Here is a 62,115-nt window from a genome sequence, read left to right as displayed (position 1 = left end):
TCACCCTTACAACCATTTTTGCTATAAACTTGAGATCTTTCTGAGATACTATCTCACAGACTTCTTATGAATGAGGAACTCTGAAATTGTCACATTTCAATTTGTACGTCCTTAAAACTCTGCTGGTTATTCAAATGGGCACATTGTTTTTTAAATTCCTTTCTGTCTCGAGTTGTAGTTATATTGATACAGAGGCATAATTGTTGAATGATATATATTGGTTTGATTGAAATATGTTCGTAGAGGTGGTGATAGGCTTTCTGTGTCTGTCTGAGAGCAAGGACCGGTTAACGTCTTTTTCTAAGAGCAGTTTGTTGTGAAAGGTATCAGGCAAAGGAGTATGTATTGTGATGTGGTTCTCTGACTGCTTCTGTCCACTTGCCAAAAGTTCCAAGGCCCTATGATAGCTCAAAAACTGTAAGATTGAAGTGGTGGGTGGCAGAGGTTTAAAATGGTCAGTTTAATTAAAGACAGAAAAGTGAAACGAATGACTGCAGAAATACTGTATGTGGCCATGAACTGAGATGAAAGGATGATTTTGGAACTTTGTCTTGCAGATTACCCTCAATGCCGCAATGGATAGGGCACTATTCTCACAGACCAGGGTGTGTAAGTTTAAGTCTATCTGAGGTGCACACCCTGAACTAATACATTTTTGCTGAAACCTAATCATATTGTTTACTCTTCCTCGTAGCAGCTTGCCAGGGTGATAGTATATTGCAACAGAACCATTCCACTTCTTCACTGAAAAGAGTCATGCTAGTTACCCAAATGTGCAGCGTGTCATTTTATACAGCTTTCTTTATTGAAATTAAACTTGGACTCACTTGAAATATTCTCTTTCAAAATGAATGTTTGAGCTGCTGTGAATTTTATTTCTAGAGGTGGTGACAGGCTTTCAGGTACGTGCTTAGGTCAAGGCCCTGTTCATGTCACTTGTATAAGCTAATTCAGGGAGCAAATTAGCAAGTCAAGAAATGGGAAGTCTGAAATACTGTCAAAGCAGTTTCATTCTCTTTTCAAATAATCCAAAAATACCATTGCAGCATAAAACAGAGTATTCAATAAAAGAAGAAAGGAGGATTGACAGCAAAAAAGCACATCATAAGATATGAAACTTTGGAAATTATCTAGATATTGTTTGAAAAAACTCCTTTGATGGAAAGAAGATGAAGAACGGTATGGGATCCTGTCCTGCGCACCTGTAATTGATATGTTCCACATCCATTCATACCACCTAACCCTAAACACCCAAACATATTGCAGTCAGTGACCATGTGGCCTAATGGATAAGGCGTCTGACTTCAGATCAGAAGATTGAGGGTTTGATTCCCTTCGTGGTTGAATCTTTTTCTCACAGCACCCAACTTATCTTTACATACAAACTGGAAACACACTCTTACAATACTCCTTTCACTCTCACTCATTAAGAAAGGCCAATGCAAACTGCACAATCAGTCACGTTATGCCTTCAGCATTGCTACTTTTCTGTCTTTCTGCCATACCAAAGTACCTCTTCATAAATGCCACGGATATGCAATACGTATACAACAATATGACATGGCACAATCATTCCGAACAGAACTGTGGGTAGATTCAGTGCAGGGAGTGTGTGTGTGCAGAAAGCAGAAACTATGCATGGGTAGAAGCTCTATGATTTTCTCCAGGAATAATGCAAATTGTCCCTCAGAAAAAGTATAGTACTAGAGAAGAATCATAAAGGATTGACACAATTGCTGCCTTTGCTGTTGCCCCAGTTGTGTAATCTGTCAAGGACTGGTCTCTTGCAGATTGATGCACCTAGTTGCAATTGTGTGGTAAAAATCACCCTTACAACAATTTTTGCTATAAACTTGAGATCTTTCTGAGATACTAGCTCACAGACTTCTTATGAATGAGGAACTCTGAAATTGTCACATTCCAATTTGTACGTCCTTAAAACTATGCTGGTTATTCAAATGGGCAGATTGTTTTTTAAATTCCTTTCTGTCTCTAGTTGTAGTTATATTGATACAGAGGCATAATTGTTGAATGATATATATTGGTTTGATTGAAATATGTTCGTAGAGGTGGTGATAGGCTTTCTGTGTCTGTCTGAGAGCAAGTACCGGTTAACGTCTTTTTCCAAGAGCAGTTTGTTGTGAAAGGTATCAGGCAAAAGAGTATGTATTGTGATGTGGTTCTCTGACTGCTTCTGTCCACTTGCCAAAAGTTCCAAGGCCCTATGATAGCACAAAAACTGTAAGATTGAAGTGGTGGGTGCCGGAGGTTTAAAATGGTCAGTTTAATTAAAGACAGAAAAGTGAAATGAATGACTGCAGAAATACTGTATGTGGCCATGAACTGAGATGAAAGGATGATTTTGGAACTCTGTCTTGCAGATTACCCTCAATGCCGCAATGGATAGGGCACTACTCTCACAGACAAGGGTGTGTAAGTTTAAGTCTATCTGAGGTGCACACCCTGAACTAATACATTTTTGCTGAAACCTAATCATATTGTTTACTCTTCCTCGTAGCAGCTTGCCAGGGTGATAGTATATTGCAACAGAACCATTCCACTTCTTCACTGAAAAGAGTCATGCTGGTTACCCAAATGTGCAGCGTGTCATTTTATACAGCTTTCTTTATTGAAATTAAACTTGGACTCACTTGAAATATTCTCTTTCAAAATGAAAGTTTTGAGCTGCTGTGAATTTTGCTGTGAGGTGGTGACAGGCTTTCAGGTACGTGCTTAGGTCAAGGCCCTGTTCATGTCACTTGTATAAGCTAATTCAGGGAGCAAATTAGCAAGTCAAGAAATGGGAAGTCTGAACTGCTGTCAAAGCAGTTTCATTCTCTTTTCAAATAATCCAAAAATACCATTGCAGCATAAAACAGAGTATTCAATAAAAGAAGAAAGGAGGATTAACGGCAAAAAAGCACAGCATAAGATATGAAACTTTGGAAATTATCTAGATATTGTTTGAAAAAACTCCTTTGATGGAAAGAAGATGAAGAACGGTATGGGATCCTGTCCTGCGCACCTGTAATTGATATGTTCCACATCCATTCATACCACCTAACCCTAAACACCCATACTTGTTGCAGTCAGTGACCATGTGGCCTAATGGATAAGGCGTCTGACTTCGGATTAGAAGATTGAGCGTTCGAGTCCCTTCGTGGTTGAGTCTTTTTCTCACAGCACCCAACTTATCTTTACATACAAACTGGAGGCACACTCTTACAATACTCCTTTCACTCTCACTCATTAAGAAAGCCGAATGCAAACTGCATAATCAGTCACGTTATGCCTTCCGCATTGCTACTTTTCTGTCTTTCTGCCATACCAAAGTACCTCTTCATAAATGCCACGGATACGCAATACGTATACAACAATATGACATGGCACAATCATTCTGAACAGAACTGTGGGTAGATTCAGTGCAGGGAGTGTGTGCGTGCAGAAAGCAGAAACTATGCATGCGTAGAAACTCTATGATTTTCTCCAGGAATAATGCAAATTGTCCCTCAGAAAAAATATAGTACTGGAGAAGAATCATAAAGGATTGACACAATTGCTGCCTTTGCTGTTGCCCCAATTGTGTAATCTGTCAAGGACTGGTCTCTTGCAGATTGAGGCACCTAGTTGCAATTGTGTGGTATAAATCACCCTTACAACCATTTTTGCTATAAACTTGAGATCTTTCTGAGATACTATCTCACAGACTTCTTATGAATAAGGAACTCTGAAATTGTCACATTCCAATTTGTACATCCTTAAAACTCTGCTGGTTATTCAAATGGGCAGATTGTTTTTTAAATTCCTTTCTGTCTCGAGTTGTAGTTATATTGATACAGAGGCATAATTGTTGAATGATATATATTGGTTTGATTGAAATATGTTCGTAGAGGTGGTGATAGGCTTTCTGTGTCTGTCTGAGAGCAAGGACCGGTTAAAGTCTTTTTCCAAGAGCAATTTGTTGTGAAAGGTATCAGGCAAAGGAGTATGTATTGTGATGTGGTTCTCTGACTGCTTCTGTCCACTTGCCAAAAGTTCCAAGGCCCTATGAAAGCACAAAAACGGTAAGATTGAAGTGGTGGGTGCCGGAGGTTTAAAATGGTCAGTTTAATTAAAGACAGAAAAGTGAAACGAATGACTGCAGAAATACTGTATGTGGCCATGAACTGAGATGAAAGGATGATTTTGGAACTCTGTCTTGCAGATTACAATCAATGCCGCAATGGATAGGGCACTACTCTCACAGACCAGGGTGTGTAAGTTTAAGTCTATCTGAGGTGCACACCCTGAACTAATATATTTTTGCTGAAACCTAATCATATTGTTTACTCTTCCTCGTAGCAGCTTGCCAGGGTGATAGTATATTGCACAGAACCATTCCACTTCTTCACTGAAAAGAGTCATGCTTGTTACCCAAATGTGCAGCGTGTCATTTTATACAGCTTTCTTTATTGAAATTAAACTTGGACTCACTTGAAATATTCTCTTTCAAAATGAATGTTTGAGCTGCTGTGAATTTTATTTCTAGAGGTGGTGACCGGCTTTCAGGTACGTGCTTAGGTCAAGGCCCTGTTCATGTCACTTGTATAAGCTAATTCAGGGAGCAAATTAGCAAGTCAAGAAATGGGAAGTCTGAACTACTGTCAAAGCAGTTTCATCCTCTTTTCAAATAATCCAAAAATACCATTGCAGCATAAAACAGAGTATTCAATAAAAGAAGAAAGGAGGATTAACGGCAAAAAAGCACAGCATAAGATATAAAACTTTGGAAATTATCTAGATATTGTTTGAAAAAACTCCTTTGATGGAAAGAAGATGAAGAACGGTATGGGATCCTGTCCTGCGCACCTGTAAATTGATATGTTCCACATCCATTCATACCACCTAACCCTAAACACCCAAACATGTTGATGTCAGTGACCATGTGGCCTAATGGATAAGGAGTCTGACTTTGGATCAGAAGATTGAGGGTTCGAGTCCCTTCATGGTTGAGTCTGTTTCTCACAGCACCCAACTTATCTTTACATACAAACTGGAAACACACTCTTACAATACTCCTTTCACTCTCACTCATTAAGAAAGCCCAATGCAAACTGCACAATCAGTCACGTTATGCCTTCCGCATTGCTACTTTTCTGTCTTTCTGCCATACCAAAGTACCTCTTCATAAATGCCACGGATATGCAATACGTATACAACAATATGACATGGCACAATCATTCTGAACAGAACTGTGGGTAGATTCAGTGCAGGGAGTGTGTGCGTGCAGAAAGCAGAAACTATGCATGGGTAGAAGCTCTATGATTTTCTCCAGGAATAATGCAAATTGTCCCTCTGAAAAAGTATAGTACTAGAGAAGAATCATAAAGGATTGACACAATTGCTGCCTTTGCTGTTGCCCCAGTTGTGTAATCTGTCAAGGACTGGTCTCTTGCAGATTGAGGCACCTAGTTGCAATTGTGTGGTAAAAATCACCCTTACAACCATTTTTGCTATAAACTTGAGATCTTTCTGAGATACTATCTCACAGACTTCTTATGAATGAGGAACTCTGAAATTGTCACATTTCAATTTGTACGTCCTTAAAACTCTGCTGGTTATTCAAATGGGCAGATTGTTTTTTAAATTCCTTTCTGTCTCGAGTTGTAGTTATATTGATACAGAGGCATAATTGTTGAATGATATATATTGGTTTGATTGAAATATGTTCGTAGAGGTGGTGATAGGCTTCCTGTGTCTGTCTGAGAGCAAGGACCGGTTAACGTCTTTTTCCAAGAGCAGTTTGTTGTGAAAGGTATCAGGCAAAGGAGTATGTATTGTGATGTGGTTCTCTGACTGCTTCTGTCCACTTGCCAAAAGTTCCAAGGCCCTATGATAGCACAAAAACTGTAAGATTGAAGTGGTGGGTGCCAGAGGTTTAAAATGGTCAGTTTAATTAAAGACAGAAAAGTGAAACGAATGACTGCAGAAATACTGTATGTGGCCATGAACTGAGATGAAAGGATGATTTTGGAACTCTGTCTTGCAGATTACCCTCAATGCCGCAATGGATAGGGCACTACTCTCACAGACCAGGGTGTGTAAGTTTAAGTCTATCTGAGGTGCACACCCTGAACTAATACATTTTTGCTGAAACCTAATCATATTGTTTACTCTTCCTCGTAGCAGCTTGCCAGTGTGATAGTATATTGCAACAGAACCATTCCACTTCTTCACTGAAAAGAGTCATGCTGGTTACCCAAATGTGCAGCGTGTCATTTTATACAGCTTTCTTTATTGAAATTAAACTTGGACTCATTTGAAATATTCTCTTTCAAAATGAATGTTTTGAGCTGCTGTGAATTTTATATCTAGAGGTGGTGACAGGCTTTCAGGTACGTGCTTAGGTCAAGGCCCTGTTCATGTCACTTGTATAAGCTAATTCAGGGAGCAAATTAGCAAGTCAAGAAATGGGAAGTCTGAACTACTGTCAAAGAAGTTTCATTCTCTTTTCAAATAATCCAAAAATACCATTGCAGCATAAAACAGAGTATTCAATCAAAGAAGAAAGGAGGATTAACAGCAAAAAAGCACAGCATAAGATATGAAACTTTGGAAATTATCTAGATATTGTTTGAAAAAACTCCTTTGATGGAAAGAAGATGAAGAATGGTATGGGATCCTGTCCTGCACACCTGTAATTGGTATGTTCCACATCCATTCATACCACCTAACCCTAAACACCCAAACATATTGCAGTCAGTGACCATGTGGCCTAATGGATAAGGCCTCTGACTTCGGATCAGAAGATTGAGGGTTCGAGTCCCTTCATGGTTGAGTCTTTTTCTCACAGCACCCAACTTATCTTTACATAAAAACTGGAAACACACTCTTACAATACTCCTTTCACTCTCACTCATTAAGAAAGCCCAATGCAAACTGCACAATCAGTCACGTTATGCCTTCAGCATTGCTACTTTTCAGTCTTTCTGCCATACCAAAGTACCTCTTCATAAATGCCTTGGATATGCAATACGTATAAAACAATATGACATGGCACAATCATTCTGAACAGAACTGTGGGTAGATTCAGTGCATGGAGTGTGTGCGTGCAGAAAGCAGAAACTATGCATGGGTAGAAGCTCTATGATTTTCTCCAGGAATAATGCAAATTGTCCCTCAGAAAAAGTATAGTACTAGAGAAGAATCATAAAGGATTGACACAATTGCTGCCTTTGCTGTTGCCCCAGTTGTGTAATCTGTCAAGGACTGGTCTCTTGCAGATTGATGCACCTAGTTGCAATTGTGTGGTAAAAATCACCCTTACAACCATTTTTGCTATAAACTTGAGATCTTTCTGAGATACTAGCTCACAGACTTCTTATGAATGAGGAACTCTGAAATTGTCACATTCCAATTTGTACGTCCTTAAAACTATGCTGGTTATTCAAATGGGCAGATTGTTTTTTAAATTCCTTTCTGTCTCTAGTTGTAGTTATATTGATACAGAGGCATAATTGTTGAATGATATATATTGGTTTGATTGAAATATGTTCGTAGAGGTGGTGATAGGCTTTCTGTGTCTGTCTGAGAGCAAGGACCGGTTAACGTCTTTTTCCAAGAGCAGTTTGTTGTGAAAGGTATCAGGCAAAAGAGTATGTATTGTGATGTGGTTCTCTGACTGCTTCTGTCCACTTGCCAAAAGTTCCAAGGCCCTATGATAGCACAAAAACTGTAAGATTGAAGTGGTGGGTGCCGGAGGTTTAAAATGGTCAGTTTAATTAAAGACAGAAAAGTGAAATGAATGACTGCAGAAATACTGTATGTGGCCATGAACTGAGATGAAAGGATGATTTTGGAACTCTGTCTTGCAGATTAGCCTCAATGCTGCAATGGATAGGGCACTACTCTCACAGACAAGGGTGTGTAAGTTTAAGTCTATCTGAGGTGCACACCCTGAACTAATACATTTTTGCTGAAACCTAATCATATTGTTTACTCTTCCTCGTAGCAGCTTGCCAGGGTGATAGTATATTGCAACAGAACCATTCCACTTCTTCACTGAAAAGAGTCATGCTGGTTACCCAAATGTGCAGCGTGTCATTTTATACAGCTTTCTTTATTGAAATTAAACTTGGACTCACTTGAAATATTCTCTTTCAAAATGAATGTTTGAGCTGCTGTGAATTTTATTTCTAGAGGTGGTGACAGGCTTTCAGGTACGTGCTTAGGTCAAGGCCCTGTTCATGTCACTTGTATAAGCTAATTCAGGGAGCAAATTAGCAAGTCAAGAAATGGGAAGTCTGAACTACTGTCAAAGCAGTTTCATTCTCTTTTCAAATAATCCAAAAATACCATTGCAGCATAAAACAGAGTATTCAGTAAAAGAAGAAAGGAGGATTAACGGCAAAAAAGCACAGCATAAGATATGAAACTTTGGAAATTATCTAGATATTGTTTGAAAAAACTCCTTTGATGGAAAGAAGATGAAGAACGGTATGGGATCCTGTCGTGCGCACCTGTAATTGATATGTTCCACATCCATTCATACCACCTAACCCTAAACACCCAAACATGTTGCAGTCAGTGACCATGTGGCCTAATGGATAAGGTGTCTGACTTCAGATCAGAAGATTGAGGGTTCGAGTCCCTTCATGGTTGAGTCTTTTTCTCACAGCACCCAACTTATCTTTACATACAAACTGGAAACACACTCTTACAATACTCTTTTCACTCTCACTCATTAAGAAAGCCCAATGCAAACTGCACAGTCAGTCACATTATGCCTTCAGCATTGCTACTTTTCTGTCTTTCTGCCATACCAAAGTACCTCTTCATAAATGCCACGGATATGCAATACGTATACAACAATATGACATGGCACAATCATTCTGAACAGAACTGTGGGTAGATTCAGTGCAGGGAGCGTGTGCGTGCAGAAAGCAGAAACTATGCATGGGTTGAAGCTCTATGATTTTCTCCAGGAATAATGCAAATTGTCCCTCTGAAAAAGTATAGTACTAGAGAAGAATCATAAAGGATTGACACAATTGCTGCCTTTGCTGTTGCCCCAGTTGTGTAATCTGTCAAGGACTGGTCTCTTGCAGATTGAGGCACCTAGTTGCAATTGTGTGGTAAAAATCACCCTTACAACCATTTTTGCTATAAACTTGAGATCTTTCTGAGGTACTATCTCACAGACTTCTTATGAATGAGGAACTCTGAAATTGTCACATTCCAATTTGTACGTCCTTAAAACTCTGCTGGTTATTCAAATGGGCAGATTGTTTTTTAAATTCCTTTCTGTCTCGAGTTGTAGTTATATTGATACATAGGCATAATTGTTGTATGATATATATTGGTTTGATTGAAATATGTTCGCAGAGGTGGTGATAGGCTTTCTGTGTCTGTCTGAGAGCAAGGACCGGTTAACGTATTTTTCCAAGAGCAGTTTGTTGTGAAAGGTATCAGGCAAAGGAGTATGTATTGTGATGTGGTTCTCTGACTGCTTCTGTCCACTTGCCAAAAGTTCCAAGGCCCTATGATAGCACAAAAACGGTAAGATTGAAGTGGTGGGTGCCGGAGGTTTAAAATGGTCAGTTTAATTAAAGACAGAAAAGTGAAACGAATGACTGCAGAAATACTGTATGTGACCATGAACTGAGATGAAAGGATGATTTTGGAACTCTGTCTTGCAGATTACCCTCAATGCCGCAATGGATAGGGCACTACTCTCACAGACCAGGGTGTGTAAGTTTAAGTCTATCTGAGGTGCACACCCTGAACTAATACATTTTTGCTGAAACCTAATCATATTGTTTACTCTTCCTCGTAGCAGCTTGCCAGGGTGATAGTATATTGCAACAGAACCATTCCACTTATTCACTGAAAAGAGTCATGCTGGTTACCCAAATGTGCAGCGTGTCATTTTACACAGCTTTCTTTATTGAAATTAAACTTGGACTCACTTGAAATATTCTCTTTCAAAATGAATGTTTTGAGCTGCTGTGAATTTTATATCTAGAGGTGGTGACAGGCTTTCAGGTACGTGCTTAGGTCAAGGCCCTGTTCATGTCACTTGTATAAGCTAATTCAGGGAGCAAATTAGCAAGTCAAGAAATGGGAAGTCTGAACTACTGTGAAAGCAGTTTCATTCTCTTTTCAAATAATCCAAAAATACCATTGCAGCATAAAACAGAGTATTCAATAAAAGAAGAAAGGAGGATTAACGGCAAAAAAGCACATCATAAGATATGAAACTTTGGAAATTATCTAGATATTGTTTGAAAAAACTCCTTTGATGGAAAGAAGATGAAGAACGGTATGGGATCCTGTCCTGCGCACCTGTAATTGATATGTTCCACATCCATTCATACCACCTAACCCTAAACACCCAAACATATTGCAGTCAGTGACCATGTGGCCTAATGGATCAGGCGTCTGACTTCGGATCAGAAGATTGAGGGTTCGAGTCCCTTCGTGGTTGAGTCTTTTTCTCACAGCACCCAACTTATCTTTACATACAAACTGGAGGCACACTCTTACAATACTCCTTTCACTCTCACTCATTAAGAAAGCCCAATACAAACTGCACAATCAGTCACGTTATGCCTTCAGCATTGCTACTTTTCGGTGTTTCTGCCATACCAAAGTACCTCTTTATAAATGCCACGGATATGCAATACGTATGCAACAATATGACACGGCACAATCATTCTTAACAGAACTGTGGGTAGATGCAGTGCAGGGAGTGTGTGCGTGTAGAAAGCAGAAACTATTCATGCGTAGAAACTCTATGATTTTCTCCAGGAATAATGCAAATTGTCCCTCAGAAAAAATATAGTACTGGAGAAGAATCATAAAGGATTGACACAATTGCTGCCTTTGCTGTTGCCCCAATTGTGTAATCTGTCAAGGACTGGTCTCTTGCAGATTGAGGCACCTAGTTGCAATTGTGTGGTATAAATCACCCTTACAACCATTTTTGCTATAAACTTGAGATCTTTCTGAGATACTATCTCACAGACTTCTTATGAATAAGGAACTCTGAAATTGTCACATTCCAATTTGTACGTCCTTAAAACTCTGCTGGTTATTCAAATGGGCAGATTGTTTTTTAAATTCCTTTCTGTCTCGAGTTGTAGTTATATTGATACAGAGGCATAATTGTTGAATGATATATATTGGTTTGATTGAAATATGTTCGTAGAGGTGGTGATAGGCTTTCTGTGTCTGTCTGAGAGCAAGGACCGGTTAACGTCTTTTTCCAAGAGCAATTTGTTGTGAAAGGTATCAGGCAAAGGAGTATGTATTGTGATGTGGTTCTCTGACTGCTTCTGTCCATTTGCCAAAAGTTCCAAGGCCCTATGAAAGCACAAAAACTGTAAGATTGAAGTGGTGGGTGCCGGAGGTTTAAAATGGTCAGTTTAATTAAAGACAGAAAAGTGAAACGAATGACTGCAGAAATACTGTATGTGGCCATGAACTGAGATGAAAGGATGATTTGGAACTCTGTCTTGCAGATTACACTCAATGCCGCAATGGATAGGGCACTACTCTCACAGACCAGGGTGTGTAAGTTTAAGTCTCTCTGAGGTGCACACCCTGAACTAATACATTTTTGTTGAAACCTAATCATATTGTTTACTCTTCCTCGTAGCAGCTTGCCACGGTGATAGTATATTGCACAGAACCATTCCACTTCTTCACTGAAAAGAGTCATGCTTGTTACCCAAATGTGCAGCGTGTCATTTTATACAGCTTTCTTTATTGAAATTAAACTTGGACTCACTTGAAATATTCTCTTTCAAAATGAATGTTTGAGCTGCTGTGAATTTTATTTCTAGAGGTGGTGACCGGCTTTCAGGTACGTGCTTAGGTCAAGGCCCTGTTCATGTCACTTGTATAAGCTAATTCAGGGAGCAAATTAGCAAGTCAAGAAATGGGAAGTCTGAACTACTGTCAAAGCAGTTTCATTCTCTTTTCAAATAATCCAAAAATACCATTGCAGCATAAAACAGAGTATTCAATAAAAGAAGAAAGGAGGATTAACGGCAAAAAAGCACAGCATAAGATATGAAACTTTGGAAATTATCTAGATATTGTTTGAAAAAACTCCTTTGATGGAAAGAAGATGAAGAACGGTATGGGATCCTGTCCTGCGCACCTGTAATTGATATGTTCCACATCCATTCATACCACCTAACCCTAAACACCCAAACATGTTGATGTCAGTGACCATGTGGCCTAATGGATAAGGCGTCTGACTTCGGATCAGAAGATTGAGGGTTCGAGTCCCTTCATGGTTGAGTCTTTTTCTCACAGCACCCACCTTATCTTTACATACAAACTGGAAACACACTCTTACAATACTCCTTTCACTCTCACTCATTAAGAAAGCCCAATGCAAACTGCACAATCAGTCACGTTATGCCTTCCGCATTGCTACTTTTCTGTCTTTCTGCCATACCAAAGTACCTCTTCATAAATACCACGGATATGCAATACGTATACAACAATATGACATGGCACAATCATTCTGAACAGAACTGTGGGTAGATTCAGTGCAGGGAGTGTGTGCGTGCAGAAAGCAGAAACTATGCATGGGTAGAAGCTCTATGATTTTCTCCAGGAATAATGCAAATTGACCCTCTGAAAAAGTATAGTACTAGAGAAGAATCATAAAGGATTGACACAATTGCTGCCTTTGCTGTTGCCCCAGTTGTGTAATCTGTCAAGGACTGGTCTCTTGCAGATTGAGGCACCTAGTTGCAATTGTGTGGTAAAAATCACCCTTACAACCATTTTTGCTATAAACTTGAGATCTTTCTGAGATACTATCTCACAGACTTCTTATGAATGAGGAACTCTGAAATTGTCACATTCCAATTTGTACGTCCTTAAAACTCTGCTGGTTATTCAAATGGGCAGATTGTTTTTTAAATTCCTTTTTGTCTCGAGTTGTAGTTATATTGATACAGAGGCATAATTGTTGAATGATATATATTGGTTTGATTGAAATATGTTCGTAGAGGTGGTGATAGGCTTTCTGTGTCTGTCTGAGAGCAAGGACCGGTTAACGTCTTTTTCCAAGAGCAGTTTGTTGTGAAAGGTATCAGGCAAAGGAGTATGTATTGTGATGTGGTTCTCTGACTGCTTCTGTCCACTTGCCAAAAGTTCCAAGGCCCTATGATAGCACAAAAACTGTAAGATTGAAGTGGTGGGTGCCAGAGGTTTAAAATGGTCAGTTTAATTAAAGACAGAAAAGTGAAACGAATGACTGCAGAAATACTGTATGTGGCCATGAACTGAGATGAAAGGATGATTTTGGAACTCTGCCTTGCAGATTACCCTCAATGCCGCAATGGATAGGGCACTACTCTCACAGACCAGGGTGTGTAAGTTTAAGTCTATCTGAGGTGCACACCCTGAACTAATACATTTTTGCTGAAACCTAATCATATTGTTTACTCTTCCTCGTAGCAGCTTGCCAGGGTGATAGTATATTGCAACAGAACCATTCCACTTCTTCACTGAAAAGAGTCATGCTGGTTACCCAAATGTGCAGCGTGTCATTTTATACAGCTTTCTTTATTGAAATTAAACTTGGACTCACTTGAAATATTCTCTTTCAAAATGAATGTTTTGAGCTGCTGTGAATTTTATATCTAGAGGTGGTGACGGCTTTCAGGTACGTGCTTAGGTCAAGGCCCTGTTCATGTCACTTGTACAGTATAAGCTAATTCAGGGAGAAAATTAGCAAGTCAAGAAATGGGAAGTCTGAACTACTGTCAAAGCAGTTTCATTCTCTTTTCAAATAATCCAAAAATACCATTGCAGCATAATGAAAATGTCACTTACCCAGTGTACATCTGTTCGTGGCATCAGTCGCAGTAGATTTGCATGTTCTGCAATAGCTCGCCATCTGGTGTTGGGCCGGAGTGTTACAAGTTGTTTTTCTTCGAAGAAGTCTTTCGAGTCACGGGACCGAGTGACTCCTCCTTTTGTCTCCATTGCGCATGGGCGTCGACTCCATCTTCGATTGTTTTTCCCCGCAGAGGGTGAGGAAGGAGTTGAATTGTAGTAATAGTGCCCATGCAATGGAGTGACTAAGTATACACCTATTTAAGGTTGAGATGATACATATATAAATAATTGAAGGTAACTTCCAAACTGCTACAGGCTCCCGGGGAGGCGGGTGGGCACATGCGAATCTACTGCGACTGATGCCACGAACAGATGTACACTGGGTAAGTGACATTTTCAGTTCGATGGCATCTGTCGCTGTAGATACGCATGTTCTGCATAGACTAGTAAGCAGTTATTTCCCCAAAAGCGGTGGATCAGCCTGTAGGAGTGGAAGTAGTCTGAAATAACGTCCTTAATACAGCTTGACCTACTGTGGCTTGTTGTGCGGATAACACGTCTACACAGTAGTGCTTGGTGAATGTGTGAGGCGTAGACCATGTGGCTGCCTTACATATTTCTTGCATTGGGATGTTTCCTAGAAAGGCCATGGTAGCACCTTTCTTTCTGGTTGAGTGTGCCCTTGGTGTAATGGGCAGCTGTCGTTTAGCTTTAAGGTAGCAGATTTGGATGCATTTAACTATCCATCTGGCTATACCTTGTTTTGAAATTGGGTTTCCTGCATGAGGTTTTTGAAATGCAATAAAGAGTTGTTTAGTCTTTCTAATGTTCTTTGTTCTGTCAATGTAATACATCAATGCTCTTTTGACATCTAATGTATGTAGTGCCCTTTCAGCTACGGTATCTGGCTGTGGAAAGAACACTGGAAGTTCCACTGTTTGATTTAGATGGAACGGTGAAATAACCTTTGGCAAAAATTTAGGATTGGTCCTTAGGACGACTTTATTTTTGTGTAGTTGTATGAAAGGTTCCTGTATAGTAAACGCCTGAATCTCGCTTACTCTTCTCAGGGAAGTAATGGCGATGAGAAATGCCACCTTCCAGGTTAGGAACTGTATGTCGCAGGAGTGCATGGGTTCAAAAGGTGGACCCATAAGTCTAGTTAGGACAACATTTAGGTTCCATGAAGGAACAGGTGGTGTTCTTGGTGGTATAATTCTCCTAAGGCCCTCCATGAATGCTTTAATGACTGGTATTTTATATAGGGAAGTTGAATAGGTAGTCTGCAGGTATGCAGATATTGCTGCAAGGTGAATCTTAATGGAAGAGAAAGCTAGGTTAGATTTTTGTAAGTGAAGCAAGTAACCCACTACGTGTTCTGGAGTTGTGTGTAATGGTTGTATTTGATTAATATGGCAGTAGCAAACAAACCTCTTCCATTTACTTGCATAGCAGTGCCTGGTGGATGGCCTTCTTGCTTGTTTTATGACTTCCATACATTCTTGGGTAAGTTGTAAGTGCCCGAATTCTAGGATTTCAGGAGCCAGATTGCTAGATTCAGCGATGCTGGATCTGGGTGTCTGATCTTTTGGTTGTGCTGTGTCAACAGATCTGGCCTGTTGGGCAATTTGATGCAGGGTACCACTGATAGGTCTAGCAGCGTTGTGTACCAGGGTTGCCTTGCCCAAGTTGGTGCTATCAATATGAGTTTGAGTTTGCTTTGACTGAGTTTGTTTACCAGGTAAGGAAGGAGAGGGAGAGGAGGAAAAGCGTAAGCAAATATCCCTGACCAGTTCATCCATAGGGCATTGCCTTGGGATTGTTTGTGTGGGTACCTGGATGCGAAGTTTTGGCATTTTGCGTTCTCCCTTGTCGCAAACAAGTCTATCTGAGGTGTTCCCCAGAGTTTGAAATAAGTGTTCAGAATTTGGGGGTGAATTTCCCATTCGTGGACCTGTTGGTGATCTCGAGAGAGATTGTCTGCGAGTTGATTTTGTATCCCTGGTATAAACTGTGCAATTAGGCGAATTCGGTTGTGAATTGCCCAATGCCAAATTTTTTGTGCTAGCAGGCTTAACTGCGTGGAGTGCGTCCCTCCCTGCTTGTTTAGATAATACATTGTTGTCATGTTGTCTGTTTTGACGAGAATGTATTTGTGAACTATTATTGGTTGGAAAGCTTTTAGTGCTTGAAAAACTGCTAGAAGTTCTAGGTGATTGATATGCAGTTTTGTTTGATGTACATTCCATTGTCCTTGTATGCTGTGTTGATCGAGGTGTGCTCCCCACCCTGTCATGGAAGCATCTGTTGTTATTACGTATTGTGGCACTGGGTCTTGGAAAGGCCGCCCCTTGTTTAAATTTATGTTGTTCCACCACAGAAGCGAGAGGTAAGTTTGGCGGTCTATTAACACCAGATCTAGAAGGTGACCCTGTGCTTGAGACCACTGTGATGCTAGGCACTGTTGTAAGGGCCTCATGTGCAGTCTTGCGTTTGGGACAATGGCTATGCATGATGACATCATGCCTAGGAGTTGTAATACCATCTTTGCTTGTATTTTTTGTGTTGGATACATGCGTTGTATGATGGTGTTGAAATTTTGAATTCTTTGTAGACTTGGGGCCATATTTATACTCCGTTTGCGCCGAAATTGCGTCGTTTTTTTTGACGCAATTTCGACGCAAAACTAACGCCAACTAACGCCATATTTATACTATGGCGTTAGAGGCGAATAGCGCCAAAGTTCCCGGAATGTGCGTCATTTTTTAGCGTGAACCCCTTCCTTGCGTTAATGATATGCAAGGGAGGCGTTCCCGTCTAAAAAATGACTCCCAGGCCTTTACGTGGTATTTATACTCCCGGGCAAAAGAGACGCCCGGGAGTTGGCGTGGCTAAAAACGGCGCATTTGCGCCGCTTTTTAACGCCTGGGTCAGGCATGGCGTTAAGGGACAAGTGGGCTCAAAATGAGCCCAGAGTGCCCTCCCCTGCCCCCAGGGACCCCCCCTGCCACCCTTGCCCACCCCAGGAGGACACCCAAGGCTGGAGGGACCCACCCCAGGGACATTCAGGTAAGTTCAGGTAAGTATTTTTTTTTTTTTTTTTAATAATATTTTGTGGCATAGGGGGGCCTGATTTGTGCCCCCCTACATGCCACTATGCCCAATGACCATGCCCAGGGGACAGAAGTCCCCTGGGCATGGCCATTGGGCAAGGGGGCATGACTCCTATCTTTACAATGATAGGAGTCATGTTGATGGGGGATGGGCGTCGTTAAAAAATGGCGCAAGTCGGGTTAAGACGATTTTTTCGACGTAACCTGACTTGCCCCATTTTAAGACGCCCATGCGCCATTTTCCCCCTACGCCGGCGCTGTCTGGTCTACGTGGTTTTTTCCCACGCAAACCAGGCAGCGCCGGTCTGATTGCGCCGTCTAACGCCATTCCATAAATACGGCGCCCGCATGGCGCTTCAGAATGGCGTTAGACGGCGCAAAACTTTTTGACGCTAAACTGCGTTAGCGCAGTTTAGCGTCAAAAAGTATAAATATGGGCCTTGGAGTGGCTACTCCCTTTGATGTGTCTATTATGGCTCCCAGGTATTGTTGTACCTTGCGTGGCAGAATTTTGGATTTTGTGAAATTGACGGTGAACCCGAGTTTGAAGAGGGTTTGTATGATCTGATTTGTGTGATTTGAGCACTGTATGAACGAATGGGCCTTGATTAGCCAGTCGTCCAAATATGGGAACACATGTATTTGCTGCCTTTTTAAGTGTGCAGCGACTACCGCTAGACCTTTGGTAAAGACTCTTGGTGCGGTTGTTAATCCGAAAGGCAGTACCTTGAATTGGTAATGTATTCCTTTGAATACAAACCTTAGGTATTTCCTGTGCGATGGGTGTATTGGTATATGGAAATAAGCATCCTTGAGGTCTAAAGTTGCCATGTAGTCGTGTAGTTTTAGCAATGGCAATACTTCTTGTAGTGTGACCATGTGGAAGTGGTCTGATTTGATGAAAGTGTTTACTACTCTGAGGTCTAGGATTGGTCTCAGCGTTTTGTCCTTCTTTGGTATCAGAAAGTACAGTGAGTAAACTCCTGTGTTTATTTGTGTGTTTGGCACTAATTCGATTGCATTCTTTTGCAATAGTGCCTGCACTTCTATCTCCAGGAGATTGGAATGGTGTGTTGTTAAATTTTGTGCTTTTGGTGGTATGTTTGGAGGGAATTGTAGAAATTCTATGCAATAACCATGTTGGATAATTGCTAGAACCCAAGTGTCTGTAGTGATTTCCTCCCATGCTTTGTAATAATGACCTATTCTTCCCCCCACTGGTGTTGTGTGGAGGGGGTGAGTGACATGTGAGTCATTGTTTAGTAGTAGGGGTTTTGGGGCTTTGAAATCTCCCTCTATTTCTAGGGAATTGCCCTCCTCTATATTGTCCCCGAAAACCTCCTCTATACTGTCCCTGGTAAGTGGACGGTGTTGCTTGTGAGGTGCTGGCTTGTGTGCTTTGACCCCGAAACCCCCCTCGAAAGGGCGTTTTACGGAATGTGCTGTAATTCCCTCTGCTCTGCGGGGAGTAGAGTGCGCCCATGGCTTTGGCAGTGTCCGTATCTTTTTTGAGTTTCTCAATCGCTGTGTCCACTTCTGGACCGAACAGTTCTTTTTCATTAAAAGGCATATTGAGAACTGCTTGTTGAATCTCTGGTTTAAATCCAGACGTTCGGAGCCATGCATGCCGTCTGATAGTTACAGATGTATTAATTGTCCGTGCAGCTGTATCTGCAGCGTCCATGGAGGAACGTATCTGGTTGTTGGAGATGGTCTGTCCCTCCTGAACCACTTGTTTCGCCCTATTTTGGAAGTCCTTGGGCAGATGTTCAATGAGATGTTGCATCTCGTCCCAGTGGGCTCTGTCATAGCGCGCAAGTAGTGCCTGGGAGTTCGCGATGCGCCACTGGTTTGCAGCTTGTGCTGCGACTCTTTTACCAGCTGCATCGAACTTGCGGCTTTCTTTATCTGGGGGTGGTGCATCTCCAGATGTGTGAGAGTTGGCCCTTTTCCTAGCTGCTCCTACAACAACAGAGTCTGGTGGCAGCTGTGTAGTGATGAAAGCCGGGTCCGTAGGAGGCGGCTTATACTTCTTTTCCACCCTTGGTGTGATTGCCCTACTTTTGACCGGCTCCTTAAATATGTCTTTTGCGTGCCGGAGCATACCAGGGAGCATAGGCAGGCTTTGGTAGGAGCTGTGGGTGGAGGAGAGTGTGTTGAACAAGAAATCATCCTCGACTTGTTCTGAGTGGAGGCTTACGTTATGAAATTGTGCTGCTCTAGCCACCACCTGAGAGTACGCGGTGCTGTCTTCTGGTGGAGATGGCTTTGTAGGGTAGGCCTCCGGGCTGTTATCTGACACTGGGGCGTCGTATAGGTCCCATGCGTCCTGATCTTGGTCACCCTGGCTCATGGTGGTGTGAGCTGGGGAGTGAGATGGAGTTTGTGCTGGTGAAACGTTAATCACGGGCGGAGGAGAGGGTGGTGGTGTAATTCTTTTAACCACTTTTGGTTGTGGTGCTTGTTCCGTCTGGAACTCCAACCTCCTCTTTCTCCTAATGGGGGGAAGGGTGCTTATTTTTCCTGTCCCCTGCTGAATGAAGATACGCTTTTGCGTATGGTCCACATCAGTTGCTTGTAGCTCTTCCTCAAACCTATGCTTTTGCATTTGGGAGGTCAGCGAGTGCTCTTCTGTATAAGAGCCTGAAGCTGGGTCGCTTGCAGTTTGTTTCGGCGTCGAAACTTTGTCTGCGTGTTTTTTCGGCTCCGAGGTGACTTTTTTCCTTTTCGGGGCCGAAACCTCTCGGCGTCGATCTGTTTAGGTGCCGCTGTCTCGGCGTCGAGCCGTGTCCACACCGGCATCTCGGTGTCGAGGCTTGTCTCCAGCACTTTCTCGGTCCCGAGAAGGCTGCGTGCCGGTGTCTCGACCGGAGTCGGACGATCTCGGCACTGTTTTGGCCTTTTTCGGTGCCGACGGTCGGTCACCGAATTTATGGGTGGAGCCATGGCCTGGTGGCAGTGGCGTCCCTTGGGCCTTGTAAATGTTTCTTTGTGTGGTTTTCGACGTCTTACTCACGGTTTGTGTGTCGTCGAATCCTTCGGAGTCTGAGTCTTGGATCGAGAAGGTACCTTCTTCTCCCTGTTCCTCGAACTCCCGTTGGGCTGTCGGTGCGGACGCCATTTGAAGTCTTCTGGCTCGACGGTCTCGGAGTGTTTTTCGGGACCGGAACGCACGACAGGCCTCGCAGGTGTCTTCGCTGTGCTCAGGTGACAGGCACAGGTTGCAGACCAAGTGTTGGTCTGTGTAGGGGTATTTATTGTGGCATTTGGGGCAGAAACGGAACGGGGTCCGTTCCATCGGCGTTCTTCAGCACGCGGTCGGGCCGACCAGGCCCCGACGGAGGATCGAAAAACTACCCCGAAGGGCACCGGAGCTCTTCGATCTTCGATGCGGTGTGGAATCTAAGTACGCCGATCCCGAACGCAACAATACCGACGAAAATCTTCCGAAATTAGCTAATTTTCCGTTCCGAAACTCGGAGCGACAGGAACACGTCCGAACCCGATGGCGGAAAAAAAACAATCGAAGATGGAGTCGACGCCCATGCGCAATGGAGACAAAAGGAGGAGTCACTCGGTCCCGTGACTCGAAAGACTTCTTCGAAGAAAAACAACTTGTAACACTCCGGCCCAACACCAGATGGCGAGCTATTGCAGAACATGCGTATCTACAGCGACAGATGCCATCGAACAACAGAGTATTCAATCAAAGAAGAAAGGAGGATTAACGGCAAAAAAGCACAGCATAAGATATGAAACTTTGGAAATTATCTAGATATTGTTTGAAAAAACTCCTTTGATGGAAAGAAGATGAAGAACGGTATGGGATCCTGTCCTGCACACCTGTAATTGATATGGTCCACATCCATTCATACCACCTAACCCTAAACACCCAAACATATTGCAGTCAGTGACCATGTGGCCTAATGGATAAGGCCTCTGACTTCGGATCAGAAGATTGAGGGTTCGAGTCCCTTCATGGATAAGTCTTTTTCTCACAGCACCCAACTTATCTTTACATAAAAACTGGAAACACACTCTTACAATACTCCTTTCACTCTCACTCATTAAGTAATGCCCAATGCTAACTGCACAATCAGTCACGTTATGCCTTCAGCATTGCTACTTTTCAGTCTTTCTGCCATACCAAAGTACCTCTTCATAAATGCCTTGGATATGCAATACGTATACAACAATATGACATGGCACAATCATTCTGAACAGAACTGTGGGTAGATTCAGTGCAGGGAGTGTGTGCGTGCAGAAAGCAGAAACTATGCATGGGTAGAAGCTCTATGATTTTCTCCAGGAATAATGCAAATTGTCCCTCAGAAAAAGTATAGTACTAGAGAAGAATCATAAAGGATTGACACAATTGCTGCCTTTGCTGTTGCCCCAGTTGTGTAATCTGTCAAGGACTGGTCTCTTGCAGATTGATGCACCTAGTTGCAATTGTGTGGTAAAAATCACCCTTACAACCATTTTTGCTATAAACTTGAGATCTTTCTGAGATACTAGCTCACAGACTTCTTATGAATGAGGAACTCTGAAATTGTCACATTCCAATTTGTACGTCCTTAAAACTATGCTGGTTATTCAAATGGGCAGATTGTTTTTTAAATTCCTTTCTGTCTCGAGTTGTAGTTATATTGATACAGAGGCATAATTGTTGAATGATATATAGTGGTTTGATTGAAATATGTTCGTAGAGGTGGTGATAGGCTTTCTGTGTCTGTCTGAGAGCAAGGACCGGTTAACGTCTTTTTCCAAGAGCAGTTTGTTGTGAAAGGTATCAGGCAAAAGAGTATGTATTGTGATGTGGTTCTCTGACTGCTTCTGTCCACTTGCCAAAAGTTCCAAGGCCGTATGATAGCACAAAAACTGTAAGATTGAATTGGTGGGTGCCGGAGGTTTAAAATGGTCAGTTTAATTAAAGACAGAAAAGTGAAATGAAAGACTGCAGAAATACTGTATGTGGCCATGAACTGAGATGAAAGGATGATTTTGGAACTCTGTCTTGCAGATTACCCTCAATGCCGCAACGGATAGGGCACTACTCTCACAGACAAGGGTGTGTAAGTTTAAGTCTATCTGAGGTGCACACCCTGAACTAATACATTTTTGCTGAAACCTAATCATATTGTTTACTCTTCCTCGTAGCAGCTTGCCAGGGTGATAGTATATTGCAACAGAACCATTCCACTTCTTCACTGAAAAGAGTCATGCTGGTTACCCAAATGTGCAGCGTGTCATTTTATACAGCTTTCTTTATTGAAATTAAACTTGGACTCACTTGAAATATTCTCTTTCAAAATGAATGTTTGAGCTGCTGTGAATTTTATTTCTAGAGGTGGTGACAGGCTTTCAGGTACGTGCTTAGGTCAAGGCCCTGTTCATGTCACTTGTATAAGCTAATTCAGGGAGCAAATTAGCAAGTCAAGAAATGGGAAGTCTGAACTGCTGTCAAAGCAGTTTCATTCTCTTTTCAAATAATCCAAAAATACCATTGCAGCATAAAACAGAGTATTCAATAAAAGAAGAAAGGAGGATTAACGGCAAAAAAGCACAGCATAAGATATGAAACTTTGGAAATTATCTAGATATTGTTTGAAAAAACTCCTTTGATGGAAAGAAGATGAAGAACGGTATGGGATCCTGTCCTGCGCACCTGTAATTGATATGTTCCACATCCATTCATACCACCTAACCCTAAACACCCATACTTGTTGCAGTCAGTGACCATGTGGCCTAATGGATAAGGCGTCTGACTTCGGATCTGAAGATTGAGGTTTCGAGTCCCTTCATGGTTGAGTCTTTTTCCCACAGCACCCAACTTATCTTTACATACAAACTGGAGGCACACTCTTACAATACTCCTTTCACTCTCACTCATTAAGAAAGCCGAATGCAAACTGCATAATCAGTCACGTTATGCCTTCCGCATTGCTACTTTTCTGTCTTTCTGCCATACCAAAGTACCTCTTCATAAATGCCACGGATACGCAATACGTATACAACAATATGACATGGCACAATCATTCTGAACAGAACTGTGGGTAGATTCAGTGCAGGGAGTGTGTGCGTGCAGAAAGCAGAAACTATGCATGCGTAGAAACTCTATGATTTTCTCCAGGAATAATGCAAATTGTCCCTCAGAAAAAATATAGTACTGGAGAAGAATCATAAAGGATTGACACAATTGCTGCCTTTGCTGTTGCCCCAATTGTGTAATCTGTCAAGGACTGGTCTCTTGCAGATTGAGGCACCTAGTTGCAATTGTGTGGTATAAATCACCCTTACAACCATTTTTGCTATAAACTTGAGATCTTTCTGAGATACTATCTCACAGACTTCTTATGAATAAGGAACTCTGAAATTGTCACATTCCAATTTGTACATCCTTAAAACTCTGCTGGTTATTCAAATGGGCAGATTGTTTTTTAAATTCCTTTCTGTCTCGAGTTGTAGTTATATTGATACAGAGGCATAATTGTTGAATGATATATATTGGTTTGATTGAAATATGTTCGTAGAGGTGGTGATAGGCTTTCTGTGTCTGTCTGAGAGCAAGGACCGGTTAAAGTCTTTTTCCAAGAGCAATTTGTTGTGAAAGGTATCAGGCAAAGGAGTATGTATTGTGATGTGGTTCTCTGACTGCTTCTGTCCACTTGCCAAAAGTTCCAAGGCCCTATGAAAGCACAAAAACGGTAAGATTGAAGTGGTGGGTGCCGGAGGTTTAAAATGGTCAGTTTAATTAAAGACAGAAAAGTGAAACGAATGACTGCAGAAATACTGTATGTGGCCATGAACTGAGATGAAAGGATGATTTTGGAACTCTGTCTTGCAGATTACAATCAATGCCGCAATGGATAGGGCACTACTCTCACAGACCAGGGTGTGTAAGTTTAAGTCTATCTGAGGTGCACACCCTGAACTAATATATTTTTGCTGAAACTTAATCATATTGTTTACTCTTCCTCGTAGCAGCTTGCCAGGGTGATAGTATATTGCACAGAACCATTCCACTTCTTCACTGAAAAGAGTCATGCTTGTTACCCAAATGTGCAGCGTGTCATTTTATACAGCTTTCTTTATTGAAATTAAACTTGGACTCACTTGAAATATTCTCTTTCAAAATGAATGTTTGAGCTGCTGTGAATTTTATTTCTAGAGGTGGTGACCGGCTTTTAGGTACGTGCTTAGGTCAAAGCCCTGTTCATGTCACTTGTATAAGCTAATTCAGGGAGCAAATTAGCAAGTCAAGAAATGGGAAGTCTGAACTACTGTCAAAGCAGTTTCATTCTCTTTTCAAATAATCCAAAAATACCATTGCAGCATAAAACAGAGTATTCAATAAAAGAAGAAAGGAGGATTAACGGCAAAAAAGCACAGCATAAGATATAAAACTTTGGAAATTATCTAGATATTGTTTGAAAAAACTCCTTTGATGGAAAGAAGATGAAGAACGGTATGGGATCCTGTCCTGCACACCTGTAATTGATATGTTCCACATCCATTCATACCACCTAACCCTAAACACCCAAACATGTTGCAGTCAGTGACCATGTGGCCTAATGGATAAGGCCTCTGACTTTGGATCAGAAGATTGAGGGTTCGAGTCCCTTCATGGTTGAGTCTTTTTCTCACAGCACCCAACTTATCTTTACATAAAAACTGGAAACACACTCTTACAATACTCCTTTCACTCTCACTCATTAAGAAAGCCCAATGCAAACTGCACAATCAGTCACGTTATGCCTTCAGCATTGCTACTTTTCAGTCTTTCTGCCATACCAAAGTACCTCTTCATAAATGCCTTGGATATGCAATACGTATACAACAATATGACATGGCACAATCATTCTGAACAGAACTGTGGGTAGATTCAGTGCATGGAGTGTGTGCGTGCAGAAAGCAGAAACTATGCATGGGTAGAAGCTCTATGATTTTCTCCAGGAATAATGCAAATTGTCCCTCAGAAAAAGTATAGTACTAGAGAAGAATCATAAAGGATTGACACAATTGCTGCCTTTGCTGTTGCCCCAGTTGTGTAATCTGTCAAGGACTGGTCTCTTGCAGATTGATGCACCTAGTTGCAATTGTGTGGTAAAAATCACCCTTACAACCATTTTTGCTATAAACTTGAGATCTTTCTGAGATACTAGCTCACAGACTTCTTATGAATGAGGAACTCTGAAATTGTCACATTCCAATTTGTACGTCCTTAAAACTATGCTGGTTATTCAAATGGGCAGATTGTTTTTTAAATTCCTTTCTGTCTCTAGTTGTAGTTATATTGATACAGAGGCATAATTGTTGAATGATATATATTGGTTTGATTGAAATATGTTCGTAGAGGTGGTGATAGGCTTTCTGTGTCTGTCTGAGAGCAAGGACCGGTTAACGTCTTTTTCCAAGAGCAGTTTGTTGTGAAAGGTATCAGGCAAAAGAGTATGTATTGTGATGTGGTTCTCTGACTGCTTCTGTCCACTTGCCAAAAGTTCTAAGGCCCTATGATAGCACAAAAACTGTAAGATTGAAGTGGTGGGTGCCGGAGGTTTAAAATGGTCAGTTTAATTAAAGACAGAAAAGTGAAATGAATGACTGCAGAAATACTGTATGTGGCCATGAACTGAGATGAAAGGATGATTTTGGAACTCTGTCTTGCAGATTACCCTCAATGCTGCAATGGATAGGGCACTACTCTCACAGACAAGGGTGTGTAAGTTTAAGTCTATCTGAGGTGCACACCCTGAACTAATACATTTTTGCTGAAACCTAATCATATTGTTTACTCTTCCTCGTAGCAGCTTGCCAGGGTGATAGTATATTGCAACAGAACCATTCCACTTCTTCACTGAAAAGAGTCATGCTGGTTACCCAAATGTGCAGCGTGTCATTTTATACAGCTTTCTTTATTGAAATTAAACTTGGACTCACTTGAAATATTCTCTTTCAAAATGAATGTTTGAGCTGCTGTGAATTTTATTTCTAGAGGTGGTGACAGGCTTTCAGGTACGTGCTTAGGTCAAGGCCCTGTTCATGTCACTTGTATAAGCTAATTCAGGGAGCAAATTAGCAAGTCAAGAAATGGGAAGTCTGAACTACTGTCAAAGCAGTTTCATTCTCTTTTCAAATAATCCAAAAATACCATTGCAGCATAAAACAGAGTATTCAATAAAAGAAGAAAGGAGGATTAACGGCAAAAAAGCACAGCATAAGATATGAAACTTTGGAAATTATCTAGATATTGTTTGAAAAAACTCCTTTGATGGAAAGAAGATGAAGAACGGTATGGGATCCTGTCCTGCGCACCTGTAATTGATATGTTCCACATCCATTCATACCACCTAACCCTAAACACCCAAACATGTTGATGTCAGTGACCATGTGGCCTAATGGATAAGGTGTCTGACTTCGGATCAGAAGATTGAGGGTTCGAGTCCCTTCATGGTTGAGTCTTTTTCTCACAGCACCCACCTTATCTTTACATACAAACTGGAAACACACTCTTACAATACTCCTTTCACTCTCACTCATTAAGAAAGCCCAATGCAAACTGCACAATCAGTCACGTTATGCCTTCCGCATTGCTACTTTTCTGTCTTTCTGCCATACCAAAGTACCTCTTCATAAATGCCACGGATATGCAATACGTATACAACAATATGACATGGCACAATCATTCTGAACAGAACTGTGGGTAGATTCAGTGCAGGGAGTGTGTGCGTGCAGAAAGCAGAAACTATGCATGGGTAGAAGCTCTATGATTTTCTCCAGGAATAATGCAAATTGTCCCTCTGAAAAAGTATAGTACTAGAGAAGAATCATAAAGGATTGACACAATTGGTGCCTTTGCTGTTGCCCCAGTTGTGTAATCTGTCAAGGACTGGTCTCTTGCAGATTGAGGCACCTAGTTGCAATTGTGTGGTAAAAATCACCCTTACAACCATTTTTGCTATAAACTTGAGATCTTTCTGAGATACTATCTCACAGACTTCTTATGAATGAGGAACTCTGAAATTGTCACATTCCAATTTGTACGTCCTTAAAACTCTGCTGGTTATTCAAATGGGCAGATTGTTTTTTAAATTCCTTTTTGTCTCGAGTTGTAGTTATATTGATACAGAGGCATAATTGTTGAATGATATATATTGGTTTGATTGAAATATGTTCGTAGAGGTGGTGATAGGCTTTCTGTGTCTGTCTGAGAGCAAGGACCGGTTAACGTCTTTTTCCAAGAGCAGTTTGTTGTGAAAGGTATCAGGCAAAGGAGTATGTATTGTGATGTGGTTCTCTGACTGCTTCTGTCCACTTGCCAAAAGTTCCAAGGCCCTATGATAGCACAAAAACTGTAAGATTGAAGTGGTGGGTGCCAGAGGTTTAAAATGGTCAGTTTAATTAAAGACAGAAAAGTGAAACGAATGACTGCAGAAATACTGTATGTGGCCATGAACTGAGATGAAAGGATGATTTTGGAACTCTGCCTTGCAGATTACCCTCAATGCCGCAATGGATAGGGCACTACTCTCACAGACCAGGGTGTGTAAGTTTAAGTCTATCTGAGGTGCACACCCTGAACTAATACATTTTTGCTGAAACCTAATCATATTGTTTACTCTTCCTCGTAGCAGCTTGCCAGGGTGATAGTATATTGCAACAGAACCATTCCACTTCTTCACTGAAAAGAGTCATGCTGGTTACCCAAATGTGCAGCGTGTCATTTTATACAGCTTTCTTTATTGAAATTAAACTTGGACTCACTTGAAATATTCTCTTTCAAAATGAATGTTTTGAGCTGCTGTGAATTTTATATCTAGAGGTGGTGACGGCTTTCAGGTACGTGCTTAGGTCAAGGCCCTGTTCATGTCACTTGTACAGTATAAGCTAATTCAGGGAGAAAATTAGCAAGTCAAGAAATGGGAAGTCTGAACTACTGTCAAAGCAGTTTCATTCTCTTTTCAAATAATCCAAAAATACCATTGCAGCATAAAACAGAGTATTCAATCAAAGAAGAAAGGAGGATTAACGGCAAAAAAGCACAGCATAAGATATGAAACTTTGGAAATTATCTAGATATTGTTTGAAAAAACTCCTTTGATGGAAAGAAGATGAAGAACGGTATGGGATCCTGTCCTGCACACCTGTAATTGATATGTTCCACATCCATTCATACCACCTAACCCTAAACACCCAAACATATTGCAGTCAGTGACCATGTGGCCTAATGGATAAGGCCTCTGACTTCGGATCAGAAGATTGAGGGTTCGAGTCCCTTCATGGATAAGTCTTTTTCTCACAGCACCCAACTTATCTTTACATAAAAACTGGAAACACACTCTTACAATACTCCTTTCACTCTCACTCATTAAGAAAGCCCAATGCAAACTGCACAATCAGTCACGTTATGCCTTCAGCATTGCTACTTTTCAGTCTTTCTGCCATACCAAAGTACCTCTTCATAAATGCCTTGGATATGCAATACGTATACAACAATATGACATGGCACAATCATTCTGAACAGAACTGTGGGTAGATTCAGTGCATGGAGTGTGTGCGTGCAGAAAGCAGAAACTATGCATGGGTAGAAGCTCTATGATTTTCTCCAGGAATAATGCAAATTGTCCCTCAGAAAAAGTATAGTACTAGAGAAGAATCATAAAGGATTGACACAATTGCTGCCTTTGCTGTTGCCCCAGTTGTGTAATCTGTCAAGGACTGGTCTCTTGCAGATTGATGCACCTAGTTGCAATTGTGTGGTAAAAATCACCCTTACAACCATTTTTGCTATAAACTTGAGATCTTTCTGAGATACTAGCTCACAGACTTCTTATGAATGAGGAACTCTGAAATTGTCACATTCCAATTTGTACGTCCTTAAAACTATGCTGGTTATTCAAATGGGCAGATTGTTTTTTAAATTCCTTTCTGTCTCTAGTTGTAGTTATATTGATACAGAGGCATAATTGTTGAATGATATATATTGGTTTGATTGAAATATGTTCGTAGAGGTGGTGATAGGCTTTCTGTGTCTGTCTGAGAGCAAGGACCGGTTAACGTCTTTTTCCAAGAGCAGTTTGTTGTGAAAGGTATCAGGCAAAAGAGTATGTATTGTGATGTGGTTCTCTGACTGCTTCTGTCCACTTGCCAAAAGTTCCAAGGCCCTATGATAGCACAAAAACTGTAAGATTGAAGTGGTGGGTGCCGGAGGTTTAAAATGGTCAGTTTAATTAAAGACAGAAAAGTGAAATGAATGACTGCAGAAATACTGTATGTGGCCATGAACTGAGATGAAAGGATGATTTTGGAACTCTGTCTTGCAGATTACCCTCAATGCTGCAATGGATAGGGCACTACTCTCACAGACAAGGGTGTGTAAGTTTAAGTCTATCTGAGGTGCACACCCTGAACTAATACATTTTTGCTGAAACCTAATCATATTGTTTACTCTTCCTCGTAGCAGCTTGCCAGGGTGATAGTATATTGCAACAGAACCATTCCACTTCTTCACTGAAAAGAGTCATGCTGGTTACCCAAATGTGCAGCGTGTCATTTTATACAGCTTTCTTTATTGAAATTAAACTTGGACTCACTTGAAATATTCTCTTTCAAAATGAATGTTTGAGCTGCTGTGAATTTTATTTCTAGAGGTGGTGACAGGCTTTCAGGTACGTGCTTAGGTCAAGGCCCTGTTCATGTCACTTGTATAAGCTAATTCAGGGAGCAAATTAGCAAGTCAAGAAATGGGAAGTCTGAACTACTGTCAAAGCAGTTTCATTCTCTTTTCAAATAATCCAAAAATACCATTGCAGCATAAAACAGAGTATTCAATAAAAGAAGAAAGGAGGATTAACGGCAAAAAAGCACAGCATAAGATATGAAACTTTGGAAATTATCTAGATATTGTTTGAAAAAACTCCTTTGATGGAAAGAAGATGAAGAACGGTATGGGATCCTGTCCTGCGCACCTGTAATTGATATGTTCCACATCCATTCATACCACCTAACCCTAAACACCCAAACATGTTGATGTCAGTGACCATGTGGCCTAATGGATAAGGCGTCTGAGTTTGGATCAGAAGATTGAGGGTTCGAGTCCCTTCATGGTTGAGTCTGTTTCTCACAGCACCCAACTTATCTTTACATACAAACTGGAAACACACTCTTACAATACTCCTTTCACTCTCACTCATTAAGAAAGCCCAATGCAAACTGCACAATCAGTCACGTTATGCCTTCTGCATTGCTACTTTTCTGTCTTTCTGCCATACCAAAGTACCTCTTCATAAATGCCACGGATATGCAATACGTATACAACAATATGACAAGGCACAATCATTCTGAACAGAACTGTGGGTAGATTCAGTGCAGGGAGTGTGTGTGTGCAGAAAGCAGAAACTATGCATGGGTAGAAGCTCTATGATTTTCTCCAGGAATAATGCAAATTGTCCCTCTGAAAAAGTATAGTACTAGAGAAGAATCATAAAGGATTGACACAATTGCTGCCTTTGCTGTTGCCCCAGTTGTGTAATCTGTCAAGGACTGGTCTCTTGCAGATTGAGGCACCTAGTTGCAATTGTGTGGTAAAAATCACCCTTACAACCATTTTTGCTATAAACTTGAGATCTTTCTGAGATACTATCTCACAGACTTCTTATGAATGAGGAACTCTGAAATTGTCACATTTCAATTTGTACGTCCTTAAAACTCTGCTGGTTATTCAAATGGGCAGATTGTTTTTTAAATTCCTTTCTGTCTCGAGTTGTAGTTATATTGATACAGAGGCATAATTGTTGAATGATATATATTGGTTTGATTGAAATATGTTCGTAGAGGTGGTGATAGGCTTTCTGTGTCTGTCTGAGAGCAAGGACCGGTTAACGTCTTTTTCCAAGAGCAGTTTGTTGTGAAAGGTATCAGGCAAAGGAGTATGTATTGTGATGTGGTTCTCTGACTGCTTCTGTCCACTTGCCAAAAGTTCCAAGGCCCTATGATAGCACAAAAACTGTAAGATTGAAGTGGTGGGTGCCAGAGGTTTAAAATGGTCAGTTTAATTAAAGACAGAAAAGTGAAACGAATGACTGCAGAAATACTGTATGTGGCCATGAACTGAGATGAAAGGATGATTTTGGAACTCTGTCTTGCAGATTACCCTCAATGCCGCAATGGATAGGGCACTACTCTCACAGACCAGGGTGTGTAAGTTTAAGTCTATCTGAGGTGCACACCCTGAACTAATACATTTTTGCTGAAACCTAATCATATTGTTTACTCTTCCTCGTAGCAGCTTGCCAGGGTGATAGTATATTGCAACAGAACCATTCCACTTCTTCACTGAAAAGAGTCATGCTGGTTACCCAAATGTGCAGCGTGTCATTTTATACAGCTTTCTTTATTGAAATTAAACTTGGACTCACTTGAAATATTCTCTTTCAAAATGAATGTTTTGAGCTGCTGTGAATTTTATATCTAGAGGTGGTGACAGGCTTTCAGGTACGTGCTTAGGTCAAGGCCCTGTTCATGTCACTTGTATAAGCTAATTCAGGGAGCAAATTAGCAAGTCAAGAAATGGGAAGTCTGAACTACTGTCAAAGAAGTTTCATTCTCTTTTCAAATAATCCAAAAATACCATTGCAGCATAAAACAGAGTATTCAATCAAAGAAGAAAGGAGGATTAACAGCAAAAAAGCACAGCATAAGATATGAAACTTTGGAAATTATCTAGATATTGTTTGAAAAAACTCCTTTGATGGAAAGAAGATGAAGAACGGTATGGGATCCTGTCCTGCACACCTGTAATTGATATGTTCCACATCCATTCATACCACCTAACCCTAAACACCCAAACATGTTGCAGTCAGTGACCATGTGGCCTAATGGATAAGGCCTCTGACTTTGGATCAGAAGATTGAGGGTTCGAGTCCCTTCATGGTTGAGTCTTTTTCTCACAGCACCCAACTTATCTTTACATAAAAACTGGAAACACACTCTTACAATACTCCTTTCACTCTCACTCATTAAGAAAGCCCAATGCAAACTGCACAATCAGTCACGTTATGCCTTCAGCATTGCTTCTTTTCAGTCTTTCTGCCATACCAAAGTACCTCTTCATAAATGCCTTGGATATGCAATACGTATACAACAATATGACATGGCACAATCATTCTGAACAGAACTGTGGGTAGATTCAGTGCATGGAGTGTGTGCGTGCAGAAAGCAGAAACTATGCATGGGTAGAAGCTCTATGATTTTCTCCAGGAATAATGCAAATTGTCCCTCAGAAAAAGTATAGTACTAGAGAAGAATCATAAAGGATTGACACAATTGCTGCCTTTGCTGTTGCCCCAGTTGTGTAATCTGTCAAGGACTGGTCTCTTGCAGATTGATGCACCTAGTTGCAATTGTGTGGTAAAAATCACCCTTACAACCATTTTTGCTATAAACTTGAGATCTTTCTGAGATACTAGCTCACAGACTTCTTATGAATGAGGAACTCTGAAATTGTCACATTCCAATTTGTACGTCCTTAAAACTATGCTGGTTATTCAAATGGGCAGATTGTTTTTTAAATTCCTTTCTGTCTCTAGTTGTAGTTATATTGATACAGAGGCATAATTGTTGAATGATATATATTGGTTTGATTGAAATATGTTCGTAGAGGTGGTGATAGGCTTTCTGTGTCTGTCTGAGAGCAAGGACCGGTTAACGTCTTTTTCCAAGAGCAGTTTGTTGTGAAAGGTATCAGGCAAAAGAGTATGTATTGTGATGTGGTTCTCTGACTGCTTCTGTCCACTTGCCAAAAGTTCCAAGGCCCTATGATAGCACAAAAACTGTAAGATTGAAGTGGTGGGTGCCGGAGGTTTAAAATGGTCAGTTTAATTAAAGACAGAAAAGTGAAATGAATGACTGCAGAAATACTGTATGTGGCCATGAACTGAGATGAAAGGATGATTTTGGAACTCTGTCTTGCAGATTACCCTCAATGCTGCAATGGATAAGGCACTACTCTCACAGACAAGGGTGTGTAAGTTTAAGTCTATCTGAGGTGCACACCCTGAACTAATACATTTTTGCTGAAACCTAATCATATTGTTTACTCTTCCTCGTAGCAGCTTGCCAGGGTGATAGTATATTGCAACAGAACCATTCCACTTCTTCACTGAAAAGAGTCATGCTGGTTACCCAAATGTGCAGCGTGTCATTTTATACAGCTTTCTTTATTGAAATTAAACTTGGACTCACTTGAAATATTCTCTTTCAAAATGAATGTTTGAGCTGCTGTGAATTTTATTTCTAGAGGTGGTGACAGGCTTTCAGGTACGTGCTTAGGTCAAGGCCCTGTTCATGTCACTTGTATAAGCTAATTCAGGGAGCAAATTAGCAAGTCAAGAAATGGGAAGTCTGAACTACTGTCAAAGCAGTTTCATTCTCTTTTCAAATAATCCAAAAATACCATTGCAGCATAAAACAGAGTATTCAATAAAAGAAGAAAGGAGGATTAACGGCAAAAAAGCACAGCATAAGATATGAAACTTTGGAAATTATCTAGATATTGTTTGAAAAAACTCCTTTGATGGAAAGAAGATGAAGAACGGTATGGGATCCTGTCCTGCGCACCTGTAATTGATATGTTCCACATCCATTCATACCACCTAACCCTAAACACCCAAACATGTTGATGTCAGTGACCATGTGGCCTAATGGATAAGGCGTCTGACTTCGGATCAGAAGATTGAGGGTTCGAGTCCCTTCATGGTTGAGTCTTTTTCTCACAGCACCCACCTTATCTTTACATACAAACTGGAAACACACTCTTACAATACTCCTTTCACTCTCACTCATTAAGAAAGCCCAATGCAAACTGCACAATCAGTCACGTTATGCCTTCCGCATTGCTACTTTTCTGTCTTTCTGCCATACCAAAGTACCTCTTCATAAATGCCACGGATATGCAATACGTATACAACAATATGACATGGCACAATCATTCTGAACAGAACTGTGGGTAGATTCAGTGCAGGGAGTGTGTGCGTGCAGAAAGCAGAAACTATGCATTGGTAGAAGCTCTATGATTTTCTCCAGGAATAATGCAAATTGTCCCTCTGAAAAAGTATAGTACTAGAGAAGAATCATAAAGGATTGACACAATTGCTGCCTTTGCTGTTGCCCCAGTTGTGTAATCTGTCAAGGACTGGTCTCTTGCAGATTGAGGCACCTAGTTGCAATTGTGTGGTAAAAATCACCCTTACAACCATTTTTGCTATAAACTTGAGATCTTTCTGAGATACTATCTCACAGACTTCTTATGAATGAGGAACTCTGAAATTGTCACATTCCAATTTGTACGTCCTTAAAACTCTGCTGGTTATTCAAATGGGCAGATTGTTTTTTAAATTCCTTTTTGTCTCGAGTTGTAGTTATATTGATACAGAGGCATAATTGTTGAATGATATATATTGGTTTGATTGAAATATGTTCGTAGAGGTGGTGATAGGCTTTCTGTGTCTGTCTGAGAGCAAGGACCGGTTAACGTCTTTTTCCAAGAGCAGTTTGTTGTGAAAGGTATCAGGCAAAGGAGTATGTATTGTGATGTGGTTCTCTGACTGCTTCTGTCCACTTGCCAAAAGTTCCAAGGCCCTATGATAGCACAAAAACTGTAAGATTGAAGTGGTGGGTGCCAGAGGTTTAAAATGGTCAGTTTAATTAAAGACAGAAAAGTGAAACGAATAACTGCAGAAATACTGTATGTGGCCATGAACTGAGATGAAAGGATGATTTTGGAACTCTGCCTTGCAGATTACCCTCAATGCCGCAATGGATAGGGCACTACTCTCACAGACCAGGGTGTGTAAGTTTAAGTCTATCTGAGGTGCACACCCTGAACTAATACATTTTTGCTGAAACCTAATCATATTGTTTACTCTTCCTCGTAGCAGCTTGCCAGGGTGATAGTATATTGCAACAGAACCATTCCACTTCTTCACTGAAAAGAGTCATGCTGGTTACCCAAATGTGCAGCGTGTCATTTTATACAGCTTTCTTTATTGAAATTAAACTTGGACTCACTTGAAATATTCTCTTTCAAAATGAATGTTTTGAGCTGCTGTGAATTTTATATCTAGAGGTGGTGACGGCTTTCAGGTACGTGCTTAGGTCAAGGCCCTGTTCATGTCACTTGTATAAGCTAATTCAGGGAGCAAATTAGCAAGTCAAGAAATGGGAAGTCTGAACTACTGTCAAAGCAGTTTCATTCTCTTTTCAAATAATCCAAAAATACCATTGCAGCATAAAACAGAGTATTCAATAAAAGAAGAAAGGAGGATTAACGGCAAAAAAGCACAGCATAAGATATAAAACTTTGGAAATTATCTAGATATTGTTTGAAAAAACTCCTTTGATGGAAAGAAGATGAAGAACGGTATGGGATCCTGTTCTGCGCACCTGTAAATTGATATGTTCCACATCCATTCATACCACCTAACCCTAAACACCCAAACATGTTGATGTCAGTGACCATGTGGCCTAATGGATAAGGCTTCTGAGTTTGGATCAGAAGATTGAGGGTTCGAGTCCCTTCATGGTTGAGTCTGTTTCTCACAGCACCCACCTTATCTTTACATACAAACTGGAAACACACTCTTACAATACTCCTTTCACTCTCACTCATTAAGAAAGCCCAATGCAAACTGCACAATCAGTCACGTTATGCCTTCCGCATTGCTACTTTTCTGTCTTTCTGCCATACCAAAGTACCTCTTCATAAATGCCACGGATATGCAATACGTATACAACAATATGACATGGCACAATCATTCTGAACAGAACTGTGGGTAGATTCAGTGCAGGGAGTGTGTGCGTGCAGAAAGCAGAAACTATGCATGGGTAGAAGCTCTATGATTTTCTCCAGGAATAATGCAAATTGGCCCTCTGAAAAAGTATAGTACTAGAGAAGAATCATAAAGGATTGACACAATTGCTGCCTTTGCTGTTGCCCCAGTTGTGTAATCTGTCAAGGACTGGTCTCTTGCAGATTGAGGCACCTAGTTGCAATTGTGTGGTAAAAATCACCCTTACAACCATTTTTGCTATAAACTTGAGATCTTTCTGAGATACTATCTCACAGACTTCTTATGAATGAGGAACTCTGAAATTGTCACATTTCAATTTGTACGTCCTTAAAACTCTGCTGGTTATTCAAATGGGCAGATTGTTTTTTAAATTCCTTTCTGTCTCGAGTTGTAGTTATATTGATACAGAGGCATAATTGTTTAATGATATATATTGGTTTGATTGAAATATGTTCGTAGAGGTGGTGATAGGCTTTCTATGTCTGTCTGAGAGCAAGGACCGGTTAACGTCTTTTTCCAAGAGCAGTTTGTTGTGAAAGGTATCAGGTAAAGCAGTATGTATTGTGATGTGGTTCTCTGACTGCTTCTGTCCACTTGCCAAAAGTTCCAAGGCCCTATGATAGCACAAAAACTGTAAGATTGAAGTGGTGGGTGCCAGAGGTTTAAAATGGTCAGTTTAATTAAAGACAGAAAAGTGAAACGAATGACTGCAGAAATACTGTATGTGGCCATGAACTGAGATGAAAGGATGATTTTGGAACTCTGTCTTGCAGATTACCCTCAATGCCGCAATGGATAGGGCACTACTCTCACAGACCAGGGTGTGTAAGTTTAAGTCTATCTGAGGTGCACACCCTGAACTAATACATTTTTGCTGAAACCTAATCATATTGTTTACTCTTCCTCGTAGCAGCTTGCCAGGGTGATAGTATATTGCAACAGAACCATTCCACTTCTTCACTGAAAAGAGTCATGCTGGTTACCCAAATGTGCAACGTGTCATTTTATACAGCTTTCTTTATTGAAATTAAACTTGGACTCACTTGAAATATTCTCTTTCAAAATGAATGTTTTGAGCTGCTGTGAATTTTATATCTAGAGGTGGTGACAGGCTTTCAGGTACGTGCTTAGGTCAAGGCCCTGTTCATGTCACTTGTATAAGCTAATTCAGGGAGCAAATTAGCAAGTCAAGAAATGGAAAGTCTGAACTACTGTCAAAGAAGTTTCATTCTCTTTTCAAATAATCCAAAAATACCATTGCAGCATAAAACAGAGTATTCAATCAAAGAAGAAAGGAGGATTAACAGCAAAAAAGCACAGCATAAGATATGAAACTTTGGAAATTATCTAGATATTGTTTGAAAAAACTCCTTTGATGGAAAGAAGATGAAGAACGGTATGGGATCCTGTCCTGCACACCTGTAATTGATATGTTCCACATCCATTCATACCACCTAACCCTAAACACCCAAACATATTGCAGTCAGTGACCATGTGGCCTAATGGATAAGGCCTCTGACTTCGGATCAGAAGATTGAGGGTTCGAGTCCCTTCATGGTTGAGTCTTTTTCTCACAGCACCCAACTTATCTTTACATAAAAACTGGAAACACACTCTTACAATACTCCTTTCACTCTCACTCATTAAGAAAGCCCAATGCAAACTGCACAATCAGTCACGTTATGCCTTCAGCATTGCTACTTTTCAGTCTTTCTGCCATACCAAAGTACCTCTTCATAAATGCCACGGATATGCAATACGTATACAACAATATGACATGGCACAATCATTCTGAACAGAACTGTGGGTAGATTCAGTGCAGGGAGTGTGTGCGTGCAGAAAGCAGAAACTATGCATGGGTAGAAGCTCTATGATTTTCTCCAGGAATAATGCAAATTGTCCCTCTGAAAAAGTATAGTACTAGAGAAGAATCATAAAGGATTGACACAATTGCTGCCTTTGCTGTTGCCCCAGTTGTGTAATCTGTCAAGGACTGGTCTCTTGCAGATTGAGGCACCTAGTTGCAATTGTGTGGTAAAAATCACCCTTACAACCATTTTTGCTATAAACTTGAGATCTTTCTGAGATACTATCTCACAGACTTCTTATGAATGAGGAACTCTGAAATTGTCACATTTCAATTTGTACGTCCTTAAAACTCTGCTGGTTATTCAAATGGGCAGATTGTTTTTTAAATTCCTTTCTGTCTCGAGTTGTAGTTATATTGATACAGAGGCATAATTGTTGAATGATATATATTGGTTTGATTGAAATATGTTCGTAGAGGTGGTGATAGGCTTTCTGTGTCTGTCTGAGAGCAAGGACCGGTTAACGTCTTTTTCCAAGAGCAGTTTGTTGTGAAAGGTATCAGGCAAAGGAGTATGTATTGTGATGTGGTTCTGTGACTGCTTCTATCCACTTGCCAAAAGTTCCAAGGCCCTATGATAGCACAAAAACTGTAAGATTGAAGTGGTGGGTGCCGGAGGTTTAAAATGGTCAGTTTAATTAAAGACAGAAAAGTGAAATGAATGACTGCAGAAATACTGTATGTGGCCATGAACTGAGATGAAAGGATGATTTTGGAACTCTGTCTTGCAGATTACCCTCAATGCTGCAATGGATAGGGCACTACTCTCACAGACAAGGGTGAGTAAGTTTAAGTCTATCTGAGGTGCACACCCTGAACTAATACATTTTTGCTGAAACCTAATCATATTGTTTACTCTTCCTCGTAGCAGCTTGCCAGGGTGATAGTATATTGCAACAGAACCATTCCACTTCTTCACTGAAAAGAGTCATGCTGGTTACCCAAATGTGCAGCGTGTCATTTTATACAGCTTTCTTTATTGAAATTAAACTTGGACTCACTTGAAATATTCTCTTTCAAAATGAATGTTTGAGCTGCTGTGAATTTTATTTCTAGAGGTGGTGACAGGCTTTCAGGTACGTGCTTAGGTCAAGGCCCTGTTCATGTCACTTGTATAAGCTAATTCAGGGAGCAAATTAGCAAGTCAAGAAATGGGAAGTCTGAACTGCTGTCAAAGCAGTTTCATTCTCTTTTCAAATAATCCAAAAATACCATTGCAGCATAAAACAGAGTATTCAATAAAAGAAGAAAGGAGGATTAACGGCAAAAAAGCACAGCATAAGATATGAAACTTTGGAAATTATCTAGATATTGTTTGAAAAAACTCCTTTGATGGAAAGAAGATGAAGAACGGTATGGGATCCTGTCCTGCGCACCTCTAATTGATATGTTCCACATCCATTCATACCACCTAACCCTAAACACCCAAATATGTTGCAGTCAGTGACCATGTGGCCTAATGGATAAGGCGTCTGACTTCGGATCAGAAGATAGAGGGTTCGAGTCCCTTCATGGTTGAGTCTTTTTCTCACAGCACCCAACTTATCTTTACATACAAACTGGAAACACACTCTTACAATACTCCTTTCACTCTAACTCATTAAGAAAGCCCAATGCAAACTGCATAATCAGTCACGTTATGCCTTCCGCATTGCTACTTTTCTGTCTTTCTGCCATACCAAAGTACCTCTTCATAAATGCCACGGATATGCAATACGTATACAACAATATGACATGGCACAATCATTCTGAACAGAACTGTGGGTAGATTCAGTGCAGGGAGTGTGTGCGTGCAGAAAGCAGAAACTATGCATGGGTAGAAGCTCTATGATTTTCTCCAGGAATAATGCAAATTGTCCCTCAGAAAAAGTATAGTACTAGAGAAGAATCATAAAGGATTGACACAATTGCTGCCTTTGCTGTTGCCCCAGTTGTGTAATCTGTCAAGGACTGGTCTCTTGCAGATTGATGCACCTAGTTGCAATTGTGTGCTAAAAATCACCCTTACAACCATTTTTGCTATAAACTTGAGATCTTTCTGAGATACTAGCTCACAGACTTCTTATGAATGAGGAACTCTGAAATTATCACATTCCAATTTGTACGTCCTTAAAACTATGCTGGTTATTCAAATGGGCAGATTGTTTTTTAAATTCCTTTCTGTCTCGAGTTGTAGTTATATTGATACAGAGGCATAATTGTTGAATGATATATAGTGGTTTGATTGAAATATGTTCGTAGAGGTGGTGATAGGCTTTCTGTGTCTGTCTGAGAGCAAGGACCGGTTAACGTCTTTTTCCAAGAGCAGTTTGTTGTGAAAGGTATCAGGCAAAAGAGTATGTATTGTGATGTGGTTCTCTGACTGCTTCTGTCCACTTGCCAAAAGTTCCAAGGCCCTATGATAGCACAAAAACTGTAAGATTGAAGTGGTGGGTGCCGGAGGTTTAAAATGGTCAGTTTAATTAAAGACAGAAAAGTGAAATGAAAGACTGCAGAAATACTGTATGTGGCCATGAACTGAGATGAAAGGATGATTTTGGAACTCTGTCTTGCAGATTACCCTCAATGCCGCAATGGATAGGGCACTACTCTCACAGACAAGGATGTGTAAGTTTAAGTCTATCTGAGGTGCACACCCTGAACTAATACATTTTTGCTGAAACCTAATCATATTGTTTACTCTTCCTCGTAGCAGCTTGCCAGGGTGATAGTATATTGCAACAGAACCATTCCACTTCTTCACTGAAAAGAGTCATGCTGGTTACCCAAATGTGCAGCGTGTCATTTTATACAGCTTTCTTTATTGAAATTAAACTTGGACTCACTTGAAATATTCTCTTTCAAAATGAATGTTTGAGCTGCTGTGAATTTTATTTCTAGAGGTGGTGACCGGCTTTCAGGTACGTGCTTAGGTCAAGGCCCTGTTCATGTCACTTGTATAAGCTAATTCAGGGAGCAAATTAGCAAGTCAAGAAATGGGAAGTCTGAACTACTGTCAAAGCAGTTTCATTCTCTTTTCAAATAATCCAAAAATACCATTGCAGCATAAAACAGAGTATTCAATAAAAGAAGAAAGGAGGATTAACGGCAAAAAAGCACAGCATAAGATATAAAACTTTGGAAATTATCTAGATATTGTTTGAAAAAACTCCTTTGATGGAAAGAAGATGAAGAACGGTATGGGATCCTGTCCTGCGCACCTGTAAATTGATATGTTCCACATCCATTCATACCACCTAACCCTAAACACCCAAACATGTTGATGTCAGTGACCATGTGGCCTAATTGATAAGGCGTCTGAGTTTGGATCAGAAGATTGAGGGTTCGAGTCCCTTCATGGTTGAGTCTGTTTCTCACAGCACCCAACTTATCTTTACATACAAACTGGAAACACACTCTTACAATACTCCTTTCACTCTCACTCATTAAGAAAGCCCAATGCAAACTGCACAATCAGTCACGTTATGCCTTCCGCATTGCTACTTTTCTGTCTTTCTGCCATACCAAAGTACCTCTTCATAAATGCCACGGATATGCAATACGTATACAACAATATGACATGGCACAATCATTCTGAACAGAACTGTGGGTAGATTCAGTGCAGGGAGTGTGTGCGTGCAGAAAGCAGAAACTATGCATGGGTAGAAGCTCTATGATTTTCTCCAGGAATAATGCAAATTGTCCCTCTGAAAAAGTATAGTACTAGAGAAGAATCATAAAGGATTGACACAATTGCTGCCTTTGCTGTTGCCCCAGTTGTGTAATCTGTCAAGGACTGGTCTCTTGCAGATTGAGGCACCTAGTTGCAATTGTGTGGTAAAAATCACCCTTACAACCATTTTTGCTATAAACTTGAGATCTTTCTGAGATACTATCTCACAGACTTCTTATGAATGAGGAACTCTGAAATTGTCACATTTCAATTTCTACGTCCTTAAAACTCTGCTGGTTATTCAAATGGGCAGATTGTTTTTTAAATTCCTTTCTGTCTCGAGTTGTAGTTATATTGATACAGAGGCATAATTGTTTAATGATATATATTGGTTTGATTGAAATATGTTCGTAGAGGTGGTGATAGGCTTTCTGTGTCTGTCTGAGAGCAAGGACCGGTTAACGTCTTTTTCCAAGAGCAGTTTGTTGTGAAAGGTATCAGGCAAAGGAGTATGTATTGTGATGTGGTTCTCTGACTGCTTCTGTCCACTTGCCAAAAGTTCCAAGGCCCTATGATAGCACAAAAACTGTAAGATTGAAGTGGTGGGTGCCAGAGGTTTAAAATGGTCAGTTTAATTAAAGACAGAAAAGTGAAACGAATGACTGCAGAAATACTGTATGTGGCCATGAACTGAGATGAAAGGATGATTTTGGAACTCTGTCTTGCAGATTACCCTCAATGCCGCAATGGATAGGGCACTACTCTCACAGACCAGGGTGTGTAAGTTTAAGTCTATCTGAGGTGCACACCCTGAACTAATACATTTTTGCTGAAACCTAATCATATTGTTTACTCTTCCTCGTAGCAGCTTGCCAGGGTGATAGTATATTGCAACAGAACCATTCCACTTCTTCACTGAAAAGAGTCATGCTGGTTACCCAAATGTGCAGCGTGTCATTTTATACAGCTTTCTTTATTGAAATTAAACTTGGACTCACTTGAAATATTCTCTTTCAAAATGAATGTTTTGAGCTGCTGTGAATTTTATATCTAGAGGTGGTGACAGGCTTTCAGGTACGTGCTTAGGTCAAGGCCCTGTTCATGTCACTTGTATAAGCTAATTCAGGGAGCAAATTAGCAAGTCAAGAAATGGGAAGTCTGAACTACTGTCAAAGAAGTTTCATTCTCTTTTCAAATAATCCAAAAATACCATTGCAGCATAAAACAGAGTATTCAATCAAAGAAGAAAGGAGGATTAACAGCAAAAAAGCACAGCATAAGATATGAAACTTTGGAAATTATCTAGATATTGTTTGAAAAAACTCCTTTGATGGAAAGAAGATGAAGAATGGTATGGGATCCTGTCCTGCACACCTGTAATTGATATGTTCCACATCCATTCATACCACCTAACCCTAAACACCCAAACATATTGCAGTCAGTGACCATGTGGCCTAATGGATAAGGCCTCTGACTTCGGATCAGAAGATTGAGGGTTCGAGTCCCTTCATGGTTGAGTCTTTTTCTCACAGCACCCAACTTATCTTTACATAAAAACTGGAAACACACTCTTACAATACTCCTTTCACTCTCACTCATTAAGAAAGCCCAATGCAAACTGCACAATCAGTCACGTTATGCCTTCAGCATTGCTACTTTTCAGTCTTTCTGCCATACCAAAGTACCTCTTCATAAATACCTTGGATATGCAATACGTATACAACAATATGACATGGCACAATCATTCTGAACAGAACTGTGGGTAGATTCAGTGCATGAAGTGTGTGCGTGCAGAAAGCAGAAACTATGCATGGGTAGAAGCTCTATGATTTTCTCCAGGAATAATGCAAATTGTCCCTCAGAAAAAGTATAGTACTAGAGAAGAATCATAAAGGATTGACACAATTGCTGCCTTTGCTGTTGCCCCAGTTGTGTAATCTGTCAAGGACTGGTCTCTTGCAGATTGATGCACCTAGTTGCAATTGTGTGGTAAAAATCACCCTTACAACCATTTTTGCTATAAACTTGAGATCTTTCTGAGATACTATCTCACAGACTTCTTATGAATAAGGAACTCTGAAATTGTCACATTCCAATTTGTACATCCTTAAAACTCTGCTGGTTATTCAAATGGGCAGATTGTTTTTTAAATTCCTTTCTGTCTCGAGTTGTAGTTATATTGATACAGAGGCATAATTGTTGAATGATATATATTGGTTTGATTGAAATATGTTCGTAGAGGTGGTGATAGGATTTCTGTGTCTGTCTGAGAGCAAGGACCGGTTAACGTCTTTTTCCAAGAGCAATTTGTTGTGAAAGGTATCAGGCAAAGGAGTATGTATTGTGATGTGGTTCTCTGACTGCTTCTGTCCACTTGCCAAAAGTTCCAAGGCCCTATGAAAGCACAAAAACGGTAAGATTGAAGTGGTGGGTGCCGGAGGTTTAAAATGGTCAGTTTAATTAAAGACAGAAAAGTGAAACGAATGACTGCAGAAATACTGTATGTGGCCATGAACTGAGATGAAAGGATGATTTTGGAACTCTGTCTTGCAGATTACCCTCAATGCTGCAATGGATAGGGCACTACTCTCACAGACAAGGGTGTGTAAGTTTAAGTCTATCTGAGGTGCACACCCTGAACTAATACATTTTTGCTGAAACCTAATCATATTGTTTACTCTTCCTCGTAGCAGCTTGCCAGGGTGATAGTATATTGCAACAGAACCATTCCACTTCTTCACTGAAAAGAGTCATGCTGGTTACCCAAATGTGCAGCGTGTCATTTTATACAGCTTTCTTTATTGAAATTAAACTTGGACTCACTTGAAATATTCTCTTTCAAAATGAATGTTTGAGCTGCTGTGAATTTTATTTCTAGAGGTGGTGACAGGCTTTCAGGTACGTGCTTAGGTCAAGGCCCTGTTCATGTCACTCGTATAAGCTAATTCAGGGAGCAAATTAGCAAGTCAAGAAATGGGAAGTCTGAACTGCTGTCAAAGCAGTTTCATTCTCTTTTCAAATAATCCAAAAATACCATTGCAGCATAAAACAGAGTATTCAATAAAAGAAGAAAGGAGGATTAACGGCAAAAAAGCACAGCATAAGATATAAAACTTTGGAAATTATCTAGATATTGTTTGAAAAAACTCCTTTGATGGAAAGAAGATGAAGAACGGTATGGGATCCTGTCCTGCGCACCTGTAAATTGATATGTTCCACATCCATTCATACCACCTAACCCTAAACACCCAAACATGTTGATGTCAGTGACCATGTGGCCTAATTGATAAGGCGTCTGAGTTTGGATCAGAAGATTGAGGGTTCGAGTCCCTTCATGGTTGAGTCTGTTTCTCACAGCACCCAACTTATCTTTACATACAAACTGGAAACACACTCTTACAATACTCCTTTCACTCTCACTCATTAAGAAAGCCCAATGCAAACTGCACAATCAGTCACGTTATGCCTTCCGCATTGCTACTTTTCTGTCTTTCTGCCATACCAAAGTACCTCTTCATAAATGCCACGGATATGCAATACGTATACAACAATATGACATGGCACAATCATTCTGAACAGAACTGTGGGTAGATTCAGTGCAGGGAGTGTGTGCGTGCAGAAAGCAGAAACTATGCATGGGTAGAAGCTCTATGATTTTCTCCAGGAATAATGCAAATTGTCCCTCTGAAAAAGTATAGTACTAGAGAAGAATCATAAAGGATTGACACAATTGCTGCCTTTGCTGTTGCCCCAGTTGTGTAATCTGTCAAGGACTGGTCTCTTGCAGATTGAGGCACCTAGTTGCAATTGTGTGGTAAAAATCACCCTTACAACCATTTTTGCTATAAACTTGAGATCTTTCTGAGATACTATCTCACAGACTTCTTATGAATAAGGAACTCTGAAATTGTCACATTCCAATTTGTACATCCTTAAAACTCTGCTGGTTATTCAAATGGGCAGATTGTTTTTTAAATTCCTTTCTGTCTCGAGTTGTAGTTATATTGATACAGAGGCATAATTGTTGAATGATATATATTGGTTTGATTGAAATATGTTCGTAGAGGTGGTGATAGGCTTTCTGTGTCTGTCTGAGAGCAAGGACCGGTTAAAGTCTTTTTCCAAGAGCAATTTGTTGTGAAAGGTATCAGGCAAAGGAGTATGTATTGTGATGTGGTTCTCTGACTGCTTCTGTCCACTTGCCAAAAGTTCCAAGGCCCTATGAAAGCACAAAAACTGTAAGATTGAAGTGGTGGGTGCCAGAGGTTTAAAATGGTCAGTTTAATTAAAGACAGAAAAGTGAAACGAATGACTGCAGAAATACTGTATGTGGCCATGAACTGAGATGAAAGGATGATTTTGGAACTCTGTCTTGCAGATTACCCTCAATGCTGCAATGGATAGGGCACTACTCTCACAGACAAGGGTGTGTAAGTTTAAGTCTATCTGAGGTGCACACCCTGAACTAATACATTTTTGCTGAAACCTAATCATATTGTTTACTCTTCCTCGTAGCAGCTTGCCAGGGTGATAGTATATTGCAACAGAACCATTCCACTTCTTCACTGAAAAGAGTCATGCTGGTTACCCAAATGTGCAGCGTGTCATTTTATACAGCTTTCTTTATTGAAATTAAACTTGGACTCACTTGAAATATTCTCTTTCAAAATGAATGTTTGAGCTGCTGTGAATTTTATTTCTAGAGGTGGTGACAGGCTTTCAGGTACGTGCTTAGGTCAAGGCCCTGTTCATGTCACTCGTATAAGCTAATTCAGGGAGCAAATTAGCAAGTCAAGAAATGGGAAGTCTGAACTGCTGTCAAAGCAGTTTCATTCTCTTTTCAAATAATCCAAAAATACCATTGCAGCATAAAACAGAGTATTCAATAAAAGAAGAAAGGAGGATTAACGGCAAAAAAGCACAGCATAAGATATGAAACTTTGGAAATTATCTAGATATTGTTTGAAAAAACTCCTTTGATAGAAAGAAGATGAAGAACGGTATGGGATCCTGTCCTGCGCACCTGTAATTGATATGTTCCACATCCATTCATACCACCTAACCCTAAACACCCAAACATGTTGCAGTCAGTGACCATGTGGCCTAATGGATAAGGCGTCTGACTTCGGATCAGAAGATAGAGGGTTCGAGTCCCTTCATGGTTGAGTCTTTTTCTCACAGCACCCAACTTATCTTTACATACAAACTGGAAACACACTCTTACAATACTCCTTTCACTCTAACTCATTAAGAAAGCCCAATGCAAACTGCATAATCAGTCACGTTATGCCTTCCGCATTGCTACTTTTCTGTCTTTCTGCCATACCAAAGTACCTCTTCATAAATGCCACGGATATGCAATACGTATACAACAATATGACATGGCACAATCATTCTGAACAGAACTGTGGGTAGATTCAGTGCAGGGAGCGTGTGCGTGCAGAAAGCAGAAACTATGCATGGGTAGAAGCTCTATGATTTTCTCCAGGAATAATGCAAATTGTCCCTCAGAAAAAATATAGTACTGGAGAAGAATCATAAAGGATTGACACAATTGCTGCCTTTGCTGTTGCCCCCATTGTGTAATCTGTCAAGGACTGGTCTCTTGCAGATTGAGGCACCTAGTTGCAATTGTGTGGTATAAATCACCCTTACAACCATTTTTGCTATAAACTTGAGATCTTTCTGAGATACTATCTCACAGACTTCTTATGAATAAGGAACTCTGAAATTGTCACATTCCAATTTGTACGTCCTTAAAACTCTGCTGGTTATTCAAATGGGCAGATTGTTTTTTAAATTCCTTTCTGTCTCGAGTTGTAGTTATATTGATACAGAGGCATAATTGTTGAATGATATATATTGGTTTGATTGAAATATGTTCGTAGAGGTGGTGATAGGCTTTCTGTGTCTGTCTGAGAGCAAGGACCGGTTAACGTCTTTTTCCAAGAGCAATTTGTTGTGAAAGGTATCAGGCAAAGGAGTATGTATTGTGATGTGGTTCTCTGACTGCTTCTGTCCACTTGCCAAAAGTTCCAAGGCCCTATGAAAGCACAAAAACGGTAAGATTGAAGTGGTGGGTGCCGGAGGTTTAAAATGGTCAGTTTAATTAAAGACAGAAAAGGGAAACGAATGACTGCAGAAATACTGTATGTGGCCATGAACTGAGATGAAAGGATGATTTTGGAACTCTGTCTTGCAGATTACACTCAATGCCGCAATGGATAGGGCACTACTCTCACAGACCAGGGTGTGTAAGTTTAAGTCTCTCTGAGGTGCACACCCTGAACTAATAAATTTTTGTTGAAACCTAATCATATTGTTTACTCTTCCTCGTAGCAGCTTGCCAGGGTGATAGTATATTGCACAGAACCATTCCACTTCTTCACTGAAAAGAGTCATGCTTGTTACCCAAATGTGCAGCGTGTCATTTTATACAGCTTTCTTTATTGAAATTAAACTTGGACTCACTTGAAATATTCTCTTTCAAAATGAATGTTTGAGCTGCTGTGAATTTTATTTCTAGAGGTGGTGACCGGCTTTCAGGTACGTGCTTAGGTCAAGGCCCTGTTCATGTCACTTGTATAAGCTAATTCAGGGAGCAAATTAGCAAGTCAAGAAATGGGAAGTCTGAACTACTGTCAAAGCAGTTTCATTCTCTTTTCAAATAATCCAAAAATACCATTGCAGCATAAAACAGAGTATTCAATAAAAGAAGAAAGGAGGATTAACGGCAAAAAAGCACAGCATAAGATATGAAACTTTGGAAATTATCTAGATATTGTTTGAAAAAACTCCTTTGATGGAAAGAAGATGAAGAACGGTATGGGATCCTGTCCTGCGCACCTGTAATTGATATGTTCCACATCCATTCATACCACCTAACCCTAAACACCCAAACATGTTGATGTCAGTGACCATGTGGCCTAATGGATAAGGCGTCTGACTTCGGATCAGAAAATTGAGGGTTCGAGTCCCTTCATGGTTGAGTCTTTTTCTCACAGCACCCACCTTATCTTTACATACAAACTGGAAACACACTCTTACAATACTCCTTTCACTCTCACTCATTAAGAAAGCCCAATGCAAACTGCACAATCAGTCACGTTATGCCTTCCGCATTGCTACTTTTCTGTCTTTCTGCCATACCAAAGTACCTCTTCATAAATGCCACGGATATGCAATACGTATACAACAATATGACATGGCACAATCATTCTGAACAGAACTGTGGGTAGATTCAGTGCAGGGAGTGTGTGCGTGCAGAAAGCAGAAACTATGCATGGGTAGAAGCTCTATGATTTTCTCCAGGAATAATGCAAATTGTCCCTCTGAAAAAGTATAGTACTAGAGAAGAATCATAAAGGATTGACACAATTGCTGCCTTTGCTGTTGCCCCAGTTGTGTAATCTGTCAAGGACTGGTCTCTTGCAGATTGAGGCACCTAGTTGCAATTGTGTGGTAAAAATCACCCTTACAACCATTTTTGCTATAAACTTGAGTTCTTTCTGAGATACTATCTCACAGACTTCTTATGAATGAGGAACTCTGAAATTGTCACATTCCAATTTGTACGTCCTTAAAACTCTGCTGGTTATTCAAATGGGCAGATTGTTTTTTAAATTCCTTTCTGTCTCGAGTTGTAGTTATATTGATACAGAGGCATAATTGTTGAATGATATATATTGGTTTGATTGAAATATGTTCGTAGAGGTGGTGATAGGCTTTCTGTGTCTGTCTGAGAGCAAGGACCGGTTAACGTCTTTTTCCAAGAGCAATTTGTTGTGAAAGGTATCAGGCAAAGGAGTATGTATTGTGATGTGGTTCTCTGACTGCTACTGTCCACTTGCCAAAAGTTCCAAGGCCCTATGAAAGCACAAAAACGGTAAGAATGAAGTGGTGGGTGCCGGAGGTTTAAAATGGTCAGTTTAATTAAAGACAGAAAAGTGAAACGAATGACTGCAGAAATACTGTATGTGGCCATGAACTGAGATGAAAGGATGATTTTGGAACTCTGTCTTGCAGATTACACTCAATGCCGCAATGGATAGGGCCCTACTCTCACAGACCAAGGTGTGTAAGTTTAAGTCTATCTGAGGTGCACACCCTGAACTAATACATTTTTGCTGAAACCTAATCATATTGTTTACTCTTCCTCGTAGCAGCTTGCCAGGGTGATAGTATATTGCAACAGAACCATTCCACTTCTTCACTGAAAAGAGTCATGCTGGTTACCCAAATGTGCAGCGTGTCATTTTATACAGCTTTCTTTATTGAAATTAAACTTGGACTCACTTGAAATATTCTCTTTCAAAATGAATGTTTTGAGCTGCTGTGAATTTTATATCTAGAGGTGGTGACGGCTTTCAGGTACGTGCTTAGGTCAAGGCCCTGTTCATGTCACTTGTACAGTATAAGCTAATTCAGGGAGAAAATTAGCAAGTCAAGAAATGGGAAGTCTGAACTACTGTCAAAGCAGTTTCATTCTCTTTTCAAATAATCCAAAAATACCATTGCAGCATAAAACAGAGTATTCAATCAAAGAAGAAAGGAGGATTAACGGCAAAAAAGCACAGCATAAGATATGAAACTTTGGAAATTATCTAGATATTGTTTGAAAAAACTCCTTTGATGGAAAGAAGATGAAGAACGGTATGGGATCCTGTCCTGCACACCTGTAATTGATATGTTCCACATCCATTCATACCACCTAACCCTAAACACCCAAACATATTGCAGTCAGTGACCATGTGGCCTAATGGATAAGGCCTCTGACTTCGGATCAGAAGATTGAGGGTTCGAGTCCCTTCATGGATAAGTCTTTTTCTCACAGCACCCAACTTATCTTTACATAAAAACTGGAAACACACTCTTACAATACTCCTTTCACTCTCACTCATTAAGAAAGCCCAATACAAACTGCAAAATCAGTCACGTTATGCCTTCAGCATTGCTACTTTTCTGTCCTTCTGCCATACCAAAGTACCTCTTAATAAATGCCACGGATATGCGATACGTATACAACAATATGACATGGCACAATCATTCTTAACAGAACTGTGGGTAGATGCAGTGCAGGGAGTGTGTGCGTGTAGAAAGCAGAAACTATGCATGCGTAGAAACTCTATGATTTTCTCCAGGAATAATGCAAATTGTCCCTCAGAAAAAATATAGTACTGGAGAAGAATCATAAAGGATTGACACAATTGCTGCCTTTGCTGTTGCCCCAATTGTGTAATCTGTCAAGGACTGGTCTCTTGCAGATTGAGGCACCTAGTTGCAATTGTGTGGTATAAATCACCCTTACAACCATTTTTGCTATAAACTTGAGATCTTTCTGAGATACTATCTCACAGACTTCTTATGAATAAGGAACTCTGAAATTGTCACATTCCAATTTGTACGTCCTTAAAACTCTGCTGGTTATTCAAATGGGCAGATTGTTTTTTAAATTCCTTTCTGTCTCGAGTTGTAGTTATATTGATACAGAGGCATAATTGTTGAATGATATATATTGGTTTGATTGAAATATGTTCGTAGAGGTGGTGATAGGCTTTCTGTGTCTGTCTGAGAGCAAGGACCGGTTAACGTCTTTTTCCAAGAGCAGTTTGTTGTGAAAGGTATCAGGCAAAGGAGTATGTATTGTGATGTGGTTCTCTGACTGCTTCTGTCCACTTGCCAAAAGTTCCAAGGCCCTATGATAGCACAAAAACTGTAAGATTGAAGTGGTGGGTGCCAGAGGTTTAAAATGGTCAGTTTAATTAAAGACAGAAAAGTGAAACGAATGACTGCAGAAATACTGTATGTGGCCATGAACTGAGATGAAAGGATGATTTTGGAACTCTGTCTTGCAGATTACCCTCAATGCCGCAATGGATAGGGCACTACTCTCACAGACCAGGGTGTGTAAGTTTAAGTCTATCTGAGGTGCACACCCTGAACTAATACATTTTTGCTGAAACCTAATCATATTGTTTACTCTTCCTCGTAGCGGCTTGCCAGGGTGATAGTATATTGCAACAGAACCATTCCACTTCTTCACTGAAAAGAGTCATGCTGGTTACCCAAATGTGCAGCGTGTCATTTTATACAGCTTTCTTTATTGAAATTAAACTTGGACTCACTTGAAATATTCTCTTTCAAAATGAATGTTTTGAGCTGCTGTGAATTTTATATCTAGAGGTGGTGACAGGCTTTCAGGTACGTGCTTAGGTCAAGGCCCTGTTCATGTCACTTGTATAAGCTAATTCAGGGAGCAAATTAGCAACTCAAGAAATGGGAAGTCTGAACTACTGTCAAAGAAGTTTCATTCTCTTTTCAAATAATCCAAAAATACCATTGCAGCATAAAACAGAGTATTCAATCAAAGAAGAAAGGAGGATTAACAGCAAAAAAGCACAGCATAAGATATGAAACTTTGGAAATAATCTAGATATTGTTTGAAAAAACTCCTTTGATGGAAAGAAGATGAAGAACGGTATGGGATCCTGTCCTGCACACCTGTAATTGATATGTTCCACATCCATTCATACCACCTAACCCTAAACACCCAAACATATTGCAGTCAGTGACCATGTGGCCTAATGGATAAGGCCTCTGACTTCGGATCAGAAGATTGAGGGTTCGAGTCCCTTCATGGTTGAGTCTTTTTCTCACAGCACCCAACTTATCTTTACATAAAAACTGGAAACAAACTCTTACAATACTCCTTTCACTCTCACTCATTAAGAAAGCCCAATGCAAACTGCACAATCAGTCACGTTATGCCTTCAGCATTGCTACTTTTCAGTCTTTCTGCCATACCAAAGTACCTCTTCATAAATGCCTTGGATATGCAATACGTATACAACAATATGACATGGCACAATCATTCTGAACAGAACTGTGGGTAGATTCAGTGCATGGAGTGTGTGCGTGCAGAAAGCAGAAACTATGCATGGGTAGAAGCTCTATGATTTTCTCCAGGAATAATGCAAATTGTCCCTCAGAAAAAGTATAGTACTAGAGAAGAATCATAAAGGATTGACACAATTGCTGCCTTTGCTGTTGCCCCAGTTGTGTAATCTGTCAAGGACTGGTCTCTTGCAGATTGATGCACCTAGTTGCAATTGTGTGGTAAAAATCACCCTTACAACCATTTTTGCTATAAACTTGAGATCTTTCTGAGATACTAGCTCACAGACTTCTTATGAATGAGGAACTCTGAAATTGTCACATTCCAATTTGTACGTCCTTAAAACTCTGCTGGTTATTCAAATGGGCAGATTGTTTTTTAAATTCCTTTCTGTCTCGAGTTGTAGTTATATTGATACAGAGGCATAATTGTTGAATGATATATATTGGTTTGATTGAAATATGTTCGTAGAGGTGGTGATAGGCTTTCTGTGTCTGTCTGAGAGCAAGGACCGGTTAACGTCTTTTTCCAAGAGCAGTTTGTTGTGAAAGGTATCAGGCAAAGGAGTATGTATTGTGATGTGGTTCTCTGACTGCTTCTGTCCACTTGCCAAAAGTTCCAAGGCCCTATGATAGCACAAAAACTGTAAGATTGAAGTGGTGGGTGCCAGAGGTTTAAAATGGTCAGTTTAATTAAAGACAGAAAAGTGAAACGAATGACTGCAGAAATACTGTATGTGGCCATGAACTGAGATGAAAGGATGATTTTGAAACTCTGTCTTGCAGATTACCCTCAATGCCGCAATAGATAGGGCACTACTCTCACAGACCAGGGTGTGTAAGTTTAAGTCTATCTGAGGTGCACACCATGAACTAATAAATTTTTGCTGAAACCTAATCATATTGTTTACTCTTCCTCGTAGCAGCTTGCCAGGGTGATAGTATATTGCAACAGAACCATTCCACTTCTTCACTGAAAAGAGTCATGCTGGTTACCCAAATGTGCAGCGTGTCATTTTATACAGCTTTCTTTATTGAAATTAAACTTGGACTCACTTGAAATATTCTCTTTCAAAATGAATGTTTTGAGCTGCTGTGAATTTTATTTCTAGAGGTGGTGACAGGCTTTCAGGTACGTGCTTAGGTCAAGGCCCTGTTCATGTCACTTGTATAAGCTAATTCAGGGAGCAAATTAGCAAGTCAAGAAATGGGAAGTCTGAACTACTGTCAAAGCAGTTTCATTCTCTTTTCAAATAATCCATAAAATACCATTGCAGCATAAAACAGAGTATTCAATAAAAGAAGAAAGGAGGATTAACAGCAAAAAAGCACATCATAAGATATGAAACTTTGGAAATGATCTAGATATTGTTTGAAAAAACTCCTTTGATGGAAAGAAGATGAAGAACGGTATGGGATCCTGTCCTGTGCACCTGTAATTGATATGTTCCACATACATTCATACCACCTAACCCTAAACACCCAAACATGTTGCTGTCAGTGACCATGTGGCCTAATGGATAAGGCGTCTGACTTCGGATCAGAAGATTGAGGGTTCGAGTCCCTTCATGGTTGAGTCTTTTTCTCACAGCACCCAACTTATCTTTACATACAAACTGGAAACACTCTTACAATACTCCTTTCACTCTTGATAGAGCGGTCCGTACTAATAATTTTACCTGTGCTCGGACGCTCTTTAGGCCGATGAATCTTTTGACTAAGTGGGACTCTCTGTACTCTATATCGGTCAACTTCCTTAAATCAATAATTAATAACGAACATAAGCAATACCTTGATCAACATAACACTTGACAATTAATCCAGAATACATTTCGGCGAACCCTGACCTTTCAGTCAGGAATAACCACACCAGTTTATTCAAAGTTAGTGAATTTTATTTCCCTATATTAACAAAGCTAGCACAATATAGATGTGTCTCAACACCAAATGATAAACATATATGGACATTAATAGCTGTCCATAACGGCGAAACAGGTGCAATCTATGCAGCATTTGAATAACAAGGCATTCAATAATAGCAATGCAAATCACTAAAACTATAATCTGTAACGAGCTAATTGCATACATTTAGTCAGCATAACAAGATCTCAAATTGCATCGTGCGACAAAAGGAATCCTCTTCTAACCTCAAATTAGCATCGGCATGTGGGACTTCATTCAAAAACAATTAACAACATTAATTTAGAAAAACTCCTAACTAGGGCTCTTATCAAAATCAGCAGTTGGTTACCTAAAGGAAACACAATGCAATTGTACAATTTCCTTTCATATTTACCAATTACGATCAGCATACAAGGAAGTCTTCGTCTCACAGGTACCGTTTCTCGATCTGCATGGGTACCGTTTCGATCAGCATGGGACGGGACTAAGGGGCAGGGGTGGACGGGGCAATTGCCTCACGGCGGCAAAATAAAACTACTACTTCATGTAAAGGGATCAGAGTTAAAGTCTCTAGGGCAAGAATCATTTAAAGTCTCTTTCTCTCGATTAGAGAAAGCATCAGAGTATCTTTCAAAATGGCGTCGCAGCAAAGTGGGCCATAATAGCTACGGAATGACGCGATGTCGGGCAATAGCTGGTAATGGCTGATAATAGCTGTAATGGCTACTTCCTTCTCGTGCACCTGGTTTAAATAGACAACAGTTCGAATCCAGTAGGGTCTTCCATTGGAGGGTTCATAGGTTAGCTTCAAATTGTCCAATCAAAAACGACAGTTCTCAAGCTTTTACTTAAGCATACATTATCCTTGGAGATGGGTACGCAAGTTGCAACATTTTATACCAATTAACTCACTTTCAGAGCTTCCATTGTCCGCACCTGCAGATCGACCTTGGAGTAAAGAGAAAATATGCCAGGCTGGCACGAAACCTTAAGATAAGCATGTGAACGATCTCAGTGGAAAAGTACAGCTTCAAGCAGAAATACACGTTTATTAGCACATTGGAAAAATACGAGCATCTAAACCGTGAGACCAGGCCACTAGGCCAAAGCCTCCACTAAAGTAATGCTAAGCTAAAACATTTCAAACAAGCAAATCATAGCACACGTTTACGATTATGTCGGATTAGTGCAATTCTAATACACCACGTCATATAAAGCACGCTTATAAATGTTGGCAAACTACTCTGAGGGCACATTTTGTCCCCGTAAAATCTTTATTAGTTCGGTTAAAGTCACACATGATTATTTCACACTACGTTTACGTGTTAATAAATGTAAAACCTTCATTTTCTGCTTCATCAATCCCTCCTCTGATGACTACTTGTCATCACACCAAATCATGCCCACAAATTTTATTCCATTAAAATTCTGTCAGTTCTCTTTTCCTTTTAGTTCCCCTAGTTTGCGCTTTGTATTCTTCTGCCATTCTTTTCATAATTTTCTCTTCCTTTCTTCTTCTAATTCTTTCCATAATCATTATTATTCCCCTTTTTATTTCCCAAATTCCAAATATGCAAATTATTACTATTAATATTCCTTCTATTATTTTCAGTAATATTCCATTCCAAATTCCCCCAATCCAATGTCCCACTGAAACAATACCTTTTCCAACCTTCTCCCACACTCCTGGTTCTTTCAATTCCTTCAAATCTGCACTCTCTTTTGTTAGATTAGCAAGCATAGTTTTAATTTTCACACTATTGACTGGAATATAAGTACAACAGTGGCGCGCACCAAGCATTTTGCAAACACCGCCATCCTTTGCTAAAAGAATGTCTAAAGCAAGCCTGTTTTGAAGAGTCATAGCTCTTTCTGCTGCAAGTTCAGCATCTATCAGGATTATAGCACCTGAAAACTTTGTCAACATGTTATCCACTATAGTAGACAACTTTCTTATTTTGATGGAATTCAGCACAACTCCCAGTGAAGGAATCATGGCTCCAAATATATCTCCTACCACAGCAGCTGCGGTCTCTCTTTTCTGGATACGATGGGATCCAGATGTCTTTTGAATCATCGATAGGTCATCCAGTTGATAAACCTTTGGGAACACTATACCCAAATAACATCTCCCCCACCATCCCTTTGGAAGACGATAATAGGCATTATACCCACAAATGTAATATACACCTGGAATGACAGGGTCAAGTCCGTTCATCATGAATGTCCATTTGGCCTTAAAGATAAACGTATGTTTACACTCACTCGCTCCTACAAAAATATTGTCATAATAGGATTCACCTCGATATATACAAAATTTCCCTACATGCCAAGCATCTAAAGCTATTTTCCCTTGTGTCTTTATTGCTGCAAAATCATAATTATCTACTGAAGTCCTCTTATGTAGCTCTTTTTCTAATTTCGCCTTCATTTGTGCCCTTCTATCATCTGTGCGATCTAAAAAGCTTATTTCTATTGCAGAGAGCGAGCAGGTAAGGTTTTCCCTATGAGCGTGAGCCATTTCAAAAGGTTGCATTGGCTCGAAAAATTCCCTCATTATTTTAGCATCCCAATCTTTAGCAATCTGGCTTAGCTGCGCTATTATAGGAACATATGCAAAGGTAACATCATAATTTGAGTAAAAATACTGTATGTTAGTTTGACCATAAAATCTAGACATTACTATACTACATGTAATCCCGTATGTAAGAGGCATGTGGTGATATGTCACCCCTTCCTTCGCTGATGTCGGTATCTGTGTACACACATAACAATCTTTTGCATCCATAGTCTCAACATATTATGTTAGCAAGCGATAGAAAACGTTATACTAAAGCTCTTTCTTATCGTCCAAGAGTCTCTCATCCAATGCTAGTCTTTTCAATGCGGTTAGTTCGGTGACAGTAACAGGAGCAAGAGTAGAAGCATCAATTCTCTCATTCTCAGTCTTACCATGTATTCCAAGCACAATTGCCATTATTATTAGTACACATGCAATTATCAAGCCTATACACACATATTTACAATATTTCTTTCTATTGTTTTGCGTCATGATCTGTATAGAATCAGAGAGCTAGAAGCACTTGTAAATGAAACTATTTAGCAATTCAGTTACAAAGCTGAACGAGCACAATGTTCACACCGTCTTCTTCAGGAGGCCAGTCACTTATCGGTTAGCAGCATTTGTCTCAATTCGGCAATAACTCAGTCTTTATCAGTTCAGCAAGTCTCATCCGGTTTAGCAATGTCTCAGCTGGTTGTTTGTTTCACGTTATATTGTAGCAAGCAATATCATTTATGACCCTTTCAATCGACAGAGTCCATAAAACTTTTCTTTTCTATTGGTATCTCTTCTTCTTCTTCGTTCTCGATGCTTAGAGATACAAACTCGTCAGTCCAATCGTCATTGACTACATATGCCCATTCAGGACCGGAATATCTCCTGTTTGGTATCCTTTTCCTTTTCAATTTTGCTTCTCTTTTTGATTCTGCTTCGCTGGTACTTTCCTCTTTTGTCAAGTCTTTTTCTTCACTTGAGGATTGTTCCACAACAGTCACTTCCTTTCTTTTCTCTTTCACTTTTGGCCTTTCTCCGTCGTTCAAACTTTCTTTAGTCCTTTCTTTTATTGGTGATATACTTAGTCTCCTCTTTGCACCGTGTCCATTTGATGGACCTGCGATCTTTTCTGAGGAAGCTTGAACCTTTTCGTTCTGTTCTGCCTTGTCCCCTCCTTCTGGGGAATCAATCACGTTCTCTTTTTCTTTTTCTATACCGTCTGCTTCTGGGAAAACCCTCCTCTGATCAGGCTCTCCTGCTTTTTCACCTTTTTCGAGCCCTTCGTCACCGTTACTTTCGTCAGGCTCTTTATCACTTTCAGCTGCTTCAGGTTCTTTGTCACCTTCAGCTGCTTCAGGCTCTTTGCTACCCTCAGCTGCTTCAGGTTCTTTGTCACCTTCAGCTGCTTCGTCGCTGTCTGAACTTTCTCCTTGGTCTCCCCCAAGCGAATTGGTCTCTTCGTCCTCAGAGAATATCTCCCTCTCTCCCGTTCCTGCCTGTTCGCTTTCAGTTCGGTTTTGCTCTGTCTCAGCACTCAGCACTGTTTTGTCAGGCACTGGCAGTTTTAGCGCTTCAACTTCCTCATCTGTGGGACACAACACCTTCTTTGTGTGACTGGCGTGAATCCAGTTGGGAACCCCCGCACACTTCACAGCGGTAGTTGTCGTCAGGATCACTTGGAAAGGGCCTTTCCAACGGGGTTCCAGACACGACTTTCTCACGTGCTTCTTTACCACGACCCAGTCACCTGCTTTCAGTGCGTGTCCTGGACCTTGGATCGGTGGCAAGGTGGTCGCTTCCACCTGGTGAGAGAAAGAGCGAACCACGTCAGCCAGACCCTTGCAGTAGTCTAACACCATATCATCTGTAATATTCAAAAGCGCGTTTGCGGGAACTGCAGGAAGTCTCATAGCCCTGCCCATGAGAATTTCGTGCGGAGACAATCCAGTCTTTCTATCAGGGGTGTTTCTCATTGACATTAGCACTAAGGGCAATGCGTCAGGCCATTTCAAGTTTGTCGATGCACATATTTTCGCCATTCTTGATTTCAGTGTACCATTCATTTGCTCCACCAGTCCTGAGGCTTCAGGGCGATAGCTACAATGTAGTTTTTGCTCAATGTTCAGCGCTTCGCAAAGTAACTTTATCACCTCGTTATTGAAGTGACTTCCCCTATCTGATTCTAAAGAGATCGGGAATCCGAAACGTGGTATTAACTCTCTCAACAATAGCTTTGCAACTGTAAGGCTGTCATTTCTACGTGTGGGGTATGCCTCAATCCAATGACTAAAAATGCACACAATCACCAACACATACTTCAGACCTCCATGCACAGGCATCTCGATGAAGTCCATCTGCATTCGACTAAAAGGCCCGCTTGCCCTACCAATGTGGCTCGCGTTCACAACTGTTCCCTTTCCTGGGTTCATCTGCTGGCAAGTGACACATCGATGGCAAACTGCTTCTGCAGCTTGACGAAATCTGGGGTTAAACCAATCAGTTTTGAACAATCTTATCATGGCATCTCTCCCTAGGTGAGCTTGCCCATGATAGAACCGCGCAAGCTGTGATAAGAGACTATTTGGCAAAACAAATTTTCCCTCATTTGAAACCCATAACTCGTCTGGTCTCTTTATACATTGTGATTTAATCCAGGAATCTCTTTCATCCTCCCTGACATTATTTTGTAATGCTTTTAATTCATCTATTGTATCTACGACCTTCAAGGCAAATGCTTCAGCTGGTTCTAGTTCTGGCTCACTTATTGAATTCCATTCGTCCCTGAGCAATATACAGTTCAAGGCACAAAATCTCGCGACTTGATCCGCATATGCATTTCCCAGACAAACATAGTCATGTCCTTTCGTGTGAGCACTACACTTTACCACTGCAACTTCGGCTGGCACTTGAATGGCGTGTAACAATTCCCTTATCCTCTCCCCGTTCTTCACTGGGGATCCTGAAGAAGTCAGGAAACCTCTCTGTGACCATAGTTGTCCAAAGTCATGCACAATCCCAAACCCGTACTGACTATCAGTGTAAATGGTGACTTTCATCAATGCAGACAGTTGACATGCTCTGGTAAGGGCTACAAGTTCTGCTACTTGTGCAGAATAGACTCCTTGAAGCCATCCCGCTTCCAAGACACCTGTTACAGTACATACAGCATATCCTGCTTTCAAAATCCCCATCCCGTCTCTTAGACATGAACCATCAACAAAAAGAATTTGGTCATTTTCATCAAGCTTAGTATCCTTAATGTCCGGTCGAGGTTTTGTGCAAAATTCAGTCACCTGAAGGCAGTCATGCTCGACGTCTTCAGCGTTCTCAATTTCAGCATTTTCTCCAGGAAGCAAGGTTGCTGGATTCAACGTAGTGCACCTTTTCAGCTGCACATTCGGTGAACCCAGAATTATCGTTTCATACCTTGTGAGTCTTGCTCCAGTCATGTGCTGCGTTCGGGAGCGGGTCAAAAGTATCTCAACTGAGTGAGGGACCATGACTGTTACTGGGTGTCCCATCACTATTCCTTCACTCTGAGTGAGGCTGATACCAACTGCTGCTACGGCGCGCAAACACCCAGGGAGTGCTGCTGCGACCGGATCCAAAGTAGCTGAAAAATACGCTACTGGTCTGTTTACGCCACCATGGGCTTGAGTCAAGACAGACAGGGAACATGCATCACGTTCATGACAAAACAATGTGAAAGGCTTTGTGTAGTCAGGCATACCTAAAGCTGGAGCCCTGCACATGCATTCTTTCAGTTCAACAAAAGCATCCATCTCATCTCCTTTCAGCTCAATTTGATCCAAGGCATCCTTCTGGGTCAATTTCAGTAAAGGCTTTGCTAGAGTCGAGAAGTTGGGAATCCACTGGCGACAATAACCCACCATTCCCAAAAACTTCCTCACCTCCCTCCTTGTCTTTGGTGGACTCATTTGAAGTACGCTTGTTATTCTTTCCTTCATTATTCTCCGTGACCCTTTCTCTATCTGGTGACCCAAGTATTTCACTTTCTTCTGACAGAACTGCAATTTGGAAGGAGACACTTTATGTCCATTCCTTCCCAAATGATTCAACAGAGCAATGGTATCGGCTGTGCAGCCACTTTCTGTCTTTGATGCAACAAGTAAGTCATCAATGTACTGTACTAGGGTTGATTCGAATGGCAATTCCAATGCTTCCAAATCTTTCTTTAGAATCTGATTGAATATTGACGGTGACTCAGAAAACCCTTGAGGAATTCGACACCAACTGTACACTCTGTCTAAGAATTTGAAACAAAAGAGAAATTGGCTGTCCTCATGAAGAGGCACTGAGAAGAACGCTTGTGACAAATCGATGACTGAGAACCACTCAGCATCGCAAGGGACCTGGAACATTATCACAGCTGGATTTGGTACTACTGGGCAGCATTTGACTATGATGTCATTTATTTTCCTCAAGTCCTGCACGAGTCGGACCTTTCCACTCGGCTTTATTAGTCCCATTATTGGTGAATTACATGGACTGCTTAACACTTCTTTCAGTACTCCCTGTTTTACAAATTCGTCAATAAGTTGGGCAACTTTCATGAGGGTGTCTTGTGCCATGTGGTATTGTGGGGTCTGGGGAAAGATTGCATTGGGCTTTACAGTCACTTTCACTGGTTCCACTCCTTTCATCAATCCCACCTCTTTCCCTGTCATGTCCCACACTTCCTTTCCGACTGTCTCCCGTAATTCGGCTGGAATATCTTCTTCAGTTATCATCGGGAAAAGACTAATCAGAGGATACTCCTCATCTACAGTTTCCATCTCATCCCCCTCTACACTGTCCTCTTCTTCCCCATCACTGCTCGTCTGTATTGTTATTCCTTCGTTCGAACACATGATCGAACAACCCAATTTGCACAATAGGTCTCTCCCTAATAGTGCTATCGGGCTTGAGTCACATACCACAAACTGATGTACCCTTTGATAGTTACCGATGCTGACTGGTACCGGATCTGTTATTGGGTTCGTCAGATGTCTGTTTGCTACTCCCACCACTTGAACTGTCCTCCCTGAGAGTGGCAAATTTGGTACTTCACTGCTCTTAACAGTTGAACGTGTGGCTCCCGTGTCAACCAAGAACGAGACACGATGACTCATTACTCTTCCCTCCACGTACGGACCCTTTTGATCAACTTCCAAGGATGCTGCAAGCACACAATCTCCTTCTTCTTCTGAGCTTTCACTCTCCCATACATTGTTTATTCCACTCTCACTGTGTAGTGGGAACTGTTGTACGGTGCCATTTGTACTCATTACCTGACCCGAGACCTGTGGAGGAACCATCACTTGCTGCTGACTCATTGGTGCCAAAGGTATTTGCATTTGCTGATTAGGTACCATGGGTAACTGCTGTTGCATTGGCTGCATTTGCGTCATCTGCATACGAGGCATCTGCATCTGCTG

The 62,115-nt window shown here is 40.6% G+C and overlaps 15 non-coding genes across 15 annotated transcripts; all 15 read left to right on the top strand.

Moving 5' to 3' along the window:
• Positions 1-6,743: 6,743 nt before the first annotated feature.
• On the top strand, positions 6,744-6,816 carry TRNAR-UCG (transfer RNA arginine (anticodon UCG)). Its single transcript has one exon. It is a non-coding gene; the product is annotated as a tRNA-Arg (tRNA).
• A 3,576-nt stretch (positions 6,817-10,392) lies between these two features.
• Positions 10,393-10,465, top strand: TRNAR-UCG (transfer RNA arginine (anticodon UCG)). The gene has a single exon. It is a non-coding gene; the product is annotated as a tRNA-Arg (tRNA).
• Positions 10,466-12,214: 1,749 nt separating this feature from the next.
• On the top strand, positions 12,215-12,287 carry TRNAR-UCG (transfer RNA arginine (anticodon UCG)). The gene has a single exon. It is a non-coding gene; the product is annotated as a tRNA-Arg (tRNA).
• Positions 12,288-24,518: 12,231 nt separating this feature from the next.
• On the top strand, positions 24,519-24,591 carry TRNAQ-UUG (transfer RNA glutamine (anticodon UUG)). Its single transcript has one exon. It is a non-coding gene; the product is annotated as a tRNA-Gln (tRNA).
• Positions 24,592-26,342: 1,751 nt separating this feature from the next.
• TRNAR-UCG (transfer RNA arginine (anticodon UCG)) lies at positions 26,343-26,415 on the top strand. The gene has a single exon. It is a non-coding gene; the product is annotated as a tRNA-Arg (tRNA).
• Positions 26,416-29,995: 3,580 nt separating this feature from the next.
• On the top strand, positions 29,996-30,068 carry TRNAQ-UUG (transfer RNA glutamine (anticodon UUG)). The gene has a single exon. It is a non-coding gene; the product is annotated as a tRNA-Gln (tRNA).
• Positions 30,069-31,820: 1,752 nt separating this feature from the next.
• On the top strand, positions 31,821-31,893 carry TRNAQ-UUG (transfer RNA glutamine (anticodon UUG)). Its single transcript has one exon. It is a non-coding gene; the product is annotated as a tRNA-Gln (tRNA).
• Positions 31,894-33,644: 1,751 nt separating this feature from the next.
• On the top strand, positions 33,645-33,717 carry TRNAR-UCG (transfer RNA arginine (anticodon UCG)). Its single transcript has one exon. It is a non-coding gene; the product is annotated as a tRNA-Arg (tRNA).
• Positions 33,718-37,294: 3,577 nt separating this feature from the next.
• On the top strand, positions 37,295-37,367 carry TRNAR-UCG (transfer RNA arginine (anticodon UCG)). The gene has a single exon. It is a non-coding gene; the product is annotated as a tRNA-Arg (tRNA).
• Positions 37,368-39,118: 1,751 nt separating this feature from the next.
• Positions 39,119-39,191, top strand: TRNAR-UCG (transfer RNA arginine (anticodon UCG)). Its single transcript has one exon. It is a non-coding gene; the product is annotated as a tRNA-Arg (tRNA).
• Positions 39,192-42,768: 3,577 nt separating this feature from the next.
• TRNAR-UCG (transfer RNA arginine (anticodon UCG)) lies at positions 42,769-42,841 on the top strand. The gene has a single exon. It is a non-coding gene; the product is annotated as a tRNA-Arg (tRNA).
• Positions 42,842-46,417: 3,576 nt separating this feature from the next.
• On the top strand, positions 46,418-46,490 carry TRNAR-UCG (transfer RNA arginine (anticodon UCG)). The gene has a single exon. It is a non-coding gene; the product is annotated as a tRNA-Arg (tRNA).
• A 1,750-nt stretch (positions 46,491-48,240) lies between these two features.
• TRNAR-UCG (transfer RNA arginine (anticodon UCG)) lies at positions 48,241-48,313 on the top strand. Its single transcript has one exon. It is a non-coding gene; the product is annotated as a tRNA-Arg (tRNA).
• A 3,581-nt stretch (positions 48,314-51,894) lies between these two features.
• TRNAR-UCG (transfer RNA arginine (anticodon UCG)) lies at positions 51,895-51,967 on the top strand. The gene has a single exon. It is a non-coding gene; the product is annotated as a tRNA-Arg (tRNA).
• A 1,753-nt stretch (positions 51,968-53,720) lies between these two features.
• On the top strand, positions 53,721-53,793 carry TRNAR-UCG (transfer RNA arginine (anticodon UCG)). Its single transcript has one exon. It is a non-coding gene; the product is annotated as a tRNA-Arg (tRNA).
• The last annotated feature ends 8,322 nt before the right edge of the window (positions 53,794-62,115 follow it).

This window comes from Pleurodeles waltl, chromosome 4_1 (assembly GCF_031143425.1).
Source record: "Pleurodeles waltl isolate 20211129_DDA chromosome 4_1, aPleWal1.hap1.20221129, whole genome shotgun sequence".
NCBI classification, from domain to species: domain Eukaryota; kingdom Metazoa; phylum Chordata; class Amphibia; order Caudata; family Salamandridae; genus Pleurodeles; species Pleurodeles waltl.
This window is presented reverse-complemented; position numbering and strand designations above follow the sequence as displayed.